Source organism: Alosa alosa, chromosome 22 (genome assembly GCF_017589495.1).
Source record: "Alosa alosa isolate M-15738 ecotype Scorff River chromosome 22, AALO_Geno_1.1, whole genome shotgun sequence".
Lineage (NCBI taxonomy): Eukaryota > Metazoa > Chordata > Actinopteri > Clupeiformes > Clupeidae > Alosa > Alosa alosa.
The window spans coordinates 2,697,568-2,769,656 of NC_063210.1; the positions used below are offsets into that span (position 1 = coordinate 2,697,568).

General features: G+C 42.1%; 4 protein-coding genes across 6 annotated transcripts in view; 3 read left to right on the forward strand and 1 right to left on the reverse strand.

Annotated features, from left to right (window-relative positions):
* The window catches only part of dock1 (dedicator of cytokinesis 1), a 218,377-nt gene extending 217,685 nt beyond the window's left edge, over positions 1-692 (forward strand). The window contains 1 exon segment of the mRNA XM_048233987.1: positions 1-692. This exon segment is cut by the window's left edge and continues 245 nt beyond it. The gene's annotated coding sequence lies outside the window, so the exon portion shown is untranslated.
* A 31,107-nt stretch (positions 693-31,799) lies between these two features.
* Positions 31,800-33,267, forward strand: foxi1 (forkhead box i1). The gene is made up of 2 exons (XM_048233728.1): positions 31,800-32,437; positions 32,648-33,267. Exons 1-2 carry the CDS (start codon positions 31,843-31,845, stop codon positions 33,205-33,207), a joined length of 1,155 nt encoding a protein of 384 aa, XP_048089685.1. The 5' UTR covers positions 31,800-31,842; the 3' UTR covers positions 33,208-33,267.
* Positions 33,268-53,145: 19,878 nt separating this feature from the next.
* Positions 53,146-56,161, reverse strand: LOC125287597 (clarin-3). Its single transcript, XM_048233521.1, has 3 exons — positions 55,793-56,161; positions 55,037-55,213; positions 53,146-54,732 (listed from the first exon to the last, which is right to left on the reverse strand). The coding sequence occupies exons 1-3, from the start codon at positions 56,031-56,033 to the stop codon at positions 54,458-54,460; spliced, it is 693 nt and encodes a 230-aa protein (XP_048089478.1). The 5' UTR covers positions 56,034-56,161; the 3' UTR covers positions 53,146-54,457.
* Positions 56,162-57,032: 871 nt separating this feature from the next.
* Positions 57,033-72,089, forward strand: part of ptprea (protein tyrosine phosphatase receptor type Ea) — a 60,687-nt gene continuing 45,630 nt past the window's right edge. For 2 of the 3 annotated variants that reach the window (XM_048233152.1, XM_048233151.1), the window contains exon 1: positions 57,033-57,187. The gene's annotated coding sequence lies outside the window, so the exon portion shown is untranslated. The remainder of the gene's footprint in view (positions 57,188-72,089) is intronic. The other variant, XM_048233153.1, reaches the window with a different exon arrangement.

Below are 72,089 nucleotides of genomic sequence, written 5' to 3' on the forward strand. Positions count from 1 at the left end.
CCTCGTGAAGGTCTGTATCTGCGATCGCTGCTCTCTGCTAGGAGTCTGTGCACTTCACTAGGGAAGCTGTGCAAATGATTAATCAAGCCCTGGAGTGAGCTGTCAGCAGTGGACAGACTTCCTCCTGTACTTCTCCAGGTAACCTCCACAACAGTGTTTTATGAAATGCTTTCTCTCTTTTTCTGATGAGTACATTCTGACCAAGCAACCAATGGCCAACACGGACCACTTTCAGGAAACTGAGGTTTGATTGCTTTATTCTGCAGCGTTTTTATAAGGGTAGTTTTCTCCATATAGCCACACTGTTCTCAGTGTATCACACTGTACAGAGTTGTTTTGTATATATAAATATATATATATGATTTTATTTTTTATTGTTATTTACTTTCTTTGAAAAGTGAATTCATGATGACTTTTATTAACATGACATTAACTGGCATTTTACTCCAAAAAAGGGCTTGTAGGTTTTCCAATGACAGGGACTGTAAAGGACCGTATGTAAATGACCTTGTGATGGATTCTTATTTTTTTTTTTTTTTTGAGAGAGTGTAAACAACTAACTCTCCACCATACTATCATTGTATAGAATTTTGTCATACATTGCTGTAACCATAGATTCCAGTAACATCAAAAATGTTCCAAAATTCACTACTGACTTTGAAATAAACTCTCTAAATGTATGTATTTTTAAATTGGTGGTGTGATTCCATGTCTCTGTGACTTGTCAGAGTCGAGTAAATCAATGCAGATGTAGCTCTTACATCTCGGGTACTCAGACATACTGTGCCTTATCTGGCTTCCAGGTCTGCGGATGTGGCTCAGGCTTGGAGGGAAAGGAAACATGGGTGTCTGCAGGGCTCCTCACTGCGATCCTCTCCACCATCGTGTAGGAATTAGTCAGGCCCTTCATTAAGTCAAGTCAAGTCAGATTTATTTGTATAGCGCATTTAACATGCACAGAGTGCAACCCAAAGCGCTCCACATATAAGACATTGTCATTGACACAGACTAACAAAGACAATAGATGCGGACGGGCGGCATATTAAAAGCGTACCTGTGACACCAAGACATACAAGACATACAACAAACAAATTAATAAATAAAAAAATAAAAAATAAAAATAAAATTAGTCCAATTTCCAACCGGCTGAAAATGTCCAAGGGCAAAGATGACCCGTGTCTTCACGATGCAACACCAACAAAGTTCTTTATAACTGACCAACCCGGAGAATTCACTGGCAGTCTGGAGAGCACTGGAAGGACTAAGTGGCTGGAGAGCCAGGGATGGGGCTCATTTGAATCAGTTGGCCTCTGATAGCAAGGCTTCAACAAGCCGATCAGCTGAAAATAGAAGAAAAAACAAGCAAGTTTAGATACTTCTGCTGTTATGTTGTTTATCGAACATTCGGTCTACCATTCTGGTGTGTCCATACTACAACAGTGGACTTAACGTTAACACTCTCGCCACAAAATGCAGTCAGCATTTCGACACCACTGTGTGTGTGTGTGTGTGTGTGTGTTTGCAGGTGTATGTGTGTGAGAGAGTGTATTTGTGAGAGAGTTTCTGTATTTGTCATTCTCACAGGGTTGTCTCTTAGCAGGCAGAGGATAGCTGGACCTCATTAAATTCCTTGGCAGAGCAAGAGGAGTCAGGGGACAGTGGACTCCACAAAAGCACAGATATTAATGGGAGAGAAATGAGCAATTACCGCGTGGCCCCCAGTGGGATGGAAGAGTCCGGAAAAAAACGGCGGCACTGAGCACAGCACAAAGACCTGGATGGGATCGCTCATTCCCATAGTGTGAGGGAATTATAGCACAAATTTAGCTCTGAGAAGGCCTTTTTGAAATGCTAAAAGAAAGGAGGAAATGGATATGTTACGGCTCTGTTCTCCGTTACGAGCATGTCTCAGCCCTGCCAGATCTGGAGCATTTCCTCCCTCTCTGATAGGAAGGTGTAGGATACTAACACAATCAATGTAGCCTGCAGCTAGTGAATCTGTGAAATATAAAACTGAGTCAATCAATACAGTACTCAGTCAGCAATGTTCCCTTCAGAAATAGATAGATAGATAGATAGATAGATAGATAGATAGACAGATAGAAAGGGAAAAATTAATCTTTCATTTGCCACAAAATTATCTGCATCTCATGTGAATATGAACCATTTGAAAGCAATAAACATACCCATAGCTTATTATGTTAAATCCCTATAATGGTTGTACTCACACTTGAGTGTTTGTCCATTAAGCATGACATTCTGAGAATATCTGCAAAATGTAATTTAACATTTAGTAACACAAGAGCTAGAGGTGACGGTAACTCTAAGTCTGTTTACTTTGATGTGATGTCTGCGGCTTTCTTGACATGGCTCTTTTGAAGGCATTTGGAAATAAGGACTAAGCTATAAAAAACACTGCTTTCCTCCAGGTTGGTAAAGGTGTGAAGTGCACCATGTGTGCCAGGTTGAATATTTAAGAAGTTTGTGTATTTTCTTTAAGTTGATTCAACTGTGCCATATTAAAACAATGTTATCAGTATGGTGGCAGCGTCACATTTAATTCACCAGTTTAATGAACTCCATTCTGCTCGCTATCTTGGAGTCTCAGTAGAATACACAACAATGAAACGGAGCTATGAAATGACTGCAGTTCATGATCACAACTCCCATGTCCTATCTAGGACACTTTGGTTGAAGCTGGTCGAGTCCAGTTACATTGGGCGTGACACCCCATCTTCAAAGTAAATAAAGCTGTTGAGCAGACCAAAGTTGACGAGGGACCAGGTGATGACATGCTGATAAGGTGGCACTCAGGTATGAGGTATGTGGTGTCTCCCCTTTCATCTTGACACTGGTGATGTTTACAGATGCAACCCCTTCCTCATTTCTCCAACCAAGCCTCACTGTATTTGATTGTCCGTTCTGCTGGTTACAGCACATTGTCTTTGCTAATGTTCTAATATGTAATCATGTGCTAAATGTTCTCTTATGTTTAGGCATGAGACTGGTGGCCATGCAGGTTTGTATTCCTCTCTCTCTGTGCAGGTTTTCACTAGCAAGCTCTCTTCTCCTTGCTCCTCACTTCAGCATGTGCCCAGGGAGTTGTAGCAGCAGGCCCACTAGATCCTGCCCTCACCCCAGGGATTGCCATTTAGATGCTCTTAGACTTAGGCTGTTGCTATGCAATTTCTGAATTGTTTGCCCCCGCCCCCATCATCTCATCTCTCTACCCTCCCTTGCCTTCCCCTCCTGTCTTTACTATGAGACAGTGCCACTTTATCTGTCCACTACAGGCACTAGTTTAAAGCTGAGTATTTCTAAGGGATCATTTTTGTATTATTTAGTAATAATAAATATTAAGTATATAGTAAGTATTGTTTGTATGTTATAAGAAAAAAAAATTGTGACATCCCTTTTGCCTTCTGCAGCCTTATAACCAAATAGAGTAGCGTTCTAGGCTGGGGCCTTCTGTATGGACATGATTAAATTCCTTTAAATGCACTCATTTCAGCAGGTAGCATGATACAATATCCTAACATTTCACTTGATGCTAAGTAATTCATCAGCTCCATTGTGTGTTGACACCAAGTCATTTCCAGCTTATTTACAGTTGAAGGGGATCAGCTAACAGCCCTCTTATTCCCTGTGTTCCACAGGCCTCCACGCTACGTGCCTGCCATGTTGACACAAGCTTGTTTGTCTTCCGATACTAATGGCAGAGAGTCCAGCGAGAGCTAATGGAGTTTGGAAGCTCAGCGGCTCGCCTTTGGCTATGGGTAAATACTGCCAGCCCAGTAAATCTGGCCTTTATTGGGGCCCTTCTCCAGAAGAGGATTTTGCCATGGCAAAGGTTGACTGAAATAAAGTCTGCGGGCCACAGTGGAGATGTGAGTCAGTCGACAGCGTCTGCTTTTTGCCATCTTGATTTGTCTTTTGTTGCCCAATAGACTGATGTTAACATCCCAACGCAGACATGGTGACCGCCCCTGGCCACCGTGATGACTGATTCGTGAGGAGCCCCTTTTCAATGAAGCGCAGGAAAAATGGCCAGACACATTGAGAGAATGACTTCTCGGGCATGGTAGGCCATTTTAGTTTCACATCATCATATATTTCTTGGTTTGTGTGTGTGTGTGTAGACCACTGCCTGGAAGCAGTTCTCCTTGCAATATGTGGCCATTTCTTTGATGACACATTTGCCTCACATCTGCTTTATTTCACAAACAGCACATGACTAATGATGCTCTCTGCTGCACTGTAAAGGTTCAAAATAGATTCACGCATGCACACTCTCCTGCCATATCCCTGTTACGAACATGCGTGTATAGTGGATGACGCACGGATTTCTCTAATGTGCTTGTAGCTTTGCCATGGTTATTAATCACAAGGCATAATTCAATTGAAAAATACATTGTGCCATATGTGATGGAGAGTGTACGTGTTCGGTGTGTAATGGCTGCACATCAAGCACACAAAATGGTTAGCCTGATGGGGGACCCAGAAAAAGCCTCTCTGTTGACACTGAGGTAGAAAACGGCCCTCCTCCTATGGGTCTGCTCTGCTCATAACACTGATAAAGATCCTCAGCAGATTCTCATTGCTGATGCTCACTCATTTCTGAGAATCAAACTGCGATTGTGACTGTAATGTTACACTGATATACTCAGCCAGCCCTGGTCAGGAGCTAAATTGATTCCAGCTCTGGCAATGATTGCACTCATCACTCCCCCAGCAATTTCAAGCTGCCAATTATTTAAGAATACTTTAGGCGAGATCAATTGAAAGCACAGGGAAAAGAGAAAAGAGAAAAGGCACTGTTTTTCCTGGAGCCATCATCATGTTGTGGGCCATGTCTAGACTGCAATCAGATCAGTTTGATTTGGTGTCATATATATTTATAATGCTTTCACACTGTAATAACTGGTCGCCAGGTCTCATTCATGACTCATAGCAGGACGCATAAGAATGCATTCAGTACAAATGAGTAAATTACAAATATTTCTCTTAAAGGGCTTTAGAGGCTAGCCCAAATTGACCACGGCCACAAAATTTCAGGTCGGGAATTTCATTCTAGACTTCTATGCCCGTATGAAAACTGTGTACACCAATTAAATTGTCTGGGCGGGCTTTATGCGATGATGGACAGATGAGCAACGGTGCCTAGTTACTCATGGCTCCTCAGGCGCTTTGAATGATTTTGTTACACCAAAAAGGCTGTCACTAGAGAAGCTAGACGTTTAGATTTAGCTATATTGTCTGTTATAAAATATATTGACAGCACAATAATAATAAAAAAACTGAAAACAATCAATTAAGGCATTTCAAGGCAATGATAAGGAATGTCTCTCCACATGTTTATAAATACAGTGTTGTGAAATTCGATTGATTCTGATTGGCTGTCAGCTTTTTATCGATCTTAAAATCGCTTTGAAAGTAATCCCTAATGATATCACTCTTCATGTCAATTCTTGTTATAGTATGCAGTGTGGACAGTCATTCATATTAAGTAAAGAAATGATTACCATTATTGTTATAGTTCTTGTTCCTGGTGTGAAGTGGCTGGTGGGGAACAGGTGAAAACTGAGCTAAAAGAGAGAGCGGTTCAGTATTGAAACCTAACTTCTAACCTTACTGCTATTCTGTCTTAACTTGGATAGGTTGTGTTCACAGGAGAACTAGAAGCGGCTGCCTCACAGAGGAATCATTCTCCTTACACCCAGCTTCTGCAGGCAGGAGCAGATTCCTCATCATGTCACATGGTGTAGAGGAAGCCGTCCATCCTAGACAGCCTTTATTACAGATTAACACCCCCAGCCAATTCCAACATGTTCAGAGAGTGTGTGTGTGTGTGTGTATGTGTGTGAGTGATCTGGAGAGAAAGTGAGAAATGGGATCATCAGAAGCACCATGTCATTGAGCTTTGGTTCTAGTTGTTTGAAAGGGGGACAGAATCAAAGGCTGAGTACACTGTAAATGGATGTGATTAATCCCCTCAGGACATGACCAGAGAGTTCCTTCATGTAATCACACACTTCTGTGCACTATATCCACGTTCTAGATTCCAGTTCTTGCTATGTTTTTCACTTGAACACATTCCAAATAAAGCATGCATTAGAGCCTGATCACTTAGAATATGCCCATATACAGTATTTTATAATCATAAGATGATCAATGGACTGAGTTATTGATTGATTATTTGATTCTTTATTGATTGATTGGCTTAAGTGCCAGTTACGCATGTTGGGTGAGGTTTTCCGAGGCGTGTTCGTCAGACAGAGTTTTAGTGACAGTGCTGAAGAGGTGTGTGTCAGAAAATCAAGGAAGGCTGTGAAATCATGCGCCTTCGGAGGCTTTTGTTTACCTTTTATGAGACACTCAGGATGTTCAACAAGATGGGGTTTTTTTGTGTTTTTCAGCTCCAAATAAGCCCCGATGCGATTTCTCTGACATTCCGCTGGCAGATGATTCATGGCTTAGTTGGCAGGTTATGGCTTATGGGCGTAACCTATGGAAATCTGTTTGATTTTTTTTTTTTAAATGAAATTGAAAGTACTGTATATAGGTGTACTGTGTATAGATGTCTGTCATTTTAGGGTTTGGTCGTCTTTGCGCTGTTTGATGAATATACAGTACGTACGTGTTTTCTCCTGGGAGCACATGCTTAATCTCTTTGGTACAATTAACTCAAAGCCGCTGATCCCTTGGGGATTTCCATTTTCTTTACTGAAGTGCTTTGTTGAGCTTTAGATAAAGCTTGCAAACGGAGAGAGAAAGCAGCCATCAATTATTCAAGTGTTCTGCAGTGACTTTCTGACTTTTAAGGAACGCGTCTCTGATATCAACAGAGCATCTCTCTGTTCTCTCCTGCTCATGGTGCTGACAGCACAACACTGCAAATAATATGATTGCCAAGACTTCATCTTCATCTCTGCAATTGTGTGGATTGCAGTTGCAGTGTGTGTGGAGTTGTTTGGCAAAATAAATATGAATCTTAAGTCACCTACCTAAGAGTGAAACTGGTTGAATATAACAATCAGCTCATGTCTGCTTTGTTAGTTTCCTGCCACCAGTTTACTCGTTTCCCTGATTGTTAAACATTTTCATTTTAAATCAGTGATTTGATCACCTCAATGAAGGGAACATGTTCAATGCACATCTGTATTCATAATAGAGAATTTGGGGGAATTAAGTACCGCTAGTGGAATGTTGTGGCATCAATGATAGATGAAATCCAACAAACCTTACAGTTCCAGTGCACTTCTGTATATGTGGTAACAAACCTTACAGTTTCAGTGCATTTCTGTATGTGTGGTGACAAAAACACAGGAAGATCGAAGTTTGTTTATTTTGCATGGACACACCTGGTAGAAAAAGGCATAGCAATATTCAGCATATTTTGTGTACTCAACAGTGAAAAGGTCTAAACTCACTTTGTTGCTTGCTGTCAACATCTCAAATCTGTTTTCCCAAGGACATTCTGAAGAGGTGTTGAAATGATTTTATGTTATAATTCAACCACCCACCTTTGCTATTCATACTTTTATTTTGCATCAAATGAATTCTGGAAATTCAAATAGTCTATTTGACAAATAGAATTGTTTTTCAATATATTACAGTTATTTATGTCAGCTTAGCTCGTTCTCCTAATTGAAATGGCTTCTGAAATGATGTCCATATTGCTTGACAGTGAATAGACCCTTGAGAATTTCAGCCGCAGTTTTCCGTTTCATTTGATGGTTGTTTTAGGCATGACTGTCATTATCACACTGTTTGGCCTAAATAACACCTGGGTTACACACCTACACCGGGTGCGCAACTGAAGCGCTCCATTTGCGGAGCGTAACAATTCTTTTAGAAGACATCTAACATACTCGCTGCCGTCACGTCTAGTGTAGCCTGTTCAATTGATTTTAGTGGAAGCTAATCGTTTGTAGCAGACACAATGTGAATGGAACGCTTCAGTTACGTGCTCGGTGTAGCCTCCCTCATTGATATATAGCCTATACGTAGATACCACATTATATATCTATGGCCTCCCTATTACAAGCATCATAGCACTCTTTTAGATTACTTTACTATTGTTCAGTGTTGAGTTCACTTTCACCTGTTCAATGTTTTGTTTACTTGCTAATGACATAGTTTGACAGGGAAACTGGATACTCTGCAGTTTGGCCAATCTGCCCATTGATGGATAAGTCCAGGGTGGTTTATGCACAATTGTTTAGGGTACTAACAGAGAGGGGAAAGCTCAGATTGTTAACACAGAAACAGACCCTCCTCCTCCACTCTTGCAACATGTGGACCCCACCACCACCACCACCACCCTCATTAAACAAGAGCAGATGATGAGCATATCAAGAGTGATCGATCTGCAGCACTTCATGTTAACCTGATCGCCTAACTGATCGAGTGGATTTGTCCAATTGATCCCACATGCAAATAGCTCTGTGACTGTGACTGTGACTGTGGTCTAGTCGTGGCTGCGGAGCTTGGTCACGCCACACAGACCTCCCTGGGGACATGAATTCTGGCCCATTGACTCTGTGTTTTAATTGCTAATCAATGGCTGTGTACCTTCAGTCTACACCAAAGACAAAGTGGCTGCCCCACCACCGCAGCACAAAGGGGGTTGTGGGGGCCGCTAATCTCTCCAGGGCCTTGTAGCACACACACTGCCTGGGCCTGAGTTACACACAGTGCTACACTATAAATGAGCACGCGTGCATGTGAGAGTGATGGACGGCAGCAGAGCCATGTAACGGTAGGGTTGTTGTCTTATCAAGGCCAGCGCAGGCTCTGCATGCATCAGTGTTATGGCGCTTGGTCGCCGCATCTGCTTGATATTAAAGACTGCTAACTGCAGGCTGTTTGAGAGGATTTCTTTGTGATTTGTGCTTCAGCTTTACGCCTCCTTTTTCAGCTCATACCAAAATGCATCCCTTAATTGAAACCATTCACCAGCGGCTCTGTGGCCGGGAGCGGTGAGCTGGGCAGTCTGTTGCTCTTCCTCTCCCTCTCTCTCCCTCCTTCCCTCTCTCTCTCTCTCTCTCTCTTTCCCTCCCTCTCTCCCCTCTCTCCCTCCCTCCCTCTCTCCCTCTCTCTCTCTCTCCCTCCCTCTCTCCCTCTCTTTCCTGGAGAAATGTATTTACTGCGCGCGGCATGAGTCGCTCCATCATGTGTCACGTGGTGAGGCCCTGCAATAATGTTGTGTATATATTCTGTTCCACTTGACACAGTTTCATTTGTTTGGCTGCTTAAAATGTGCTTGGCTCGCTTTAAATGCCCCTCTTGCATAATGAAAGAGAACGGCATCTCCATAAATCACTGGCCATGCGTTTAAATTCAATCAGCTCCGTTCTTAAGGTGCTCCTTTTCTCCTGCTGCACACCCCTGCACTTTCAGCATTAGTGGATATCAGTATGGGCTCTTTTCAGATCTATGTGCTGCTGTGACATGCTAACCCCATAAGTCCTGATTGAAATCCAGCACAAGCTAATCAGTATGTTAAATGTCCTCCGGGTGAATGAAACACTGTGAGACCATGGTGGATGGTGTCACTCCCTTTGAAAGCCATGGCGCAGAGATAGGTTTGGCCATGGGGGCATTGCACGTCCTGCTAAAGCTTTGCCTAGCTCCACTGGTGTGCTTTCAAGGGAGGAGATTAACCATGTGTTTTCCAGTCATTAGTTTTAATTTTTATTTTCACAGAGACTTGTAAATGGATTATTATGGTGAACAGCACACCATAACTGGCACTACATAGGTGACGCTCGGTGTGTGTGTGTGTGTGTGTGTGTGTGTGTGTGTGTGTGTGAAACAGAGAGAGAGATTGAGCAGAGACTTGGCAGATGTCCACGTCTGCTGTGCGTAGAGGCAGTTGACCATTTTCTGTGGGAGAGTTTTAAAAAAGAAAGAGCTCAAGCACACAGCTGGCAGCCGGCCAGCTCACAGGTGCCTCTGAAGGTGACCGCCAGAGAAGAGATGTGAAAAGTGCTTGCTAATCCTGTAGCACTGAGCTTCCTCATCTCATGGATGGGGTCACTGCTGCCTCTGTCATAATTTGTGTGGCCGATGCACACACATATCGGTCTATTCACACACACACACACACACACACACAGTCCTACATCATGGAGATCTAGTGTGGATGCTGTGTGAATCTGTCCCATGGTTTGCAATGCAAGGCAACAAAGCTCCTCATATCAGCATAATGCTCCAGTAACTGCAGTGCAGATGTACAGAGGGGGAAAACAACCTCTCAATTGGTCACAATATGTGTCCTGCCTGCCAAGCCTCAAACCACACCAGATTGGATTTATGTCATCTCTAGAAAAAACTTGCTTGCCCAGTATAATCTATTCATTTAATGTGGAATACTTAAATATTTATTTAACCAGATCAATAAAAGACTGGCGACTATTCACTCATCTAAGCATAATGCACCGTTTTTATCTTTAATTAAATGAGTACACACATCCCTCAGAATTCATCCATGTACAAGTGCCTAATTCCCAGTGACCTACATTACCCTCTTGGAGTCGTAGAGCCCTCGGGTGAAAAGAGCACAAGCAAGAGGGCCGCCAGCTGTAAGCGTTACCTTATCAATGCTAATGTATGGAGATGGCTGTAAGCATTACCTTATCAATGCTAATGTATGGAGAAGGCTGAAATTAATATTTCAGCAAGACGTCCATGTTGTTTATTTTGCTGATGCATGTAATGTTACACATGGCTCTAACGTTTGCTGTTTGGTAGCAAATCCTATATTATTGTCTCTGTCTACGCACTTTGTTCTCGGACTGGGCCCTCGTGATGGGTTGCTCTGGCAAGATCCAACAGTTCCTGAATCCAGAAGGTCATCTTGACACTAAATTCTGTTCAGTGTGCAACTGCCTTCATAAATATATTCCCTGGAAAGGTCACAGACGTTCCAGACCAACTTAAAAAAAAAAAATAAAAAAAAAAAAATATATATATATATATATATATATATATATATATATATATATATATATATATATATACACTAGGGTGCATCATCCGCCTCACTTTTTGAAAATTAACCATTAACCAAATAAAACTTCCATGAGAAATTTTATTGAATTCTTTTGATGTTTAGGTGGCCTACCGAGCCTCTGAAGTTTCCAACTAAAGACGTCCATAAAGCTAGGCTGTAAATATCCTTTTTTCTTAAATGGGTCTAGCCCTATAATGTCAATAGAAGTTGAATATAAATATGGACTTTTCGCATCATTTGGTGTGAGTCGTGTGTCTCTATCTTTATTACTTCCTGAGATATGGCAGTAGTGTACATTTTTCGGGGAAGATGCAATAAAAATTGCCTTTGCCAGGCATTTTCAATAAACAACATGAAAGTAAACTATCAATAAAAGCTTGCTGTCATGGGTTTTGCCAGTACCAAATTTGAAGGCTGGAAAACAATATATGTGGTCAGCTAATGCCTTATCGAATGAACCAAATGAGGTCTGGCGGTCATTTTTCATAGACTCCACAAATAACAAGTCCTCCTTGTTCTTCACCAAGCTTTCAGCGTTCTCTGACCACAGAGCAAAAGTCTTGTCAGTTTTTCTCCATCTTCTGAAGTTTCTCCAGTGTAGATGGGCTGGTCCGTCGTTTTCAGAGCTCAGAGTTTGGCATTTTCATCCAAATCAATGCCATTCATGCCATTTGGGGGCAGCCGTGGCCTACTGGTTAGGGCTTTGGGCTTGTAACCGAAGGGTGCCCACATCCACGGCTGCCCACATCCACGGCTGAAGTGCCCTTAAGCAAGGCACCTAACCCCTCACTGCTCCCCGAGCGCTGCTGTTGTTGCAGGCAGCTCACTGCGCCGGGAGTAGTGTGTGCTTCACCTCACTGTGTGTTCACTGTGTGCTGTGTGTGTTTCACTAATTCACCGATTGGGATAAATGCAGAGACCAAATTTCCCTCACAGGATCAAAAGAGTGTATATATACTTAAAGTTTGATGATTTTTTCACAGGCTTTCCTTTCTGATATCAAAGGAATGTTGGCCTTTTTATAAAAGCTGGACTTCCCACTTTGTCCGGTTTTCTGATGAACCATCCGAAAGATACCACTCGAAGCAACTGACAACTTGGAGACAGTTTGGAAGACGGGATCCAGTGATAATCGAGTCATCCTGAACAAGGCCACTGCCCAAACCAAATATCCAAGACGATTGTCTTATAGACAGAGTACATTTTGAAGACTGTGGATTGGCATTACTAATACACTCTCCACTAGAAGCCATGTTGCAAGAAAGTTCATGCAATCCTGTGTGATACAACTACTACTCTACACTAAACAAAATAGTCCCACGCATGCAGCCTATATCTGATTTGGAATTAAGAGATTTTTCTAACACCATAGCAACAACAGTTAAATTAAATGATTAATGACAAGTGTTACAATACACATTAAGGTGTTTTTCATCAAATAGCATATTCAAAATAGAAAAAAAAAAGTTTTTTCTGAGAAAAATCACCAAAATATGTATGACAACATAAAGAAACCCAATGTTTATCCAATGAGCTGTGTGCTTTATACCATTATTATTCAAATAACTACTGGCTAAAAAATGGATAATAGTGAAATAATGTGAAATATACCCCCATAGTCCCCCATATTGCGAGGTGATTTCCTGAATTTGGCAACAATTTCGACCATTCATAAAGGTTGATGGTGGGCCACCTAAATATTATCCAATTTACTTAAAAATTTACCAGGAATGTTTTTTCGATTATTGGAACATAATAAGCATAGGGACAGATTAATTTGCATATGTCAAGGCGGATGATGCACCCTAACATACACATATACATATCTTACCAGGGTAATGTGACAGACAGCTAGAAAGTACGTTAGATCACACAAAAAGAGCTGACATTGCAGGCTTAATGTTAAGAAAGGCCAGTTAAGTAGAGGTGTTCCCATTGAGTCCAGCCCTGATGGAAGCTCCACTGCTCCAGTGTGTTCTGTATTGATTGCCTTTTCCCTGCTGATGGATTCTGCTCTTATTATTTTTGCTAAGCATCCAAAAGGGTCACTGGAAAGCTGGCTGTTCTGCAATCAGAGGGTCATTTTCACACATCACACTGAAAGCCTATCTCCCCAAGCTTTGGTAGAATTTCTTTTATGTGTTGACCCTCTTGATAGTGTGAATGTTGAGAATTCATTTGAAGTGCTTGTCGAGATGGAGGTCAAAACTGTCATTATGACTGGGAATGACACCCGTGTCTGAAGATGCAACCCAGACATGCACCTGCTCAAATAGAGGTGGGCAGAGTTGTAATAGGATGTTATCCACAGTGACTTACATATATCAATAAACAATACATTAACATAAACAGTACATTAACATTCACATAGTTAAAGGAAGACATAGAATGGAAAACTGTTTTTACTGATTTGTTATGGGAAGGATGCAGAATTCTGACAAATCCAGTCAAAATGCAGGATTCAGATAGATAGATAGATAGATAGATAGATACTTTCTATATCCCCAAGGGGAAATTCAAGACTCCAAGATTCCAACAGCTGAACAACAACAACTTTAATATAGCGCTTTTCAACACACTCACATGACTTCACAGAGAAGGAGGAACCTCACTAACCACCACCAATGTGGAGCAGAATGCAGAATGCAGGATTCCAACAGCCAATCAGAATGCAGGATTCCAACAGCCAATCAGAATGCAGGATTCCAACAGCCAGACTCTTGACTGTGACCTCTTAGGGCCCTGTCGTGCACCCGGTGCAAAGTGTGACGCAAGGCTTATTCTTATCTTCCACTCAATAAAGTGAGGAATTAACTGTGTAGAACTGTTTTGTCATCGACTATGAGACCACAGTGAAGTTAATCTCACTTTGCCTATGAGTTCAAATATTAGGCGAGTGCAGATGCATGTATGCCAGTGGTTCCCAAACTTTTTCTTTCGAGGGCCAGCTCACTATGCCTGGCTCTAAGAGAGGACCAGAGACTCGGAGTATATTAGTAACCATAAATAGCTTTGTGCTGTGAACAACAGCAGTCTACCTTAGTTGAATATTCCATTACATTTAATCATAGGCTACTGCATTTTAATACCATTGTTAGCTGTGTTTATGTTGCAATCATGCCATATCAGTGTAAAATTAATAATACGAATAAAAATATAGCATTCCCAAAAGTATTAGCAGGGAGTCCCAAAAGTGTATTTTATTCAAAATGTGTGAACTCTGAACTCTGTGTCTGCATACACGGCTCAAGTTGTGAACAAGCAATATCCTACAAATAATTTGAAGTTTTCAAACTATGAGAGTTTTATGAAATGCTGGCAAAAACATCTGAAATGACCACTTTCACTCACCTGATGAGAACTTTGTGAATTTGTATGAACATTTGAATGAGTGAATAAAAAATAGAAATAATTATCCCAGAAAGTCCCAGAAATATGACTTGAATAGAAGTTAGTTAGTTATTAACAATTAATTGATACACTTGTAGAATACTTTGAGCACTGATGCAGTCAGCATAGGCCTCTTACATTGTGTGCCGTTTTCGATGGCAAACGCGAAACAGCGCCAAAACAAGTGCACCAGTGGACAAAAAGAGTATTACATGTGTACTGTTAAGACTCACCATAGAGAATGAATGGGGGAAATTACGGAGGTTATAGTTTGACGATGTCGTACTCCCGTGCGGGCCAGATGCTATATACCACAGACATGTTTTGGGGGGCCACCCAAAATGAGGTGGTGGGCCGTAGTTTGGGGAACACTGATGTAGGCTATACTCTGCTGGTCACAAACAGGTTTTAGTAAAGCAAGCAGTGGAATCCATGATCCATATGGTCTCGCGTGCAAGCAGATCAGATTATTTCAAATGCACCGCCGATTGGCTGTTTGAAGTTGCGCTGCTTGCTGTTAAAGGGAATGACAGATGTCATTCTCATTGGTTTAAAGGATGTTAGGTCCAAAACACACCGATGACTGATAAAGAAACATAAGAACAACCTTTTTGCACCCGGCGCCCAGCGTTTGATCACAAAATCACGCCATTAAATTAGTGAATATGGACTGGCCATTAATGTCTATAAACTTTGCGCCTATGACCATCCGTTTCTGATTGCCAAGATAGGGCCCTTAGTGTTGATGGAAAGCCAACATACAGTAGCAAGGTGCGGATCCAGTAAGTGTCCTATATGCCAGAGCGAGGGATCTGAATTTAAATCTGGCTGCTATAGGAAGCCAGATTTAATTTGTATTTAAAATTGTTCTGAGCCTCAACTCTAAAGCACTTTGGGTCAACCCTGTTGTGTAAAATGTGCTATATAAATAAATTGACTTGATTTAACTTGACTTAGCTCCCCTGACAAAAGCACTAAGATGACAGGTGCCTAGAGAAACCGGAGAAAGCTACTTTTTAACAGGAGGAAACCTTATAAGATGTGTGGAAGCAGAGTAGACATCGCACAGAACAGGCAGTCGTAAGCAGAGGCTTTGTGTGAGTGCAACAGTAAGGGAGTCTAGAGTAGGAGGAGAGGAGAGACAAAGTGAGTGGACGGAGCTGTGTTGCCGTATATGAATAGATGTTCTGGTGATGAAGAACACTTTGATCACTAACTTCTGCATTTGCAGGCAAAGGGTCCTACTGAATGGGATAGAAGAGAGACAGGTTGGTAAACAGAATATCAAACAGAAGAAATGACTTCACGTGCATATTGCAGTGTATTCAGTGCACTTCCTAACAATCTAACATAACATGAAGTTTGATTTACGATGAATGACATGCCACAGGCTATCTAGACTAATGGCTGGTGGTGGGAGGATAGGAGGATAGGGATAGGAACAAAGGTTAGGGTAAGGGTCAATTTAGGGCCCCCAGAGAATATAATAATAATAATAACATTTATTTATATAGCACTATTCTTTAGAATGACAAGTATTGTAGCCAGTTCATCAATATCAACAACATAGCACAATATGAAAAAAACATATGAATAGAATAGAAGTTGCTGGCTGCCTGGCATTGTATATGGGAAATGTATTATTACGACTGGTGCTGTATCTTAATGCAGGTTGCACATGAGGGGAATGTTTGTACTCTAGACTTCAAGATGGAAATGGTGTCTGCTTCTTGGATGGTAAAAGAAGGATTATTCCACAGGACCGTGGGCCCAGGTGGGCACCTTTCTGAACACTCAAGGTCACCTTACAGAATCAACAATAAAACATTAAATCCATTAAACAAGCAATCAGAGAAAACAAGCAATAAAATAACATGATAATACTATTAATAAAAAAGAGCAAGAAAGAAAGAAAAAAAAATTAAAGAGAGTAGGCCTGTCTGAAAAGATGAGTTTCTAGGTGAGATTTGAAAGTGGTTATGGACGTGGAGTGTTAAATGTAGTGGGACAGAGTTCCAGAGGTGGGGGGCTGAGTGACTGAAAGCTCTAGACCCCATGGTAACCAGACGAGCAGGTGGAAGGATGAGCTGGATGGAGGAGGAAGATCTGAGAGAACGGATGGGTGTCTTGATATGGAGGATGTGATTATGGTGCATGTTTCAACCAATACAGATGTTGTTCTCCACAAATGCCTTAACGTTGTTTTCTGGTTATTGCATTTTTAATATCTTATACAACAGATGTGATAGCAAAATCTAAATGTCTACCTTTTAGCAACAGTGTTTTTGTTAAGAACTGGGAAGAATGAAACACTTTTTAATTAAATGTCACTTACAAAGACATTGTAGCCTACCATACTGAAAGCTAATATTTTGTCTCTGGCAGCCTATATGTCCTCTGCCAAACACAGTTGCATTTTCAGCTCTGAACAAAACCGTTTAGGAGTTCTGGTCCAAACCGTGACTCCGAACAGCTCTGGTCCGGGTATAGTTGCTCCACAACAGAAAAAGTCCGGACCGAACTAAATTTCGGCTGGCTTCCAGACTAGGTGGTAGCCTGGAAAATCCAGACCCTGATAATCTAGAAAGATTAAGGGTCTGGCAAAGAAAAATGTAATGGCCTAACTCGAGGGGCGGCAACAAGCATGCATTTAAAAATCTCACTGCACGCAATTGGATAACACTAGACCAATGTGTACTGTCCTCCAACGTTGCAGCGCTGTCTTCGTCAGTTTAGCTGGTTCCCCGGAATATTGGGGTAAAAGTAACGTGCATCATTGCTCTTTGCCAGAGTGTCTCGCAGAGACAATTCCATTCTGCTCTCGTGAGAACTCTGGATTTCCAGAGTAGCTAGGTGGGCCTAAGAGTAGAAGACTCTTTGATACTCTTACAATTACAAGAAGACCTGCACTCTGGGAATGAATGGTTCTTGCTTTGACAGTTAATTATTTGAGGTAGTATGGAGCTAGGCCATTCAGAGATTCAGTGTATGTTATAAGGAGTACTTTGAAATTAACTCTTTTGACAGGGAGCCAGTGTAGAGGCAAGTACAGGTGAAAGTGTATCTTTTTCTGTGTTTTTGTAGCATTTTGTATGATTTGGAGTCTCTTTAGGCAAGCCAAGTTTATTTATATTTAAGCAATAAGCCCCGATAGGCCATAGGTTACACTGATTTTACAACAGCTATATTTATCCATAATCATTATTCCGCCAAGAAATATATTTCCTCTATCTGAATGATTGCCAAGCAACGTCGAGACGCAGCTACTTTAACTTTTGTATCAAGTTATGGTAGCGCAGTAAAATTGAACGGAATGTGGTCAAGGTGTATGTGTGTGCTGCATTTTACAACGGCATTGATCGCAATCGAGGACCGGAACTATCAGTTTTAGAAAGTGCAATTCATATACAGTACAAAGGTAAATACTATAGTAAGTAATAGTAAAGAAATGCATACAAGGACAATAGCGAAAATAAAACATAAAACTGAACAAGTAACAAGTGAAATATTGAGTGCATCAGATTAACAGGAAGTTCCAGTTAGCAGAAAGCATCTGAGAACAGTTTGGTTTTAAGTCTAAGTTTAAGATTTGAAACTGGCAACAGTAGGAGCATTTTTTATGTCATTGGAGGTTGAACCACATAGCAGCAACCACAACACTAGTTTTGTCAGCGCGTTTACCAACAAATATTTCTCCTGTGATATAGGGGTCTGGAAGGTGTGTATGACTGAAACATGTCTGATAATGTGGGTCTTTCTCATTTAGTGATTTATAAACAAGCAGTCCTTTAATGTCAGTTCTGTGACTTACTGGAAGCCAGTCCAGGGACTTAAGTATCAGTTCAAGGGTCAGTTATTTCATAAAAACTAGCTGGTGCATTTTGCATCACCTGGAGCTGTTTGATGGTCTTTTTAGGAAGGCTTGTGAAAACCAAAGGTCTTGGTCAATAGTTGCATCAAGATCTTTGATGCTTGTGTTGAATGTTGTTGAGATGCTGCCAAGTGTGATAGGCTGGATAGTGTGATTATCAATGTGTAGGGCCTTCAATTATACACTCAGATTATCTGTAGTTTATTATCTGCACAGTAGTATCGGTATAGTAAAAGTTACAGCACAACGTGGCAAAAAAATTAACAAGTTGTGGATGAACTTTCATTTCAGATGCATAATCTGTCACTTTATGCCGCTTGATATGGCCATCCAGTATGGAATGTGATCAGTGCAGCAGCCATCAGTCCATCAGACGGTGTCTCTTCTGCTGAATGAAAGGTCTTGTGATTTAATGGCGCCAGCACTGGCCATGTGACCATATGGGTCCCATGTGGCAGTGCAAGTTTTGTTTTATCACCTGCCATGAAGGGAGCCGTCCAGCACGGGGCTTTGAGAGTGTCCACCTCTGGGCTGAAGTGTTCCGGGTAGGGAGGGGGAGATGGGGAGAGCAGGAGCGTATAGAGGCAGTTTTGTAAAGGTCAGCGATGCCCACAGCAAACAAATGAAGTCTCTGGATGGCGGTCACACATCAAACACATAGGCAAATACAAAAGGGAGCTTGCATGACTGATTTAGCCCGACAATAGAGTCGAATTACACCGCAAAATTGACTGCTTTTTAGTAGGTTTTATAAGAACTGGTGTCACACACCACAATTATGGTCCCATTCTCTGTGCTAATTAGAAGTGCTCTGTATTTTCAAGGGTGGATTTATAAATTGTTGATGAAATGTTTGTCATCGAGCATCACAAAGGAGCATTTGTGGCACCTGAAAGTGGAAGCCTTGAAATGTTTTAGAGGCATGGGTATTAGTCCACGGAAGCAAACATTTGTCACCATTGAGTCGAGCTGTGGCAGTGTTCCACATGCAGACATTAGCAGGTGTAGCTGTGAATGGATGCTGTGCTCATTTTGTTATGAAGCATCTCCAGCGGAACTGAAAAGGTCATCAGAGACATTGGCTGCAAATTACTGTCTATGAGACCTCCAATGTAAAATAGTACTCAAAACCAATGAATGTCCAGCTTGCTGTACTTCTGTGTAGATAGAATCTCTTCAATCGACACTAGGAACAGTGTCCTTGGTTTAAAAAAATACTTAAACTCTTAAACTACACTACACCCTTTTGTGTATTAAAGAATCTGAAACTCCGTAATCTGCTCAGTCTTTTGGTATATGATGGTGTGCACCTTATTTTTTCCGAAATCCATGCACAAACCAGCACAGTGACTATGTTTCCATGAACATCATATTCTGGTTTTATTTGGAATAATGACAATATTCTAATTGTGCATGAGTCATGTAAACACCTTGTTCTAGCTGGCATAACCCGAATAAGGTCATATTCTAAATACTAAAAACTGGAATAACACCTCTAGAATATGTCTCTTTTAGCCGGAATATTATGGCATGAAGTATTCCCAACACATTGGTCAGAAAATGCCAATTTCGGAATATTAAATTCCATTTGCACATGTTCGTGCAAGGAATTTGGTAGCTTGCATGAACGTTTTAATATCAAGATAGAATTTATCGATGGGTGGAAGGAAGCATCGTAACGCTCAAAGACGCAGGTTTTACGTGCACTGCTGACAGATGAAAAATTGGTGAAAACCCCTCAAAGTGGCCTATTATAAGCCTAAGATGCAAAAACAATTGCAGCTCTAATCTGGCCAAATTTACTTATTTTGTGGTCATGAATGAAATTCAAGGACAGAGACAGTTGAGACATCATGACGCAGACTACTTTTGCTGCACATTGCTGCTTTATTCAGCATATGCTGATTACCATGTAAACGAGAATATTCTGTTTCTGTTACACATGGAAACATCTTATTCTGAATATTGCCATAACCAGAATATGGTCCTTAATCGGAATATAGTGTGCATGGAAACATCACTTACAGTCAATGTTCACTTAAAAGTGCAGGAAAATTCAGAGGGGCTCTTTTAAGGTGTGGAATAGTACCTCAAACCCAGACCAACTGAAGTTATCTTTATGCCGTTTGAAGCTCTGCTAGTTGTAAACCTTCAAACTTGCCAAATGGTAATGTCAGCAGAAGTGAGGGGTAAACATCATAATACCATCGCACTGGAACTCTGGCAGAGGCCAGCTCCTCTTTAATAGCGGTTTTCAGTAGGCCTATACCACTAAACATTTGAAATCCAATGGAGTGCAACTCTGCCTTACCCCCTCCCTCTCTCTGTCTCTCTACTCCATTACACCTACTTGTGAAAATGTATCTTGTAGCTGAAAATTAAAGCAATTAGTTGATATTACTTTCCTTTTAATCCCATTAATGTTTCATGTTATGTAACTATTGTTGACGAGAACATGAGGGCATGTTACCTTTATGTTAGGAGTTTTTGTTGACTTTGTGATTATGGTGTATTGTCCCAGAATTAATCACATTTCCAGTGTTTGGTATTAGCAAAGGTCATTACAAACTGCAGGTGCTTCCCAAGCAATTATCCAACCGAGATGTGTTGCTAGGTTACCCTCTTTCTGTCTGGCTCAGGAAAGTAAAAAAAAGATTTTATACAATTTTCTCAAGCCAGACACACTGGAATCCCCTATCAAGTGAGACAGACAGACAGACAGACAGACAGACAGAGAAACAGCATATTTAAGATTCCAGATCAGCTTAAATGCAGTTTGCCAGCAGCAGTATGGGAGGAGCGTAAGCCGCACAGCCAGTGCAGCCCTTGTATTAAAACATACTGTGTGAGGATCCAAATTGTTACATAAACCTGTTGGTAATAATTAGCAAGCTGTAACTTTCACCCCAATGCACAGAGGGGACTTGACCTCATTAAGCTGTGGATGTGAACATTCCTTCAGCTTGTCCTGTGGTAGAAAGTGGAAAACGTTGCCTTGGTGATCTCACCAACACACAGCAAGCACTGAAACATGCTATGCTAAGGCTAAAGACTTTGATGAATGGCCTGACATACATATGTGGGCATCTGACATTATGAGATGCTAAATTCAGAAGCAAAGCATTGACCTTTCAAGTGGTGAATATATTTTCGCAGCTGAACACAGCAAAAATGATGCATCCCTTAATTTAACATTAACTGCTTTAGCCATAAATTATAGACAGGCTTGGATTATAGTGCATAGAGGGCATTTGTTACTCAGTCTGTCTCAAAGCAACTTGGAATTGAGAGTGCAGGAACAACCTCTCTATCGGAGAAATGAAGCTGTAATTTCATGGGGACGATCGATCTGTCTGTGTGAAAATGTGACTTGATATTTGGAGGAGGAAGCAGTGCTCTCTAATGCAAGCCTCAGTGAAGTTTCCTCATAAACAGAATGCTGGACCACCTTGTCATAGCAACACAGCATTAAATTGCACTGTCTCCTCTTCCACACAAATTATTTTTGCTTCTCCAAATCAGATGTACAGTCTTTATCCAATTCACTACCAAGCAAATTATAAGGGTGCACCCAATGCAAATATTTGGAATTCCTGTTGAAGGTTCCTGTTCCTTGAAATTATCTGCCCTGTTAACTTTTCAATACAAATGCAGCGCATAATGTGGAACTAATATTGTCTTGTGCATAATAAATACCAAGGTAATGTATGTCAGGAATTACTTTGAGATTTATCACCGTGTAGGGCATCCTTGATATATGGCAGCCTACAGTAGCACGGTTTCTCACAGCTCTGTGGGCTAGAGTGTCTGCTTGGACTGGAGCAACACTGCACCCCTCTGGTGGTGATGGAAATTAATGTAGAATAAAGGCCTGCATATATCCAGTTTCATGGGCACCCTTCATACACATTCATATTTTATTCCCTTCTGACTATTCCATACAACACATGCATTCATTTTTAAGTGTTCCTATACAATATACAAACAAACACACGCACACACACACAGTTTTGGGTAGAACTTAGCACACATACAAATGTCATATGGTTTATGACCCTGACAGATACACTCAATACTTATTTGACTATGATAGTGCCCTAGCCGCCCCCGTCTTGGATGGGACCTTTCTATTTTTCCGCATCTGCCCCATCGGATTCACATCATACCATTATTTTCAACCTACATGCCCTAAAGAAAGGGTACAAAAAATGGACTGTTTACTACAGTCAGTGCAGAATGTATTATTCCGTTCACCATCTCACAAGGAGAAAGTCTGTACAAGTCAATTACCGAGCTCGCCTCATTTTGAGTCCATTGACTAGTTCAGGCTCTCTCCTCACAAGATGTCAGCGACTGTAAGAAGAATAAGGTAACTGCACTGACTGCACAAACAGTCCTTTTTATATCCTTTGTTTACACTTACAAAGTATAATATATTTCAGTTTGTCTGCAGGGACCTTCTCCATAGTAGCATATAAGTTTAATGATATTTTGCCTGGTTAGTGGCTTAAAGTGGTGATTTACTTGTGATATTGCCCTCAAGTCTATATGCTATTTCGTTGTGAAAGCATTTTCCGATTTTACTCCAACTGCTCCAATGTCTTTCTGGTCTCTAAGGAAATTCTAGACCACTATCATCCAAAAATAGACTCTGGGGTTGTAAAATACTAGTTTTGCCCTTTAACTTGAATAACAATGGACCTATTTCTCCAAATTAGGTGCATCATGGAATGAAAAACATGATTAAAGGGGTGGTTCAGGATTTTGGACATAGGACCTCAATTCCAAGTTAGCAAGTGTGATATTTATCAGTGGAGACCGTTTTCAACACGTTTCATTCAGTCCTTCTAGTTGCAGAGTTCACAGGTGCTAGGCTAGAGCAAGTCGTGTTAGCCTGCCACTAAAAACAGTCTTACCCACTCCACAGTACACCCGAGATGGAAAAAAACATGTATTACTGAAGCATCCTGACTTCCCCTACACTTAAGCAAGCTCTCCTAACCTTAGAACAGCCTTTGAGCTGTCTTGTCTTTCACTTGTCTATATAAGGTTATAGCCACTAGGCTGTGTGTTCGCAAACTTGGTAACTTAAATGGCAACGTTAACATGTATCTGCTGCCCTAGCTCTCTCTCTCTCTCTCTCTCTCTCTAGCTCAGGATCCTTTAGGCTCCAGTCCCTCTCCTGATAGTTCCAAATTCGTTGCAAACCTAATTATATGTGGACACAACCCTTGGTATATAACCAGTAGGGGCAGTCATGTGCAGTGAGTAAAAGCTCCCTCTCCAGTAGCTTAAAAGATGAGCTAGCAACAGACACTAGTAGTACAGCGGCTATATACTATATAGTATACCCCTAGGTATAGTACTACCCCTAGTGATCAAAAATTGAAATGGACCCCAACACATAGTGCCCCCTGGTGGCCCCAATCTTGACTTTAATTATGGCCACAAAAATATGCCCTTTTTTTCTACATTTGCTGCTATGCTGCTTTTAACACATAATATGATGTGTGTATAGGCATCTTTCAGCATTATGAAATACATAATGAGACAATAATGCATAATTAAAATGGCAGACATGTTGGATTTTAAGGAAGTAGCCATACATTCTGCATCCCATAAAATGATTATGCCTGTCAATGAAGCTAATTTAAATCCGTATTACCTTATGAGTTTAGCTCCCTCCTGACACATTAGGGCTCATGCTAGTCAGTGAACCAGCACTTTTAGGACACTTGCTAGTGTGTTCAGCGCCCAGTCCTTGGGTGTGCTTTGTGGTGAGGTCATGTGCCCTTTAAGGTAGGATTTAAACCAGTCAAGGATCTTTCTTAGACATCCCAGTTCAGATAGTGTAGAAAGGAGAATGTCATGGTTAACAGTATTGAAGGCTGCAGATAAGTCTAATTGAATGAATACTAATTACTTAGCCACTTAGATGAGGACTTAGCTACTCTCAATGCTTCGGTCACAGACAGAAAAGCAGTTTCAGAAGAATGACTCTTGAAAACAGACTGCATAGGGTCTAGCGGGTTGTTCTGATATAGTCCAAGACTTGTTTGAAGACCACTTTCTCCAAAAACTTTGACAAGAAAACAGGAATGGTTTTAGAGATGGTGGCAAATGATACATTTTCCATCTTTATCCTCCTTAACTGATTTTTCACTAGTTTCACATTTGGCTAGGGTCAGTGTCACTACTGGTAGCATACGTCAGTACCTGGAGCCTACAAACATTGCACAGGTTGTCCAACTCCTCCAGAATGGCACACCAATACGTTCCATTGCCAGAAGGATTATTGTGTCTCCCAGCGCAGTCTCCTAAGAGCATGTACTGTAGGACACTCCAGGAGACAGTTGCTCTAGGAGAGCTGGGCAGGATGGTAGAGGGTCCTTAACCCAGCAGCAGGACTAGTATCTGCTCCTTTGTGCAACAACAAATAGTAGGAGCCCTGCCCTGAGCCCTACAAAATGACCTCCTCCAGGCCGCTGGTGTGAATGACCACACTGTCAGACTTCATGAAGGTGGCCTGAGGGCCCGATGGTCTCTGGAAGGACCTATGCTCACTGCCCAGCACCGTGCAGCTCAGTTGGCATTTGCCATAGAATACAAAATTGGCAGGTTCGCCATTGACGCCCTGTGCTTTTCACAAATGAGACCAGGTTCACCCTGAGCACATGTGACTTCTAAAATTGTCTTGGAGAATGTAATGCTGCCTGCAACATCATTCAGCATGACTGGTTTGGTGGTGGGACAGTGATAGTCTGGGGAGGGATATCCTTGGTAGGACGCACACATCTCTACGGGCAAGACAACTTCACCCTCACTGCTCTTAGGCATCAGGATGAAAACTTCAGACCCATTGTCTGACCCTGTATTGGTTCAGTGGGCCCTGGGTTCCTCTAGGTGCACAACAATGGCTGGACACATGTCAGCGAGAATGTGCAGGCAGTTCCTGGAGAATGAAGGCATTGATACCATTGACTGTCCCCCCACACTCACCAGACGATTGAACAACTCTGGGACATTATATTTTGGTCCATCCAACACCGCCAGGTTGCACTACCAACTGTCAAGGAGCTCAGTGATGGCCATGTCCACATCTGGGAGCAGATCCCCCAGGACACCATCCGCCATTTCATTAGGAGCATGCCCTGATGCCATCAAGCATGTCGGGGCCATACGAACTACTGAGTACCATCATGAGTTGCTGCGCTGAAATTCAAGCAAAATGGACTAGCTTGCCCGCGTCATTTTTTTCACTTAGATTTTCGGGGGTCTTTTGAATTCAGTCCTCTGTGGATTGATCATTTTCATTCCCAAATAACAAAGTGGCATCCTTTTGTTCCTAACATATTACCCAGTCCATATCAGTTTGAATCCTACCTCACAGGATGCTCGTTTAACGTACCATGGCTTGGACAGCTGTCCGCACCTCACCATCCCACCACAGGGGTCCCCCAGGGCTCAGTACTGGGCCCCCTTCTATTTGCTATCCACACCACTTCTTTGGGACAGATTATCCATTCACACAGCTTCTCATACCACTGCTATGCAGATGTACACACAGCTTTATCTGTTCTTTCCACCTGATGACCCCTTGGTCTCGGCACGGACCTCGGATTGCCTCTCAGTCATATCTACATGAATGAAGACACACCACCTCCAGCTAAACCTCTCAAAAACCAAACTGCTGGTCCTCCCAGCTAAACCTACTGCTCCCACCTACTCGAATGCCCTCATACAGGCATATGCTACCCCACGGCCGTTGCGCTCTTCAGACAAACATCGTCTAGCTCTGCCACCGGTACGCTCAGGTCAATCCAAACTTTTTTCATCTGTTGTTCCTCGTTGGTAGAACGTGCTACCAGTTCCTACTAGAGCAGGGACATCCCTCTCCATCTTCAAAAAACCCCTGAAGACCCAGCTCTTCAGAGAATATCTCCTCTCGTAGCACTACTTACTAGCTAATTCTAGCACTTACCACCTGACTTGACTGTATAAAAACAGCACTCACTGATGCACTTTTCCCTATTGTACTCTACCTTTTTGAGTTGTTTTAAATTGTTCTATAATTTTTGAGAGAATTGTTTTAAAAGCGTTAAACTGTTTACCAGGTTGTAAGTCGCTTTGGCTAAAAATGCGTCAGCCGAATGTAATGTAATGTAATGTAGATATCCAGCATGATGTTTTTTCCCCATTGAGATCTGATGTGTTTTATTTTTTAAAGTGTATAATTTTTTTTCGCAGTGTATAGTAACAGTTAAGGTTTGCTCAGAGAGAGAAGAAGGTATAATAAGAATTTATTGATGATGTAGGTAGTTACTTCAATTAACCAAGATATAGAAAAATTGGCTTATTTTCTTACACATAGTCGCCATATTGGAATCTTACCAGATTATACTTGATGCCTTGTATATTATTGAGGTTGTCATGTGATAAAATGACTGTTCAAACTTTAAAATTGTTTTTGAATGATATTTCTATCATGAATAACAATAGAGATGGTCTATATTTTCACATTTGGTATCCGCCATATTGGATTTCAAAATGGCCAACATCAAGTTTGTTTGGAAATTATGTCAATAGCTTCCTTGACCCTAAAAATTGAGCGTTAGAACTTAAGACTTTTTTATCGTTTATTGTTTAATTTTGAAGTTGTATCAACAATTCTATTAAAAATGGTGGCCATATTTGAATTCAAGATGGTGGCCACTAGGGGGCGATATGTGTTGGGGTCCATTTAAATTTTTGATCACTAGGGGTAGTAGTATAACTGTGCCCAGTTTCATGCTTTCTGCAAAAACTGGATGATTCCGGTGCTTAGCCGCTGTACAATAGCACCCATGGGCTTCAGCCTTCTTGTTTGCACATCCATGTCCATTGTTGGAAGTTGCGAGTTCAAGTCCAGTGCAACTCTGCATGTCTACAACAGCACCTAACCTTTAAGGGCTGCTTTGTTGTTCCTGTGCCTGGTATTCCCAGAGCAATCCAGACCGCTGAGGCCTGAGCAGCTCTATGACTCATTCTGGCTTGCATTAAAGCACTGTGTCTGACCAGCGTTTGCAATTCACCTTTTAGTTTGGCAAGGTTTTCATGGAGAAGCTGAGTCCGCCCAGCCCATCCTGCCTTGTGCCCCCCCTCCCCCCCCTGCCTGCAAATATACTCGCCTACCAAAATTTAATTTAAAAAATATTCAGTTATTAAAATCCCAGCAGGTTAATTTGTTATCCTTGTTCCTTGTTTTACACATAATAAATCTATCTGCAAGAAATAAGTTATCCAAATGAAATGTCAGTCTTATTGCAGAGTTTGAATATCTCATTAAGAAATACTTATATTAATTTCCTTGTGCTAACATTACTTACTATGGATGTTTGTTTATTCACAAATAAATAGTTTGCTTTCCCATCATTACCATACAGCTCACCACAGCCTGCACAAGATTCTTAGATAATAACAACAAACTATATTTTGAAGTCTATGCTGTCTTGACTGTAGATACAACTGACAGTAAATGGAATGCTCCCCAGATACACTGAAAACTGAGTGAGAACAAAAGTTGTGAGACAACAGGAAGAGACAACAACAGCATATGAGACAACAGGAAAGGTTATTTCAAGTTTAGTTTTAGATAAAGAACATATTTTGGAGTAAATTCTGTTTTGAGCCATGGTCATTATTCAGAATCAAAATGTATTGTGAAATGTATTGTATTGTGGCCTGTGTATCGTGATGTTGCAGAGGTCGTGTGTGTGTGTGTGTGTGTGTGTGTGTGTGTGTGTGTGTGTCACTTGCACATTGTTGTCCAAGTAAAACAGAAAAAAAAGTATAGAAGGACTTCCTGTTTGGTTTTCCTCTCGAGGATTGTTTCATGTATGTTTTCTCAATGTTTCTGGGTATACTGTGATGTAGTAGTTAGCTGTAGTGGGTATACTTTGATGTAGTAGTTAGCTGTAGTGGGTATACTGTGATGTAGTAGTTAGGTGTAGTGGGTATAACTGTGATCAACACCAAATGTTAATATGTATAGTGGGTATGCTGAGATGGTGATGCTTTTTAAGTGGGTATACTGCGTAGTCCTGCCTATCACGTATACTACACCACTGCTGGTCACTGTCCTTTTCTGTGCATTGTTGCTTGCACTAATGGAAAAATACAATACCTAACAGGACAACCAAACAGATAGCATGTTCTCCACTAGGCGGAGACACCAGTAATTAGATAATTAGTGTTTAGAAATAGTTTGGAATCACAAGATACATAGGACAATTGCATTATTTTTTTTTTATCAGGACTGTATAAGTATATTTCAATTAAGTGATTAGTGTATGAATAGTATTTATACATTTGGTCATCACAGAATGGAAGATGTGAGTTGTGGGAAGAGGACCTAACCCAAGAGGAGCCTCACTCTCCTCTAGAGGGAGACAGACAGCTACAGGGTATTATAGGAAATCCTTCCCTCTGGTGCTCCTATAACATTTAAGTAGATTTATGGAAAAGCAATTATGCATTTACATTGAATATATATATATATTGAATATAAGGACAAATGGACTGAATACAAAATTGTTGAGCTCACAATACATTGTAGCTGCAGTAGTGGATTAGGACTAATTTGGACTGATTTGAATGAACACAACTCGCCCATTGCTAAACTATTGAAATGTCTGGACAAGTCATGATTGATTATTGATTGTAGTTCCTGCCAATTCACAAATAACTTATACCACTTTTGTTTAAATGATTGATGACTGACTTTGTGTTGACTCCATCTGACATACTTTAAATGTCTTTTTTTGTCTGCCTCTCCTGCTTCTGGCTGTCCGTATTTCCCACGATGCCCTTCTGCTGCCTGCAGCCATGAGCTTTGAGAATGTCTCCATGAGTCTCCGCTTCTCTTTACCTGCGTCTTAAACTGCCCCTGGCTGTGTGACCCTCCGCTCCTCTGAGACACCCAACAAAGGGCCATCCCTGGCACCTGAAAGAGCGAGAGCGAGACAGAGAAGAGCTCCCCCCTGATCCAATTGCAGTCACAGCGGCCTGCTGTACCAGAGGTGTGTTGGAGTAATTGAAGTCCTTTGTAACAATGCCAATGTTGTGTCATTTTGAATTCTCTGGGACCAGCTGGAGTATACCCTAAAGGGCCAATGGAGTCATTTGCTATTTCACTGACTGCCTGGAAACAAAGTTTTTCCTTAGCTTTGGGTGAAGAACTCTACAAAATGAACAGCCATGAAAGTATTTTGTAGTAGTTTGTTATAGATGATTGCAGAGTTGCATGGTTGTATAGTTATCAGGGGCATATGGAATTATCTTCTTAAAAAAACTCAAACACCTGTCAATTTATTCAACACCTAAACAATACAAACTTTTTGGTGATCAGAATATAAACACGTGTCATGGATATGAAAACCAGGAAAGCAATTTGCCTCCCTGTGTCAAACATGTGATGAGCAGTTTCATGTAGGGCTAAGAAGCCATTTCCCCTCCTAGGCTTCACAGACTGCCACTGGTGCACAGGTTCATTTCTTCAGCAACACCTCTGAGCCACGCAATTACACCAAGGTCATGGAGAGGAGGAATGTTCTGCTGGTTAGCAAGACAAGAAACAAGTTTATGGTCATTACACACACACACACACACATACACACACAAATAGGTCTGCAACTTCACCTTAGATTACATTATCAGGGAATATGTATAGGCTACAAGTTGTAGCCTACAACTACCATAATTCCACATGTCCTACATTTTTACAGATGGCACAAGTCATCTGTTTTTCTATCTATTGCTGTCTATGTTTGTTGATTTGATGTTTGTTCAGCAGTTTGCTTTGCTTGTATAATACAATTATTTTGTGTATGATGAAAACATGAGGATTAATCCTTTCAAAAATGAACCAGTTGAAAGTTTGCCATTTTGGCAAGTCTAGATATCAAATTATATGTAGCCTATTGTATTATAAAAGTGTATATTGTATATTTAAAGAGAAAAATACACTTTATTCAGCTTTGAATGGAGTGAAACTAGAAGCCGGCAACATCATACAAAAGTGTAACACAGAAAAAAAACTTTTATATAAATATAATGAATTACTTTATTATTTCATTTGGGAAACAAAAGGGTTGGAAATCGCCTTCCAAGACCTTTTCAGACGAAATGCGCGTGCAGTTTTGCATCACACCACAGGGCGGCAGAACACTGAATGGTCACTTGACGCACTAGTAGGTTTCGGCTCATGAATTGCAAATGCATGTAGCTGAGCAACCTAACTTCTTTTTTTTAGCTCGCCTTTCATTTTAAAGTTAATGATCTAAATTACGCACGAGACTGTACATTTCCATAGGATTTAAACGCTTCTTCCAATGCAGCCAGAATCCTTTATGCAAGGGACTTACTTCAGTAAGGAAAAACAAAACTTCCATTGATTTACTACATAGGCCATTGGCCTAGTTGTCATGTGTCTTTATTCATGATAGTGGCACGGCTGTCCGTGGTCCTGTTCAGAAACGTCTCCACACGGAACATGCCCTCACAAGTCCTGTCTCCATAAATGTGAAATGTTAACAGTGTTAATGAAACAGCACTTCTAGTAATCTAGAATATATCTCTTGTGGATCATTTCTATCTATATTTGCAGATCCTTGGCGTTTAATTAATGCGTTGGTGTGTTGTATTTAGTTGTTATAGACGTGCTGAAATGATTTCTTTGAAGTTGGATATAGAAAGGAGGATCTTGCTTTATCACAGTTTTTAAACAAAATGGGTCTTTGTGTGTGTGTCTGTAGCCTATGTGTAAAATATCAGAAGGTATACCCCATTTTCAAATTTAAAGTGGGTATTAAAGTGTATTTATACCTATCCAAATTTGAGTAGGTTGCGCGATTGAAGCATGTCTTCATTAAATCACGTTTATAAAATACGATTTTAAAATCTATCAACATTTTCATATTTTCAAAGGTAGTATAAACTGCTCTTTTTCCAAACAGGCCTATCATACCCGTCAAAATTCTTCTTGGTGAATTATAGGCTAAAGGGTGTCTTTCATATTACAAATAGATATTTAGCAGTTTCATACATGGAGAGCATCCCAGAATATAATTTAATTTAGCCTAAATATCACAACAAAACAAGAAAACCCAAGTGATGAACCCAAGCACAGATTGTAAACATGTTGCTTGCATTACATCTTTATTGGTAAACCATGATTAGTCAAATACATGACAAATGCGTCAATAAATAAAACTCTAAGTGTCTCAAATTATTACAGCGTGTGAGATATAAAATGTTAGGGAAAGAAAACTTGATTTTCTGAAATCGTTGAAGGCCCCGAACGCGCTCATCAGCAAGATAATGGGAGCGGAGCGTGTCGGTGGGAGGGGTTGTCACACATTCATTCAGCTGTCTACCTGCCTGCGCCCTTAAATACTCCTCCATAACTTCTGTCCCCAGTCTTCAGGAAGAGTCAGTGTAAGACAAGCAGTCGATAGCTAGAAACCATTTGAGCTTTATATTTTGGACGGGTGTATCACTGTCACCTGGCAGCTGATTTGAACGGATTATGAACGCATTTGGACAACAGCCATCTAATCAGCAATCAGGTCCAATTCAGCACCACAGCGCTCAAGAACTCCTGGATATGGCTGTGTATTGCGACAATTTCGGCATGTACCAGCAGAATCTGCATCATCATTCGCAGAGGCCACCTGCGCACACAACAAACTATGGTATTGGGGAGTATAGTTCTCCATCAACTAACCCCTACCTGTGGTTGAACGGCCCAGGTATTAACTCTTCTCCCTACCTGTCGGGCACCAATGGAACGTCCTACATTCCATCGGGATATGGAACAAATCAGCGCCAGTTCTTGCCACCTCCCACGGGTTTCGGTGGAGCCGACCTCGGATGGCTCTCCATATCCAGCCAGCAAGAACTTTTTAAGATGGTCAGACCACCGTACTCCTACTCGGCCTTGATTGCCATGGCCATTCAAAACGCGCCGGATAAGAAACTGACTCTTAGTCAAATTTACCACTATGTGGCTGAAAACTTCCCTTTTTATAAAAAGAGCAAGGCGGGATGGCAGAACTCGATTCGGCACAACCTGTCTTTGAATGATTGCTTCAAGAAGGTGGCACGGGATGAGGATGATCCAGGTATGCTTGATTTCACTTCTTAAAAAGATGATGCATAACTGTCTGAGAAAATGTGTTTTCTTATACCACCATCAGCATCTTTTAAAGCACATCCTACTCTAGAATCTGTTGAAAGAATGTGTAAAAACGTCACCAGACTTTACTCTGTTTCCCCCTCATTCTGTACCTTACCTTTACTGTCTACTCACGTTTACATTTTCATGTCAACAGGTAAAGGGAACTACTGGACTTTGGACCCAAACTGTGAGAAGATGTTCGATAATGGAAACTTCAGGAGAAAGAGGAAGAGACGCGCTGATGCCAACAACAGCGGCAGCAACTCGGTCATGTCCGTTAAATCGGAGGACACCGCGGCTTTGAAGCTCTCCGACACGGCCAGCATCTTGAGCGCGTCGCCTCCGAGTCTCCAGAATTCACCAAGCTCCAGCGACTCCAAGTCCTCGCCGTCACCCTCCATCGAACACAGCCCCTGTTTCAACAGCTTCGTCTCTAACATGAACTCAATCATGACCGGCAGCAACACCGGGATCAGAAGAAGGGACTTCAACACAGGTCTTTTAGGAGATTTGTCACAGGGCAAAGAGAGCATGTCTGGACTTGGTTCTTACTCTCCAACTCAAATAACTCCTCTGAACTCTGATAGCAGTCCGCTCTCTGGTAACAGAATGAACTATTACACAGGACCAGCTTCTGGTAGTCTGAGCAATCACCTCTCAAATCATTTCAGTGTCAACAATTTGATATACAACCGTGAGGGGACAGAAGTTTAGATGGGTTTACAGCATGTAGGCTAGTGTACTCTGTGAGTGCTAATAAAATCCTCACTTCATTATATAGGTCACTACTAGATTTTGAGCCATGCATATCTCCCCATGTTGCACTGTGTGGGAAGGATGTTTCTAAAGGACAATGTGGCATTGGCTTAGAGAGTGTTCTTTGAAGTTTTCATTTAGTTTTTGTTCATTTTTTTTTGGCTTAGAATGGAAATGGCAACTATGCATGCATTTTCATTTTTAATAACATGCCCATGTACAGCCCCATCCCCCCTTGCTTTTCTGGAATGATTTTACATGCCAGTGCATTTATTCTGGAGAAATGTTGTAGGCCTAATTTTGTAATGATTATTTAACACTGTTGTCCTTTTTGCAATAAATGTCATGTCAAATCTGAGCCTAGTTTCAAGTGTTTCAATTGGAAACAGAACAGCTGTTGAATCTACGAAATCTAACCACAAGTTGCTATGTTTTGTGGAATTTCAGCATAGGCAGATCTCTTTCGTTGGAATTAAAATCTTCTAACTTTTCTCCCAGTCAAAATGTGTTTAAATACTGTGTATAAACTGCAGAAAAAAGAAACGGACCACTTCTGCTTTGTTCTAAAAATGAGCTTATCATCTTCTATGATCGATATGCTTGTGAAAACAACTATGGACTCATTGTCGTTCATACCCCTTCTCCGATTTTTTACAACAAAACATCACCCACCGAAAGTATATTGGACTGACAATTATTTATATGAAGAATTTCAAGGTTAATCGAGCGTTTTAATTAATCCGCACCCCCGCCGAGGGCTCTCTTAATTGCACTTTTCAGATGGACAAAAATCCACTGCTTGTCCAGCCGGACTCCCTCATTAGGCTACCTCAGCACACTTTCCTCCACACTTTCGCTTTGTTTATTTACTAAATATAGGCAACTTCTGAATATTCACCGTCTTTCACTGATATGGTGATTCAATTATTCTGGAGTCGATGTTTGTTTTCGAGCGATTTCGTTTTCTGTCCATTAGCTCGAGTGTCTAGTCTCAACTAGATGAAAACAGTTGGTGAGACTGAGACATTTTCCGCTTGTCACTTTGGATATAGCCGATTTCAACAGGTCATCACAGCTTTATTTCCACGAAGTTCAAGAGTTCAGCTTTTGGTCTGGGCTGTTGTATTTATATTCGGCTTATTTGACAGTAGCCTAGGCTATAATGTAAATTTATATGAATTTAGCCTACCATCTACCATAATTAGTTCCACTTTAAAATATGTAAATGTAAGTGGAGAAATGCTTTCTTAATCGTGAGAATAGCCTAATGATTTCATTTCATTTTACCTATGAACTGTGAAGCGCACCGGAATTCCTCACTGTGCGATTCATCTGAGTGCAAAACCCCATGTAAAGTGCCTTTGTTGTAGGCTACATGTGCTGTTGTCCTACCAATGGAAGCTAAAACAAGAGCATGTTGTTCCGGCTCTGAAACAGTAAAATTAATAAAAGGGTCCTCTCATGGAAATGTTGGGGACAATTCAGCTGCCTACTCATGTCGCATTTAATAACAATATGCGGTGCGTATGAAATCAAAGCAAGTAAATAAAAGAAAACACCTCGTAATTGGTTCATAATTGAGTGAGCTCTTGCGTTCTGTTGTCTGGTACAAAACAAAATTGACAAGACTTTCGTGCCCTTGGTCGCGACACAATTGGGGCTGGCAACACAAGAGACCCCCTGCTGCGCCCGATTGAAAACATTGTGACCTCAGAACTGGGAACAAATTATATCACTCAGACCACATTTTCCTCTTGTCATCTACGAAGTACAGGCATCAATCTAACAATGGGTATTTTTGTCAAACAGAAACAAGTTCTCACAGCAACAAGTATCCCATTGATAGGGCATGCAGCAATGTCCATCTACATTTTTTTGTGGTTTTAACAACCACTAGGTCCACTAAATTTAGAAAATGTGCCTTTTGTTAGAGTCACATGCAATGTACAGTTGGTTGGGTAATTGATTGTGATTGAAGTTTCGATTGGGGCTATAACCCCATGCGCATTTAAATGTTGATGTGACGTATTCGTCAAGTGAAACTTCTTGACGACACGAGTAGCCTATGTCTAAAATGTACATTTTTATGTAGGCTGCATCATGTGATTTCTGAACTTTGATTGTATGGGCCTACACTTGAAAAAGACAATGTACATCACAATAACGTCTGTGCACTGTCCATCGAAACTCGGTCCACCTCCATTAACATCTTAGTCTTGACGGTCCAATATCTTCAGTACAGACCATTTGGAAGCAGAATTCTTGTATTTTACTCTATTCTTGGATGATACAATACCTAATAATAAAGCCAGTCAGGAATAGGCAAAGATTATTAAAGTGGAAACTTTCTGTTATATTATGGCATGATATCCTAGAGATAGCCTACTGCAATTCTAACATCAAATGCTTTCATTAATAAGTCTCTCATTCCAGCATAATTGAATTTGGATTGTCCATTTAGGTAAAAGTTTGTCAAAATAAAGTTTTCTAATCCATCAGTTTTGATTATCAGTAATATAAAGATATACATATAAAAATAATGCATTGTCATAAAATGTCATTATCATGAAATCATCATCATCATTTTCATCTCAGTCAACACAACTGTTACCCATTTTGAAAGATGCACACACAAGCCCTGTGAACCCAGTACATCAAGGTTGTGCCTACTATGTGGGTGCCACACAATCGTCAACATCATATGTCTTCCCACAGACCCTCTTAGAGCTCCATTAGCTTCCCCATAAATCCATTCACTTGAGTCCTGCTCTGGCCACCACTTCAGTGATGCTCCAGTGCCCCTGTCCTGCCTGGGGCACCCCTCTGCTGGCCTGCTGCACATCGTCAGTGGGGCAGGATAACCGGAGCTCTCTCCATCTTTGTCTGCATATCTTCATGCATCTCTCTCTCTCTCTCTCTCTCTCTCTCTCTCTCTGTCTCTGTCTCTGTCTCACAAACTCCAAACTCACTTGCCTTCCTTGACCAAGCTCAGGGGATGTATAATCAGGATGCCCCATGGTCGTCTGAGGAGCTAAGACCATAATGAAGGGTTTCAGACACACAGGGATCACTAAAAAGTTACTAGAGCTGTTAAAGGTGCAGCGTCACACAAACCCCTGAGATAGAATTTGGGACAATGTTCATTTAATCCTGTTGACCATGACAAGTAGAGGAAATATCACTCTGACCCTCATGTCCATGTTAGGACAGTGATCATGTCCACAGAGTGGAGAGGTAGAAGATTAGGGGGCCTGCCTGCAAACTGGCCACACTTAACATGGAGGATGACTTCCTCCAGTGTTTCAAGCTTTCGCTTAATTCAGCATCTGTTTAAAGGTGTTTCCCACAAAGACTCGGGTCCTCTAATGTATTGGACAAGTATTGGATTTTTATTAGGTGTTATAAAATAAAAATACCTACTAAATTAATCACCATCATTATGTATACACTTTATTCGTAACCCATTTTATGTTTGTCTGATTGTGTGTGTGTGAAGAAAAAAAAGACAGAAAGTAGGTCTCTTTCTTTTCTTGTGTGTGTGTGTGTGTGTGTGTGTGTGTGTGTGTGTGTGTGTGTGTTGGGAAGGCTGTTGTTCTTGCAGGCTCATCTCTGTGGATTGTGTTTCAGTGCGAGCTGCCGAGAGCGGAGCCTGTGCTGTTGGGCCTGAGGCTGAGCCATCAGCCGCTGAGTGACACGGGCTGGAGTGATGAATCGCTGGTGTATAAAGTTGCACTCAGCAAGGTGTGAAACATTTCTTCCATTAGCCATTAGAAGATCCTTTTAACTGATAGTATTAAAGAAGAGTCTGCCAGGGCTGCACCACTTAAAGATAGGACAGATGCTTCAGTGTTAAAAACACTGGTTTGTAAAAAAAACCTAAAATACATGAATAATACAAACAATGTGAGTGTACAAAACTTGAAATACAGTGTTAATCATGTGAATGAACAAGCAGCAAAATCACAAATATTGAAACACATTACTAGAGGATAAGTAAGTCTAGCAGTTTGACTATAAAGCTAAGTGCAAATTAATTTTCTTGTGTACATATGTCACAAATTACATGGTAAGAACTTCTTTGTGAAATGCATATCTTATATCTTCAAATTGACAACATACAATGTTGTTGGAGTCTGTTCATGGGTAGATGCCTGCTGCTGAGACAGATAGAACTGAGACAGCAGAAATCTACCCATGCCCTTCTGACTGTCATGCCCAGGCTGGAGCGGGCACAGTGGAAAATGAGTCTGCTGCCTTGTCTCAGCCAGGAATCTGATAGCAGGGGCACAGACAGGTGGCTGATCTTGCCATGCATCCACCCTGGAATTCCACATCTGCTTGTACCAGTCAGTGGGAATTGCAGTAGAATATATTATATTACAGTGTGATCTCTCGAGGAAGTTAAATATTTAAGGGTACAATATGATGACAGCTCCGTGGTAGTCTCTTAACTGACAGAGCAATAGAAAAAAAGCCTTTTCTTCACTGCACTGAAAAAAAAAGATGAAGCGTACATCTGATAGCTGAGGATAATACCAATCTGTTGGCATGACCTGGTATGGTTTCATCAGCTTCCACTGCGACCATAAAAGCTGTAATCTATGGGCTGATAGCGGCATGGGATCCCGTCCTGAGAGAAATAAATAACATGTGGATAATTTTATACAGAGCTGGGCTTTGTGCTCCCATAAGAACTTGAGCCCATGGGACACTACTGCACATCTGTATGCTTTTTATGTAGAAATGTGTTCTATACATATAGATATGTTATTTAAAATAATGTTGTCATGGCTGCTGTAAGATTATTTTTAAGAGCACTGAGATATGTCTTGACACTGAGCAGAGCTGAGCACCCTCTCACCAGGGAAGCATGGCGCTTGCCTGCCCAGTAGCCTGCAGGAGGAATCAAAGGCTTGCTGGGATTAACTGACAGGAGCGATGGCCCACTAAATCCCCCAGTTTGTGCTTGTTTTCATTTTTGTCATACCAGAAAGCCAATCTTCACAATAGTATAACGTATCCTGAACAATGTTTCCCACTTCGCTGGATCCGGACGACCTTCAGAGGGACAACACCTCCGTTCCCACATCACGGAAACTGGAGGTAGATCATCCTTTATCCATGGCCCATGTCAAAACCTACTGTGTTGTAGTTATACACAGTACTAAGGACCCCTGCTGAGTGAGGACAATGTCTATGACAGAAGCTAGACTTGGCACTGATTTTTCTCACAACTCCATTTTGATGGCACTAATTTGATAGTTCCACTTCATGGCTGTGAACATAATGAATTAAGTTGGCTTTGGACGACCTTTCCACCTCCACAATACAACTTGCAGCACAGTCAGTCTATGAACTTTACATCTTCACATTTAAATGTTTGTCTCTTCATATTATTGCATACCTGTAGCATAATTAGTATCTTATGCCTTATGATAAATTAAACCTACTGGGCTGTTGTTTTAACTTACACATTGATGACAGATGAGCATTTAGAAACATTTCCGAGCAGGTTGGGTCAGTAAAACAGTGTTGTTTGCAGTGAGAAGTCGAGGTGAGTGAAGGAGATATGTTGCCCGTGCTGATAAGATCAAGGGGGAATCCCCGGAGTGTTTTACGGGGTCAAAGACTGTGCTCAAGGCTCAAACTACTGTGTGGGACAGAAAAGCAGTTAACAGTTATCTGTCATGTAATAGTTTGTTTAAAATTAGCATCCACCCACCTGTTTCCATAAATCTAATCTACCGTCACGTCAGATTGATAAAGAAATTCATTAAATCTAACTAAGTTTGAAAAAAAATTACTTTCACACAGCACACAGATCTCTTAAAAAGCTGCATTCCAATACAAAGCCCCAGCCTCCCACCCACTCCAACTCGTCTGTGGTCATCAAACGCTTGGCTCGGAGGGAGAGCCGGGTGAAGGTTCTGGTCGGGCTTCTCCTGAGCCTGAGCTTGCGTAAGACGCGGATGATCTACGGCTGAAGGGACCAAATGATACCTTTTCAAAAGGGCCATGCATGCCTCCACCAAAAGCTCCCATTGTGCTCCTCGCTAATCCGGCCCTGCACTTCAAGGCCAAGACCCACTTCTAAGGCAGCTGCTATCAATTTAGGAGAAGAGGGGGATGCAAAGGGGCCACTCTTAAACGACAGGCTCTTTTTTCTGCTCTCTTAGATGTAAGGCTGTGATAAGGTGATCATCTCCTTAATGTAGATAATTATTCTCCAATCAGTGGTGTTCTATAGTTTCTGATTGTGTTCATCTTCACTTCAAAGACGAGCTGTTCTTTAGGGTTCATTTGCCCAGGCTACTTATAAGATTCTTCACAAGTTTTCTTGTTAAAACTGGGATAACATATTATATGAGAATATTTTTGTTGAATTTAATTTAATTATTAATTTGTTAAGCCTAAACAACGCAGACAAGTCGTTTTGGATCACTATACAGTCCCTGTCCATTATTCTCTACCCATGCTTTATTTGAAGCTGGCAGTGACTGTCAGCCCAAACCCCAAACATTTCCCTATGTGTTTACCATAAACACCGAACACGCACAAAGACACAGACAGAGTCAAGCGCGTCCACAGACTCAGCCAGTCAACCGCTATTGCCACCGCCGCTGTGCTGAACCTCCGAGCCCCCTCATTAATCCCCACAGTGCTTTGGGAGGGGGGAAGGAGGAATATCGCTTCATGTCACTCCAATGCATTTAACACAATTCCCTCACTGTTGTCACATGACTGCATTCCAGCCGTGTTACATCATGTAAGCAACATGAGTGTGCCCTGCCAGCCGCACGATGACAGCTCCACTGCGACACCAGCACTACACTCCACTCAAGTGTGCTGGCATGCCCCCACTTGAAATGGGCAATTTTAGAGCTATGATGTAGGACAAGTCCCTGCAGTGAGCTACCGCAGCCTAAAATGAACTGTTTTTTTTTTTTCAATGAAGAGAAGTGCTTTAAAGGCCAAGAATGATTCCACCTAATGCTATTGACTGCATAGGGAAGGTTAAGAGCCTTACACTTAAAAAAATATATTAACAGGCCCACGTTTGTAGCATGGTGAGGTTCTAATGACAGCATATAGATACAGGCCGTATATTCTCAGCTGTGCCTGCAGGGACATGGCAGGAGTGATATCAAGGATAAGGTTACCAGAACCTGAGAGCCAATAAAAGTTTTTCAACACTTTGCAAAAAACAAAACCCCTTACAGAAAACCCTGATAGATTTATGGCGCATAATAAATGATTTGCTTACTTTTTGACATATAGGCAAGATTATTTTTATTCCAGACGAGACCATGATTCTGATAATATGTAAGATAGCATGATATATGTTTTAGTGGGTTTTTTAAAAAAAATAAAAACACTGTGGTCTCCAAGAAAATGCACCTCTGGCTTTGTTGGGTGGTCATTTTGTCCTGGTGACCGTCGGGCTGGTGGAGACCCCTGGGCCTGTGCTGTGGTGCTAACGTGGGGAGGACCTTTATGGCCTGTTGTTATTCTGACCCCTGTTGCTGTCAGCATGGACAGGCTTTTCAAACGCGTATCACTGGGGTCAGGAACACATTGGTGACTTGTGATCCTCTTTAGTCCCCCAATAGAGTCCTGTCACGCACTCAACACTCTCAGACCAAGGGCTTCATCATTGGGAAAATAGAACCAGCCGCTGCATAATGTTTAAATGGCTCAGTGGGCACACTGGAAATGTCATTTATTAAGAAAAAAGGAAGAAAAGGTCTGTGTTGTAGAATTCTAATGAAATTTCCAATTCCCAGAAGAAAATATAAAATCTTTTTTTCCATCCTCACAGCAACCACTGAACATCAGTGATTTTGTGTATGTGAGGCACAGGTAGCTGGGTAATTAGGTGGGTAAGATATCTTGATTTGATTTCTTCTCTTCTGTTTTTGGAAAGTGTTAGCGCCCCTCCCTCTGTAAACTGTGTAATTATCCCTTTCATTAGCCTCTCCTTTCTGACCTGCTAATAGAATTCAAAGGGAGGTGTCACTATCTTATCATTATGGTAATGACCGTACCGGCCTGCAGTTAGGACACAATAGGGAGGGGGCAACAGTAGACCCACGGCCAGTCTGCCTGTCTGCAGCCATAGGCTCCCGCTGGGGCAGTGGCCTGTCTGCAGGCTAATGGGCCAGAGCACGTCTAGTGGCCCAGCGGCCCAGTCTCCGGCTTCTGAGGCCGGCATGCCGGCCTAAGGCCGAGAATCAGACCACCCTCCCTGCAACACATTTGAATATGATTAGGACCTAATGAGTTCACATACACTCTCCCAGGCCTCCGGTGCCTTTGAAGGTTGGAGTGGAGGGCTCTAGCTGTGTGGGGACAGGTGTCAGGTGCGAGGGCTGCAGCAACCGGTTCCCACTTGACAGGAAGGCCGTGTGATGGACTAAGAGATCATCTGCCATTCTGTGCTGAACTGGTGGGAGTGTTGATCCATCTCAAATGGTCTATTACTGGATGGTGTTTGTGTTTCCCTTTGATTGGAGTGTCTGTTAAAACACTTGACAACAGAAGTGAATGTCTGTTGATGGCTCACCTCTTGCAGGAAGATGATGGGGCCAAATCCCTCCAGTGCGTACATGTCAACACAGGGGAATGTCCATACAGCACCGCTGCCTACATGTGTAAGTGTACCAGACATTTGCTACTGTTTTTACACACAGTATTCTCAATACAATTATATATATATATATATAAAAGTATATGCATATAGTGTTATATCATATGCATGTGATATAGCATACATCTATTGGCATAAAGGTTTTTTGTCACAGAAATTGGAACTGTACATTAGCTTGCCTGTATAAAGCGAGTGCAGGATATTGGGGATGGCAGGTGGAAAGAAGGTATACATGGATTGCCAAGCTAACATCAATCAGCTCCTCTATCCAATAAATATAATGAGGATGACTCCTAGCACTGGGCTACTTTAATGGTTCGTAATGGTACCACAGCTGACAGGGTAATAGGCCGCTTTTTCTGGCTCTCTCATTACCCATGTTGGATAGCTGTGTTTAACCCCCCACCTCCTCAACACACAGCCCGCACATCCACCAACACTCGCCCTAGTCATTTCCATCACATATTGCCCCTTTGCAGGCTGCTCTCTCTCTTTTAATAATGTGAGCAATCGTCAAACGATTATAGTTAATGAAATGAGCACCTGTGAAGGGCCGCTGGGCTCTGCTCATAGACAGAGCCATTATTTCATGGCTAGGAGGCCACTCTGAGTCATGCCTGGCTATATTAACTTAACTGCATGAATAAGAGGATAGCAATGCCGCCATGCCATTGATGATACAGTGCCTTCAATTAAGAGGGTAAACTAGTCAGGTGACTATCTGCTGGCACGGCCTGGAAGCATTAATATGATTCACTTAAAGGCCATCCAAGAACCACACAAATATTTTATAAGCACACCATGTCTTGTCTTTTGGATTTGGCTTTGTGGTGTGGCACTGTGATTTCGAATAGTCTAAACTGAGCAGAGCAAGAGAGCTTTTCCTCAGTAGAGCATTATGTATTGCTGTATATTGGGGTTTACCTTCAGTGAAAGACAACGCAACCCCTTAACAGAGTATCATCTCCCTGGAACGTAACTCAGGGTTTCAGTAAAGACATGCTGTCATCAAACAGCAGTGGGAGAGGAGTGGAGTGGAGCAGGGCAGAGCGTTGTGTTGTGTCAAGTCGTGTCGTGGGTGAAATAATGCAGTGATTGTGCTGAGGTGAGGTGAGGCTTCTCTTGGCCACGCACACTTCCGCTAAGGGTTGCTCTGTTGATTCTGACTGGCAGCCAAACGCATGCCAGACCGTGGCAGCCGGAGTATTGTGTGAGCTAAGCGTACCTGCCTCTCCAGACAATGCTTCATTTATCCCGACGCCTCTGCAGAAGTCCATATCGTATAGCTACAAATTTACTGACAAAGCCAGAGGAGATGAGCTGAATCAAATGCAGTGGCCTTTTCACAGTCAAGGAAACCTGAACCAGAGACTTAGATCCCAGGTTTGAGGTGTCGGTATTTTCTTAGATGGTAGTTTATGACTTGTCACTGGAAGTCAGGGCGGTGTTTGTCTGAGCCTTTAAAAATATTCACATGCCATGAAAACAAAGACTTTACTCTAATAAATTTGGTTATTCATGTCTAACTAATCAAGCTGTATCTGACATATCAAACATATTTTTAAAAAGATCATAAAAAGGAATTTAAAGAGGGGCAATAGGAAAAAAGCCATCTCAGCGTCATTTGGACTTTTGTTTTTTCCTGTGCCGCTCTGCGACTCTTTGAAAGATGAAGGTGAAACACCTGCGGGTCAGGTGTGAGCTGCTGGACTGTGTTTACTGTCAACAGGGCCGGGAGATCTGCATGTGGGACAGATCAGGTGAGTGTCCAGTAGTGGCCTTCCTGGGGCTCTGCGGCGGTGTGTCTGTCTGCCTGGCGTCGCGGGACACTGTCTCTCCCTGTCCTCATTTCTTAACGTCTCTGCCCAGGAGGAGAGGGACGTATCCAACACATGACCCCACTCAGGAAAAAGGACCATAAAAAACTATCTGTGCCTCATAATTTTCCAATGCCAAAATATACGTATTATATTTATTAGCTGTTTGAATCTCTGATATCTATTAATTTCTATCAGTCATGAACAATGTATGTGCACAAATGTTTTACGCCAATTCAAAAGATCATGGGAGGTCACATGCAAATGCTCTATAATTGGAAAAATGAGTCTTTGCTGTATTCTTATTGCCTATTTGACATGGATCAGGCTGGCCGGCTAATGTGTGTCTCGCTGGGCAGCTAGCTGCCTGTGGGCTGTGAGGAGGATGATGGCTGAGCCTGCACTGGAGTGCCAGCGCCTGAGAGCTCTGATTTGATTATTTTGACATCTTGTGGCAGAGAAAGTTCAGGCGCTCAGCAGGCAGCGCTTAAGCACGCAGAAGGAGCATTCCTTTGTTAAGTGTTTGTGTCACACTTAAAGGATTAAAAATCAGTTTCCAGAAGAAGAAGAAATAATGTTTGGAGTCACCCACTGAAAACATTTTCCTCCAATAACCACATGGCATGTGAGGACTACAATTTGTTTTAAAAATCAGCAACACTGAAAAAACTCTGTCAACACCAAGCCTGATGGAATCTTATGAAAAGGAAACAATAAAACAAAACAAAAAATTGTACTATGTAATAAGATTTTTTACCCTGCAATTAAATTTGTCCGCCAACATTTCAGAAAACATTCAACACGACTTGTGAAGTTTTGTCTAAGAGGCCAGTGACGTTACTGAATTTAATGAACCATGGATAGTCTGAAAGGGAATCTCCACTGACCATGCACATATATCAAAGAGTATCAGCACATCAATGTGAGATCGAGTGTCATTAAAAATAAACATACAGTAAAAATCATGTCACACGTATGACTGAGCCTTGTCATTTATATTAGGCTGTGTGATCACTCTGAGACATATGATGGGATAAATCAACTGAAAGATTTCAGTGCAGCAGGTTCCCATACAGCTCCAATTTGATGTCTGTCTGTATTAGCCAGGCCGCTCTACACCCACTGACTCTAACTAGGATACAGTAGATACTATGCCTGAGCTCTTTGGGAAAAGGGGAGATATAAGGACCCCTAGTGGAGAAAGCCTGCTATTGATGTGAGTCAAACAGGACTTAAGGGCTTAAGATAAATTCACCTAAGCACCAGATATAGAAATAAAATGCTTGTTGTGATAGCAATATTTTCTCATCATAGACATTTTTTTGTGATTTATTATTATAGGAATGTTTTGATAATATTTCACAGCTACAGTTATACTCTATTTAGCGAATAACAGTTTGATAATAACTTTTGCTATTACAATAACAAAACACAAATGACAATGCACGATTACAATAACAAAACATAAAGGACAATGCACAATACAACATAATATACAACATCAAATATCAAATTATTTAAAAAAATAACTGTGAATTTAGACCAGGAAAAGGAATAACACACACACACACACACACACACACACACACACACACACACACACACACACACACACACACACACAGTAAAGCAATGCAGGCCATGCCCCTGATAGTTCTGTCAATCAGGCCCACATAGTGATCCCTAGATAATGTGCTGAGGAAGATGGAGGTGTAAAGGCTTGTGTGGGGACGCCACCTGAGACGCTTGCTCCCACAGAAGGCCATCGGAATGAGTGACTGCCACGGACAAGGCTGTGGGTTTCAGTGGGGGCAACTAAAGGTCCCCAGGGCAAAACATTCTTTTTTGACTTTAAGTGGTATCCTTGCCCTTTTCTATTGAAAAACCCCTCTCCATTCATATCACCCATTCACCCATCACACCGTTGGAACAGTGCTCTTCAGCAAATGACCATCACCAAAAATCAAACAATTACTTTTAAAATAAGGATATATACATATAGATGCTCTTACAGTTGTTAAATATGATCTTGGGATGCATGAGTATGCATGAGTTTTACAGTCTTCGGACCTATGGGTACAAGTCCTCTCAACAGCACATCTAACTCCAAACACACTGCCCATCACTGTCCAATGCAAAACAAGCAAACCTATGTGACCCCCACACACACACACACACACACTTCCCTCTTGCCCTGGCAGTCAGTCTGTGCAGGTGATTAATCACCATGAATATGATTGACGCCTTCACCGTGTTTACGCTCGGCCCCCATTGAAATGTGACGGGTGTAAAAGCCCGTTCGGCCAGGCGCTTTTGCTCCCCTATCTTTCCACAGGGCTAGTGTTACTGACGCCATACATCACTCTGACATGCTCAGCCTGGCCGGGCTGCTGCACCGGATCATGGCATTGCCGGCATTCCTGCTCCGAGAAGGTTTGCTGCTTGCCCATAACCCTCATCAAAAGCCACAGGCCCTTGGCCTCTGCATCTGCTTTGGTGATGGACACCTTCGATATCCCTCCATCCCCCCAGATGGCGGCTCGCTCAGGACCAGATCTGCCCCTGGATCTTTACCATGTGGGCAGAGACATGGACATGACCATCGCAAACAACAGCCATCAATCCACCGCAGTCACTGTAAGATTCTTTCACACTCCTTTTATGCAATGAAGCCGCTAATTTTATATGAACTAACTGAATATGTATATTGTGAAACTATGAAAATCTAAACTTCTTTACTAGCAGCAGGCATACATGGTATCATCAAAGTCATTTGAGTGGAAATTTTCTTTGGTATTCTCTGGTTTTAACACTTGGCTTATTTGTGGTATGCATGATTGTTATTTCCTTAACAACAAATGATTTTAATCATTTGTTGCATTTTAATTGTATCAGAAAAAGCCAAACGACCATAATCTCCAAATCAACATACAAAACTATATAAAAAAATGGTTGTATGGCCTTTTATGAAGTTAAGTCAATTTTATGAATTTCTTTTAAGAATTATCTAATGGTTACAGCAAACCAATGACTAAATGAACAATTCCTAATAAACTGGATGGCTATAGTGAAGTTAAGGATACATGCCAATAAAAGTTGATAAAAGAGTGGGCATGCCGTATGTCTGTCATAAGATGGATGGCAGGCATGGCTCAACATGCAGACACTGATATACCCATGACCCTTCTGGCGGAACTAACCCTCACCCTCCTCACACACACACACACCCGTCCCGTCTTTTCTCTGCTCTTCCTGGACTAAAAGAGGAGAAGAGGAATGCGGAGGAAGTGCGTTTCCTCCAGGCGAATAGCTGAGTGAGGGAGTGAGAGATGGACAGATGACAATGGGGGCTGGGGGATGAGTGTGGCCCCAGGGGGACGACATCCGCTGCGTGCCCGCCTACGTGATGACTTGAGCCCGGCCGCTAAGTGCACGGAGGCCAGGCCCTCACGACAGATCTGGCAAGGCGATCCTCTTACTTGTCTCCTGCTCTCTCCCTCTGCCTCACACACACCTCCTAATGACTCTTCCTTCCCTTGGTGACACTTACCCAATCACCATGTGACAGACTAACAGGAAAGAAGGGCAAACCTTGGGAGGTCCAGTTGCTTTGGCCTTCCATCTTTTTTTGGGCTCCATTTTATGATGGATTTTTTAGTCGTGCTATAAAAAGGTGATTTGGGCTAATATGGATCAGGGTGGCTCAAGGTCAAATTTGTTTGTGCACTAAGACAAATTGCTATGTACCCAATACATACACACACAGAGAGAGACAGAGAGAGAGAGAGATCAGTTGTGCAGTAAAAGGCACAAGTCCTTACTCCAGTCTTTTAAAAGTCAGATCAATGTCTATGAGTCATTTCTCTTCCTGTGACTCGCAGACTTTAAAAGCCGTCATTAGCGGTGGCTGGAGGAGGACAAGACAAGACAGACAGAGAAAACAGTCTGACATCAGCTTTACCTGCCTGTAGACTGATGAATGAATTCTGCATGATGAAAAGAGCATGTGGAAAGCTGGTTCCAATTGCACTCACATTCCAAAAGGCGCTATTTGAAGTGGCCCTGATGTGTGGCAGGTAATTTGTAGTGCCTTGTGACCATGATTGTTGCCCTCTTACAGTTTTCTGTTGGTGCTCTGGGTGTCTTTGGGACAAGGATTGAGTCAACAAAGGAAGTTATAGGGGAGGGACAGGCTATGACGGGAGTAAATTGCAGTCCGACACAGACAAGACACTGACTGACAGCTCTAAGGCAGCCGGCTCCAAATCCTCTAATCCCGTCATTGCTGGCTTGTGCAGCCGGAACATTCTGCATTTATTCTAATCTATCTTTTCCCATCAGACTGCTGTGAGACACCCTGTCTTCTGTCAGTGCCCACTCAGAGGAGACGCTGACAGCTTCTTTGTGACTGGAGTGGATTTGGCCGGCCCGTCAGATCACTTGTCACAGCGCCACGCAGTGTTGGTCATCAGGAACTTACAGTGTTCAGTGGGAGAAGTTTGAGAGTAGGATAGATTTGTTCCATAATTATGTGGGTCAGTGGTGAGTTTGAAGCCTGTGTGCACAGGTGTTGAAACTCCGGTGCCACCACCAAGCAAATAGATGCCAAGCAAATAGACACAGGAACAGCTTTAACCGTTTCTGCTTCACTGTCTCAGTTCCAGCGGTGGCCCTGTGATCTTAGTGGCGTCTCGCTTCACTGAAGGGCCTGCTACCCCAGCTCACGCCCCTATCCCCAGCTCCCTTTCATCTCACCACAGCTGTTATCTCTCTTACCTTGGAACATGGAGGCATACGGTGTGTAAACAACACTGGAACATTTGATCTCCTTTTCCCTTTTTTAATGGACAAAAATCTGTCACAGGACTAGGCTAAAGGAAATCTCTGGTCTGGTATATTTCAGCAATTTCACATTCTTCTCTCGTACTTAACAAAACTCCTACAACAGGTGGGCTAAACCTTGGAGAACTATCATCATTCGTCGACCTATAATGAACCTTGTTAAATAGCGCCCTCTACTGTTGAAAGAGAAACCTAAGATTTCATTTTGTAGCCCTCTCGCATTCGTATGGAACATAGCCCTTTGTGATTGGGAGCTCCTTTCTTTGTTCGATATATTCGGTCATAGCATTAAACATTTGTAGCACTTGTCAAGGCCCATATATGATACCCACCTGTCATAGTCAGCTAGAGGTTTCTGATTCTAAAAGATAGACTTAAAATGATATATTTGTGACAGGCATGTAACAAAGACATGTTTTTTTCTGTGACAGAATAACATTTATAGGATAGGTAATATGAAGACCCGATGAGGTGTGGCTCTAATGTACCCGTCAAGACATCAGTTTTGGAAATGTGCTGCTTTGAAATAAATGATCAATCATGCAGCCCAGGGCCACTCTGTTAGAAAACACAATTCCATAAGTGGCACAATACTCACAACAAATGACCTCTAATACCTTCTAATACCTTCATTTATCTCTCATGTTGTTTGCAATTAATTAGCAAAACTAACTGAAACTTTGACTGTTTGTTTGTTTGTTTGTTTGTTTGTTTGTTTGTTTATTTTGTCATCAATGAGTTGGGAAAAACATCCTTTCCTCTGATTGGGTCCTAGTTATGTCTGTAACTCAGTGAGAGACACTGTATCATGGGGTTAACTGCCAGGCATTGGATGAGGAGTTTGTGGATGTCAATCAGACAGAGCTGTGGAAGCCACATTAATCAATCACAAATAAGGGCTTAGCCCACTGAAGGGAAAGTGCTCCAACCTGACCACATCCATCAGCTGAACTATTCACTCACTGACTGTCCAGCAGCACCACTGCTCACCCCAGGGCACAAACTGTCAAAGAGAGAGATCGAGGGACAAAAAGAGGAGGAAGAAGAAGAAATGAGGAAGTAGTGACGAGGAGATTGGCGAGTGTTTTGTGTGACATGTTTGTGTCATGTGTAGGACATGCGGCACGGCTGTCTGCTATAATCCCTGAACAACATCCCTGGTGGGGTGATCAGTAGTCATGCAGGTGTCCTCTCCCAGCTCTTCCCTGGGACAGACAGAATGGGTGTGTTGGGGCTGGGGGAGGTTGGGTGAGGGGTGGAGTGGCAAGTTAAAGTGGAGAAAAGACTTCAGGGGTTTGGGAGGAGATCTTATCTGCTAAAATGGAGCAGCAGGGGGCAATTACTCCTGAGTCCCTCCCCTCCCCTCTTCTCCTCTCACCGCCCTCCCACACCTCTCCTCTTGCCTGCTAGTCAACCCCTCCCCCCTCTCTCCCCCCTAAAAACTCAACCCTTACTGACAAATTAAGATTAATGGCAGAGATAAGTGGGGTTCTTGCCTGTCTTTTGGAACAGGCTTCAGATAGACTGGCAGTGACAGAAAAAAAAATCTGCTATTTCAATGGAGGGAAATGTCTATTGAGGGCATCAGAAATCTCAATTGAATGCTGAACATAATCTTAGTGAAATATGTACATCTCTAACCCTAGAATGCATGTCTGATAAGGCAAGCTGGTCCCATTGCAGAGAGAAAGAGATTCTACAAAGAGCCTAATTATAGCATTTGAGGCTAAATTGCTCACCTCACACTGTCTGTCTTTATGGTCAATGTATCAACTGTTAGTAGATACATTAACAGTTGACAGTTAAAATAAATGGTGGGGGGAGAAATCCTTACTTGCATTCCAAGATATATGACGTATTCCTAGAATTGGTGATTTCTACTTCCTGCTGCGACCTGTGTGTTTGTGTGTGTGTGTGTGTGTGGAGGAGTTTCTTTGGCTTCAACACAACATTCATGTTAACACAGTTGGCTGCTACAGACCATGTGAGAGCTCCATCTCTGCCCCGTCTCAAAACATGTGTGGGCTGGACCGTCTGACACTATCAGTGACAGGGAGCAGCAGATAAGAGCCGAAGTCTGCACCATGGCCTTGGGGCAGGATTTAAAGCCCAGGGCCCTGAACCACAGGGGTGGACACACCATGGAATGCCTGAATCCTCAGACTGCAGACAGTGGTTCTCGGCATCAAGAACTGTGAATTATGGAGAATATTCATTATCACTAACACAAACTGAATAAGCACCCTCCATTACAAGCACGACAGCTGCAATAAAACATTAATCACCCAAAAGATTCAAATCTAGGAAAAGCATACAGTGGGCTAAGTCTAAGAGAAATGTTACCTATGCAGATATGTACTGTATGTAGTGCTTCAGACCAACATAGACATACAGTAGTTACATAGACATTTATTGCCACAGTGGAAGTATTACTGTAAGTTCAACTGGAGTTTCACCATGAAGGCACGATTACTCAAGTAAAAAAGGTATGCAGAAACTTGATGGTGTGTGTGAGTGTGAGTGTGAGTGTGAGTGTGAGTGTGTGTGTGTGTGTTTGCGCTTCAGGTGTGGCTGTGAGTGGTCATGCCCTACAGCCACAGGTGTATGTTTCACAGACTGCTGTAATGCAGGCTTTGGAGAGGATAGAGTTACTCAGGTACAAAAGTCTCTCCTCTAATCCTATCACAGGGAAAGAGTGGTCAGGGCTCAGGGCTCCGGCTCAATCCCAGTTTATCTGCGGTGGGAGAGGGGGCAGAAGAGGAAGAGATTAAGGCCCATTGCTGATTTAATGCAGGTGCTGTTTGCATACCAAACGCCAAAGAAAGACACTGTCAGAAGTATTGTTAGGAAACGTCATGCATGAACGAGACTGCATAATCTCAAAGAGCTCTATTCTGCACTCTCTTCTAACATCACAGAGTGTTCAAATGTTAATGATTTAAAAACATATATGATACATATTACACCTCAGAATTACCCTTTGTTCTAGTGGTTCATATGATGGTGTTGTAGAGAAAATGTGATTATAATGACAATAAAGTGAGGAATGACCTCTTGTCATTAAAGGAACCGTATGTAAGATTGTGGCCAAAACTGGTACTGCAATCACTTTCAAATTACTGTAGAGCGGTGTATCCCCTCCCCCTCCCCCCTGACTGGCAGAGCTGGCAACCCGGATGACGAAACACTACTGACTTCGTCATTAGTAGATAGGTGGAGGGTGGCGCATCAGGCAAAAACACAACATGACCACCTCAACATCAGTTGAGGGCTGCAACTTTTTAAATGACAATATCCTGGCCTTACTACTGTTGTCAGTGAGATAAGTATTTGAAATGAACATGATTTCTGTCTAGACATGCATATATCTCTCACTCATTCTCTGTGCATGGAGTGTGTGTGTGTGTGTGTGTTTGCACATGTGTGTTTGTTTGTGGTAGGAAAAAAAAAAAAAAAAACTAATCATGTCAGCGGGGGCTTGAGTTGTGACCGGCATTATGTTGTTAGTCCTGAGAGTCTCTCAGCAGGACTCTGTATTGATCAGAAGCCCACTGGCTTCCCTGTGGGAGAGGACACACACCTCAGAGCACCAGGAGAGCTTTTATGAGAGTTTAGTTGCAAACAACATGACAGACACCAACTTTCAATCTCCGTTCACACTATCACCAAACAACCAACAAACAATTTGCTGACCTGTGGTCAAAGCAAGGCACAGACTGTACACATTTGTTATTACATTTCGGAAATACAAAGACTTATTTTTCCTCAAACATTTTTAAGTCTTCATCTTCCTTGGGAGTGCAACTAAAATGAATTGACTGTTTTTCAGCTGTCCCTAAACTCCAAAAAAGAAGAATAAAGCAAGACAGCTGTCCCCACAGCACTTTCTTTTATGTCGGAGATGTGGATGAAAAGATCACAGCAAGAGATCTGTAACCCTCCTTTACCTTGTCTGAGGCATTTGACTCCCAGTGGAGTGGGGGAATCCTTTGATGGCAGCCATGGGACATTGCCATTGTGAAGTGTTTGAAAAGGGCATGTACAAACAGCATGAGATGTGAGACTGCAGTGGTGCAGGATTGAAAAATAAGACACCTCTCCCACCTCCCAGCTGAGTGCAGGGCAGTCCCACAAATGCGCCAGGGGCTCTGTGAGTCCACAACATCGAGTCCTTGTCTTGCCTTCTCTTTCATGTAATATTTTCAGCCATTTTCACACAGGAAGAAATCACTCTTTAATTGTCAGATATACATTTTGCATTTAAGTTTGTGTGTCACTGGTTAGATTTCACATTCATAAAAAATCTATGTAAAAAGAAACATTAATATGTTTTGAAATAGTTTTATAACTGGCTGATCATGTGCATGCATTTTCTGAAAAACACTAAACTTTCACAGAATACACACAAACCTTCATCTCTTTTTGTTGTGCTGAGCATGTATTGTTGTGCTGAGCATGAGACAGAAGAATGTGATTGAATCGTTGCTAGATGGCAGCAGAGAGCTGTGACCGTGTATGACGTTGCCATCTCTGCTAAACCCCAGTGGCAGAAATCACACAGAAAACTTTAAAATCCAGGAATGCTAATAATGAAATAGTAATTATCTTTAATTGCTTGAAAAATGAAACATAAAGCCATCTTATTTTTGTGTCCACTAAGATCAACACCACTCTCTTGATCATAAACAATCCACAAATATACCAGTCAACCTCATTTCCAAAGGAAACTGATAAAGACAATAAATAATACAGATCTGGAATCACTAAAAAAAAGAAACAGTCGAGAATATGTTGCATAACTGGCTATTATCCTGTCAAACTGTAAAAATGGCAATATAGTTCCAATAGTTTTAGCATAGCTTTCAATTTATAAACACAAGTATTACGTGGCTTATGCCATTGTGTTAATAGTAACAATCACTGTTACAGTGTATGTATAGAATATTAAAGTCTATGTGGTCAAGTTGAGCTGTGCTTGCAGTCATTCAGAATAGACACAGCATCCTTTATAGTACTTACATACATTAAATTGATGTTTTGTAGGATGAGATCAGAATTCATTAGTGATTACTGTTAGTGAATGTGTGTGTGTGTGTTGTCTGTATGCTACTGTGACCTTGAATTGCAGGGGTCAATAAAGTATCTATCTATCTATCTATCTATCTATCTATCTATCTATCTATCTATCTATCTATCTATCTATCTATCTATCTATCTATCTTCATATCTTCATATTTGTTACCCGATCTGGCAAAATGAGTCTCAGTGACCGACAATTCAAAATTGAGATTTCGGTATCTCTGGATAGAGTACTCAATAAGCTTTAAATGGTATCATATCTTGAATTGTTGTAAAGATTCAGCATTTTGAATTATGACTTCCCACCATCTTTTTCCAATTGACAAACTGAGAAAATCACATTTGAAGTTACAGGTTAGGCTACGCGTACCTGCCTGTCATGGTTACAGGAAGGTACACGTGTTACAGGAAGGTACACGTAAGAATTGCCCACTAGAATACAGTAATATGTTGTAACTTTACATTCTTATTTTGACTATGAAACATAGGGAAATTCGTTTTGAATGCTTCTTCTTTCATAAAAAAATGAAAATGTTTTTTGAAGCAATTGGCTTGTATCTCAAAATTAGAATGTGCGACTTTTGACTACCAAGGTCACATTTTATAAACCATAAAAACAAATGACCAGTATCAAATTCTTGCCTGTGGAGAACAAAGTTTTTACAAGACATTTACAAAAGACACAAGCCTCATCCAGCCTCATTCAGGGCATTTGGACATATAGGTATATGTTTAGGGTGAGGGTAGGGATTAGGCAGCTGTAAAAAGTTCTAGATATGTTTAAAAGAACATGTGTGGATGATGCCTGATATTCCAGGGCATTTCAATACATCATGATCTCCTTGGGGGCATCCTCTGTGGGCTTCTGTTGCTCTCTCTGCCGAGTGTAGGCTGCATGGACATACAGGAACACCAGCAGGATGGCCAGCAGGTTCAGTGCAATGTATGGGAGGACCAGGAAGAAGCCCACCTGCATGTCTACTTTGAAGTCGGAAAACGTTGCAGCATGCCCAGCATACTTTTTAATCATGGTCGTACCAAAAGCATCCAGGTGGACACTTGACACATAGATGATAAAACCCAGGAGAGATGTTGTCACTGGAATAAAAATGGGCATGTACCATCTGATTAGGAGTAATGATTGGCTTTGATGATAAACCTTAATCTGAAGTCAGTGCAATTTAACAGAGCCACACATTTGTGCCAACTGATGGCAGTGGTTATTCAGACATTTGAGATCATTTTCCAGGAAATTAATCATCAGGCTGTTTGAGGAAGTAAAAATGTGACTCAATTACAGGTACCAAAGAGACCAAATGTTCCACTAATCTCTACTGTATATACCAGAGACAAGTGAGAGTGTGCAAATGAACACTGTGTGTAGATTGCTCAGACTTCTTACCACTGAAACCACTGCATGCATACAGCCCTATAGGTCCCATGTACGTCGTATAGGGGTTGCTGATACTGTTGTACAGGGCGATGAGTATGCTTCCAGCAGAGCCAATCAGTGAGAGAGCAAGGAGGGCAATGACTACATACTGGAGAATGAGTGGTGTTCCCGTCAGCTCCCCAAAAACTGTTGAGACAGGAAGTCAAGTCAAAAAAACATGTTGACTGTTCCTATTACTGCCCATCTGCATGATATAACCTAAACTAGTACACAGTTCACATTAAATCCATTGGTTTCCTCAAACATGTCTTCCTGCCCTCTGTGATCAGCAAATACGGTAAATTTCCAGCCTAAATATAACTTTGGAAAGCTCTATTACCTACCAGTTATATGTTGTACACAATTTAAGGTTGATACAGTTGTTAAATGTGGCATACATTAGCATACATGCTAATATGGATGTTGCTATGATATTTGGCAGGCATTTTGAGAGAATATACATACATATTCAAGAAAAGACAACATTATTAAGTATTAACAAAACATAAAGCAGAATGCACAAAAACGTAATGCAACAAAATGTATATGACTGTGTTGAACATACCACATAATTGTTTTAATTTAAAAAAAGAATAGTTTCTGAAAAGGGATTACCCCTTCAGATACAGTTTATAGGCTATAGACGTTGTACAGGAAGACAGGAATACTTGCAATGTACATATGTATTGGAACTGACACAGTTAAAAACTGTCAGCACTGGCTTACCTGTAATGGATTTTGAAAAGTCAAAAAATGGGCACTGATCTAGTACAATAGAACCATCAAAAAGCCCAATGGTCACCATTCCTGAACCGGTGGTGTTAACAGATGTAGTGCTGTTACTAGAGATACATTTAACAGTAGTGGTGGACCAGTTTTCAGACATTCCATATCCCAGCAGAGCCACAGCACCAGCACAGCACAGCTCACTACCAGCGAAGTGGAGAGTCTTCTTTAACGTTGGCATGTTCTTGACTTTTCTCTTGAATAATCAAATATATCAACGCTGATCCTCTAGACTACACTGGCTTCTACACTGATACAAAAGTATTTTCATAGACTTGGACCTTAAACTCTAATGGGTGATACCACACTGGGTATAGGAGAGTGGATTGTGGGTGATAAAGCTGTCTGACCTTTGAACAGGAGGTGGTGGTGGTAACCATAGCATTTATGCTCTTTCCCAAACATCATAAACCAGGATGATATCAGGAAGAACTCTCCTTTATTAACTTGTTCTTTAATGCAATGTATTTATAGCAATATGCTATATGCCGGTACAGCCAAGTAATTCTAGATACTCTTCAATTTCAATTTCATAAGGCATATTTTCAGGATATTTTCAGGTCTCAACTCCCGTTCAGTGGGACACTGATGAGTGAATTAGTCCTACTGAGGATGAGCGTCATGATTCCAAGGTCCCACCCCACCCAGTAGGAATGATGCCATAAACTGCCACTGAGATCACCCAAAGCTTGTTGGTGTATAGTAAACTGACGCACCAAATGATCTCCTACAGAAAATTGCATAAATATCACCACATTCACAACCGGAATAGGCTCAACACGAACACACCCATCACAAACCGTTGCACTCATTGTACGACCCACCCATTCACAAACAAACACGCATAGTAAACGCGCGCGCGTGCGCACGCACTGAAAATGATCTAGGATAAAAAGCATCAATAATATGTAACATTGTCTAATTGCTTTTAAATCACCAATTTGTCTAGAGAAACACGATGGCAAACCACTAGGAAACCATTATTATTATTATTTATTAAGCTAATAGTATTATTATTACTGTTACTAGTATTATACGTATTATTAAAGGGCCTGTCATGAGGGTATCATTCTCGTTTATTCTGTGGGCTATGCAGCAGTAGCCACTGTGCACATGTCGTTTGGCAGCGCAGCACCAGGCGGCTCCCTTGGCTCAAAGAGGGAAAGAAAGCCCCGGAGATCTCGCTCATTCGCTGACAGCGAAGCAATGCACGGAGAAATGAAATACACTGCTCTCCGGCAAGGAACAGAAATCAGTCCTGGGAGAGCATTTTTCTGTGCCTCTGACAGCGATAAGGCACGGCTACTGGAATAAGTCATCTTCAGACAAGTGCTGGTAAGTACAATAGTCTACTCTTTACTAATTCAGATAAACTGACTGAAGAACATTATGGCAATCGGTAAATTACGTACGTTGCCATAGCTTTCGTTGGCCTATAAGGGGCTGGCGATCGAGCTGTCAGTTTGTAGCGCCTCATGACATTGATGCTATAACATACCTGCTCAGGTAGACTATTGAAGAAATTAACATTGATAGGGTATAGTAATGCTAGGCTATCCAGTAAATAAGGGCAACAATGTTACGCGATAGGATAGCAAATGTCCCTGTAGCGTTTTTACATTGTCAGTAGATTCAGCAAACAGATTTGGTTCAAGTCGTTTGTGACAGCGAAAGGAGTCCCAGCGTTACTAGGCTAAATGTGGGTTAGTAGAGCAACCCTTGCCGGCATTGTTTTTTGTATCGTTGTATAGTTATTTCGGAAGATGTCAAATGGTAGCATACTTTTTTGTTATCTTCTCTTCACAGAGATAAGCTGTAAGAGCGCAAAGAATTTTCGCCAAGCTTGGTAGCGTAGGTGGGCTGGTTCATTGCAAGGTTGAGGAGTAGGCACTAGTTCAGGCATGCTGAAGACAAACCCTAGGCAAGAGCCCATTTCTACAAACACATCGTCTCCAGTGCTTGGTTTCTCTCTTTCTCATATTATTCTGGGGTAATTGAATAGATAGGAAAAGCATATGTAGCCGCTTAAACGCAATAGCCTAATGCTGTTGAGCCACATTCTGTTCACCAAAATCAGGCGGAATTCCACAGAACGCCCAGCCACCCATGCGCATTCAGACGTGATGGACTATTTTGAAAATAGCGTCTAGCCTATTCGTTGAAGTGCGTTTGCTCCATTCAATTTAAATTATCATGATATTTTTCGACTTAGGCACAGTAAGGCTGTATGCTATACAGTTAGCCTTCATCGTGCATTTTTCTCCCTTGTTTTTATGGTTGCCAGGAAACGTAAGGTGCCTCCGAGGATGCGTTTGCGCTGAGCATATCTGAACAAGGATAAAAGTAGTCTTGGAACTGTTATTCTCACAGTATTTCCCTAAAACAACAGAACATCTCGCCATGACTTATTTTTCTTCGGATTAAATTTCTGGAACCCTCTTGCCATAGAACTCTAGAAACAAGGACACAGAAGCAGGCGTAGGCAGGCTACAAAAGACTTCAGACTCTCAAAGTTTGAAATGACCCTGTTAATTATGATGTATTAATTATACTAAATATAATATACTATAAACTAAATATGCAATATTTAACTGTTATGCTGCGCAGTATGAGGTTTGAGTTGTGATCTACTAGTATGAGGTATGCATCTTGTCCTCATGTCTTGCCTTGTGTGTATGTGTGTGTGTGTGTGTGTGTGTGTATTTTTTACATACTGTATGTAAGTTCATGCATTTGTGTGTGCTTGCATGACTGTGCTGTGCTCCAGGTGATTCTACATTTAGTATTCTCTTTGAAGGCTATGTGTTTGGATGGGGAGAAGAATGATCTAATTGGCCTAACAGTTGAAGGCCCAGTGGTTTGTGGAGCTAAAACATAATTTTACCCAGAATTTATTAAATTACGTCAGAATAAATCAGAATATAATGCACTACACCACAACATGTTTTGACATAACACTTTAGGCTCTTAACATCTCTCCCACAGCTATCCTGCATAGTTTCTTGCTGAGATATTACAGACTGTTATGACTGTCTCTCTGCCGGCTCAATAACATGGACCCCAGCAGTTTAGGAACGATCACCTTAGCTTAGGAGGATGTGAGATGTTTCCTCAAGGTTAAAGGTGCAGGTGACTGGAGAAAGGTGGTTGATATTTAAACTCAACAGCCAATCAAATTGCATATCTGCCTTAGGCTTCCAAAGATAGGTGTTAATGACAAACACCACACACTGAGTGGCACACACTAAATAGATAGACAGAGGACTCTGTCTGTGATAAGCAAATTCACTGAATATGACAAAAAAAGTGTATCGGATTGGAATTGGGCACTACACTTTTAAGGGTTTTGAAATAACAAAGTCCCGTTATATCTCAATGAGGGAGGCAGCTTCACAGAGTTTTAACTTACTAACTTCATCAGTACACATTCTTTAAAATGTACTGTATCTTGGCTTTATGAAGCCTGCTGTTTCACACACTGCTATGGGTATAAACAGCATAAAGAAAGGAAGCTCTACATGAATCTGTGTAAGTAGGTTTCAGGGATAACTTGTGGAGACAATGCTAAATCTTAACTAAACTAGGTGAGAGGAGTCTAGGGCATTATTGGGCAAATTAATGTTCAGCTCATTTGTGTGGTTCATTGGCTTCCCAGCCATATCTGACCCAGTAGTGATGAATTTACTTACCACTGCTGCATGCCTGAGATCTCCCTGAGATCCAGCAGGAAGTGAGGTCATTAAGCCCTGGGAGGCAGTGTGACACTGCTGCAGCTCTTCCTGTTTCCAGGCCCATGTCAGGAAACCCCCCTCTGCTCATACTATACCAGGTCCTCAGTGGCAAAGGGTGGACCTTTGATTGGATGAGGCCTGGGCCCTTGCACAAACAGTGTTTGCCATAGGGGATAGCCAGCCCTTCAGCTGTGCAAACATAACATGCAGCCATACCTGGTGATTTCAGCTTGGCTTGTCTATAGGTCACCAGTCACCCTGGTTATATCTCAGATGTCCCACTTTCTCCCATCTGAGTGCATCTTGTTTCAACATCACTAAAAGGAAAAACTGGGAACATTGTAAGGGATTGTGCCTGTTGTGGTTGCTGAAACCTACATCTGAATGTGCCTTCAGGCTACACAAACCATACAACTTGAGAAGTGCCTCACCTTCTGGTGTGGTGAATGAAAGAATGTCAAAAATGTTTGTTTGCTTGATGTTGTATTAATGGCTTAGTCATACAAGGATCCAGCCTCACTTCTGCTCTTACTCAACTCAGCACAGCTGTGTTTCTCAGAGATGCCCCCCTCACACACACACACACACACACACACACACACACACACACACACACACACACACACAAACTTGCCCCACAGAAGAAGTTTGTCAACCATCTGGCAGACTTGGCAGGGCCAACTTCATATTTGTCTGTGACTTTTGTGGTACCAGTGTGGCAAGCATATGTTACATCCACATGCGCTGAGGAATGGACCAGACTTCTTTCTAAATAGTGTGTTTCATGGGAACCTTCTCACTGGGGCTGCAATTCCACTTTTAGGTTGGGTATTGGGTATAACCCTCCCCCCAAATTATTTCATGTTATTCTACTTGCAAACGGCATGTTAGTCGTGTTAAAAATGTGTTTTGTATGATCCATTTCAAAGTGGCATTCTGTTAGTTCAAGAATATATGGTGGTGAGAGGTGAGAAGCCCACGAATCAGAGGCCTTCTAGTTGTGGTGGGTTTAGATGGAGGGAACATGTAAGAGGGGAAAAAAAGAAGGATATCTGGCTTGAGTTGAGGGAGGGACACAGGGAATGAAGTCATGCATTGCAGAGTGTGAGATGAATTTCTACAGATCTGCCCAGCCCTTATAAAAAAGACTTCTGGTTAAGCTTCTCTCCTCTCCTCTTTTGCAGACACACTCCCAGCATTATAACCCATAAACAGCCTTAATTGTCTGCTGCAGCAGCGACATTCTATTTTAAAGACTACATAAATTTGTAGAACGTCTGGTCATTTAAAATTTATTTGAAGACTTATAGGGTGTTGCTGTGTACTGTGTTGTTTTATTTAAAACTTAGCTACAGTACAGAATGGTGTGACAAAATTAGTGACTGGGTTTGTATCAACATAACAGGTTGATACAAATTTTAGCCAAGGTTTAACAGGATCAAATTTGTATTTACTTCTTTATATAATATGTTTCCCTAATGTGCAAAGAGTGTATTTCAGACCTGACCCATAATTCCTGCTTGGTGCTTGGTGTGTGCCAGTAGTTATCTACTTAACAGCGTAGGGGAGAAGCCTTCTTTGGTCACGTGCTATGGTGGTGAAGGCATAGTGCTTGTGCTATGGTGGTGAAGGCATAGTGCTTTGAGTTGTGTTGAGAGGGATAGATGATTGTTCTGATTAGCCAGTGGTGTGACCTGATTAGGTAGACTGGAGAATAAATACTGAAAACACCCTTTTCTGTTTGCCCTAAGCTCACTTATTTCTGTCTGTCTCACGGTCTCTTTTACCTGACTCATCCTGCTTGCTTTTCTGGAAGGATTAGCCTTGACTGAATATTTAATGAGGTCCATGTTTTGTATTTATGATTTATTAAAGTAGGACTTGTGAGTTCAATAGCCTCTCATTGGTCTGCCATGGAATGTTATCAGTGCTGAAATCTTGTTGCCACTTCATAGCTCATAGGCCTTGCCACATTTCTATCGCTCTTAAGGCCATTTGTAGAGAGTAGACACAATACTTTCCCTCAACAGCTTTTTTACTAGATTTAGGAATGGTCGAGTTGCTGAATTGTTTGAGTAACTGTTGGATCATAGCTTGTGTTTTTGTGTTTTACCAGTTTTATAGTCACACCTTTTGATAAATATGAGTATGTACTGTATATAAATGTATGGTTTTATTCGTAGAATATTGTCTCGATGCATAAAATAATCCATTTGAAATATAAGGCAATGCTTTTAGTCTGATGGATTGTCTTGTGCGAAATGTCTCAGTTGTATTGCTACAGATGCACCACACACACAATGGAGTAGCTGATGAATAATAGATTGACTTTGCTGATGCACCCAATTTTTGATGCTCTTTTTGAATCTGTCTAATGATTTTAGCGTATTCTGTTCTGATTCATATATTCGTATTCTTCCTGGCCTCCATTCAGATTTTCCTCTGATGTTGTCATAGCAATGTTACTGTACACCTCTGCTGTTCATAAAGTCTCTGCATTTGGTAAATCCAAATACAGACTGTACAGATATTGAAACCCCCCAGATACAGATAAACATATAACCAGATGCGTCTTAACATAGGCATCAATAAATAGCTTGATGGTCTTTTTGGCCCCCAGCATCGACCTGCTTTCCCTAACCCTAACCCTAAACCTTGTCTAACCCTAGCGCCTTCCAGGCAACACTGCCTTGAGGTTGACAGTGGGGGACAAAAATACCTTACATTCAATAAATACATGTCTAATGCTGTTAAGATATCAATTTGCAATACTCTTATCATTGAATATTTTTGCCATTTTGGTATTGCTTCTCTGTTTAACAAAAGTAAAAATGTATATGAAATAGACGGCAAATGACCTTCAATGAAAGTTAATACCACATTTGTAACTGTGATGGCAGAGGAATCAATGGCCTTGTCTTTCAAATCTGACTTCAGTGGTTCACTACGTTTTGATCTCTGTCATTTGGCTCACAAAAAGAGATCCAATGGAGGAGAAACTCATTCAGTCATCAAAGTAATTTTTGGGATAAGTACTTGGAGATAAGAGGTGACAGGAAACATCATTTTACTCTATTATTCATCCCATGCCCCATGAATCTGAGAGGATGGAACAGTCAGTCCAGAGCTTACAGCTCCATTTCCAAATCAGTGCTGAAGCGCCATTCATTTGAAGTGCAGAAGGATCAAAGGCCCATTATCCCTGTCAAGGCCTGACTGATTGGATATGTTGTAGTCCTGGAGCAGTCCGCAGGACCTCACAGGGGCAGGGCTGGCATGCAGATACAGGGCCCAGTCGCTTTCAGGCCCACAGTCTGGGGTTTGGCGTTCCCAGTCAAGATGAATGCTGCCGCAGAGAAGAGAGATGGAGGATGGAAAATAGAGGGAAGGGAGAGACGACAAGGGGGGGAGGGCGAGGCGGAGAGAGGGGGGGAGGGAAGAGGGTCTATCCTGAATCTTGATCATGCTGGTCAGAAGTGCTCAATCTGTAGACACTCAGAGGGAACATTGGCCCTCTAGCACTCATCTAGTCAACCCCTTGAAAAAGAAAACAGTACATGAGGAAACACAGGGCTTTATCAATTTGAGTCATTAATTGTGCAGTACACATTTGTTATTGATGTTAATTTTTAGGATTTTCAGTTATTCTTATACGTTTCATGAAAACTAGAGTAAAAATAAGCTTTAAATTTAAGGTGTCATTAGTATAAACAACTGTGGTTCTCTTATGCTGGTGGTCCACTGTGGTTTACAAATGAGCCACTTTGTGGGCTCACTTTGTTTTTCTCTATAGTCTAATATGTGTAGTCTATAGTCTATGTCTAGCTATTTACACTCAGTACCCTCACTAGCTTAGCTATTAAGCCCAGGCAGATTTCCTTCAAAAGGAAGTTATGTTTTGGTTTAAAAATATGGAATCTAGGAATAGCAGGTCTGAGGGCGTAATGGTAGTTACAATTGGCTTTTTTGAGCCAGGGGTGTATTCCTGCTATGATCTCATGCTTCCTGTTACAGCGGCAGCTTTTCAGCTGGATATTCAAAGAGAGAGCAAATGTACGTTTTCAGAGCATCTGTGTGGGTGTACAGAGTGGGTGGGTTCAAGCATGGGTATTTCCTCCATGAACTGACCCAAGTGGCCAGAGTGTAAACACAAACCTTCATGCGTCCGCAGACGATGCATTTTAGAGATGTGATGTAGGTAGTGCTGCCTGACTGTTTGTCACTTGGCTGTCTCCTCTGTTCTGGCATATCGACTGATCTCCTATCTTGCTGCGAACATGTTCTGTCACTTTATACTGGCTTATCGCTGTTCATTAAAAGTGGTTTAAAGGAAAATATCACTCCTTATCAGCTGAATCATTCTCTGTAAAGTTCACATTGCCTTCAGGTTGCCATGATTATACACACAGAAGATGAATGAGGCTGCGGGCCACTGTGCTAGGCTGACATTAATAAAATGTCCACGAGACCTTTAGTTTGAAAGCTTTGCTAGACAGTACTAACACTCAAGTGATATTTCAAAAACCACCAGTAATATTTGCTTTGGCAGCGATTATAACACACACTGTGTGAACAGCTTCACTCATCTCATTACCTTTAAACACACCAAATTGGAAGAAAGCGTTTATCCTAGATATCATATGACCCATAATTCCTGCTTGGTGCTTGGTGTGTGCCAGTGTGGGTATGGTTAAGTGTGTAAATATGCATGCAAGCGTGTGCAAGGGGGAATAGGCGTGTGTGTGTGTGTGTGTGTGTGTGTGTGTGTGTGTGTGTGTGTGAATCTGTGCCCATGCTGGGTTGGTGCACTGCCTCAGGGCATTCTTCAGCTTTCTCTCCCGCCCCCTACCCCTAAGGCTTGGTCCACACCCCACGCTCCAATTTTCTGTGTGTGCCAGTTTGGTTTGTGTGTGTGTGAGAGAGTGTGTGCATTTGGGGGGCAGAGGGGCAGGGGGTGGGTAGTTGGGTTAGGAGCACAAACAGTGCTGGGCTCAGTCCCCTTGTGTCGCTGTCCTCTCTTTCTCCATCCTCCTTGGGGCGCAGAGAGTAGCATGCCAGAGCAAAATCAGAATCAGAATAATGAACTGTTCAAGGAATGAATCCCACAGTGTATTTATGTGTGTGTGTGTGTGTGTGTGTGTGTGTGTGTGTGTGTGTGTGTGTGTGTGTGTGTGTGTGTGTGAGAGAAAGAGAGAGAGAGAGAGAGAGAGAGAGAGAGAGAGAGAGAGAGAGAGAGAGAGAGAGAGAGAGAGAGAGAGAGAGAGAGAGAGAGAGAGAGAGCGAGAGAGTGCGTGTCTATAACTGTGGGCATGAGTGTGTTCAGCCTCTCACAGCAAAAGAGAGGCTTGTATTTTGTCCGTGTGAACTGCTTCTTGTTCAGTGCGTCTTCACCCCTTTAGTCTCTCCCAACATCTGGCTCGCCATAAGAACACTAACATGCACTGGAGGGATAGTTTTACCAGTGGGAACAAACTTCTTCAGCCTATTCCACTGCTTGCTGAATTACAATAGCCAATTTGTTATCCCGCTACGGATTAGCATCCAGAGCTGTAAACTCCAGCAGAAAGGGGCCAGTTGTGCCCCCCCTCTTTCTCTTTTGTTGCGCTGATAACAGAGGCGCTCTGTGCAGGACGAGCACTACAATCTCCACATCTGAAACCAAACATTTGTAAACATACTCCGAGTTGAGCTCAGGAATGATAATTACATGTACTGTACATGTCAGAGTGAGTTAGTGTGTATGTACAGTGCACAGTGTGTGTGTGTGTGTGTGTGTGTGTGTGTGTGTGTGTGTGTGTGTGTGTGTGTGTGTGTGTGTGTGTGTGTGTGTGTGCGTCTGTAAGTTCTTTTTAGCCTTTGTGGATGTGCTGCATGGATTCCTCGCCTACAGTGGTGTTTGATCTGGAGTGTTCGGTTTGTGTGAAGTCAGTATGTCAGTGCAGAGTGAAAGTGTGAGCAATCTTTAAACAGCTTACAAAAACACAAGTTAATATAGTCTCTGTGTGTGTATACAGTATGTGTATGAGAGAGAAAAAAAAAGAAAGAAAGAGAGAGAGAAAGAGAGAGAGAGAATGTGTTTGCATCTGAGTGTAATTTATTTATAACTGATATATAACTCTTTAATCAAGTGTGCAGCTTGGGGCAAGGTCAACAATAAAACAGACCACTGAATTCTGTGCATGGTTAAAATCAACACTATCATGGCAGAAAATATGTTAATGTCAATGTTGAATGGTATGTCAGTCCATGCCACCTCTTTTGAAGCTCTGCTGAGTATCAGTGTAGCATTCTGCCTGGATGACATAGGATAGACAGGAAGTGAGCTGGAATCATAAAATCTGACTTCCTGTGGTTTGCCACATCCCTCTAACAGCCATCCTGTCTCAATGCACAAAAGCTTTATCTGCACCTTATCCTCATATTGTTCATATACGCTGATCTATTTAGGATTGGCAAAGAGGAAGAGGTCGGAATAATGAGGAAGGACGTGTGAGATGGATGAGATACTGAACTTGAGTCTGTCTTGGTATTCTGGATACTTAAACACTCAAGCTCTCTCTCTCTCTCACACACACACACACACACACACACACACACACACACACACACAATAAAAACAATGACCCAACAATCAGAATGCCCAGCCAAACACTTATCCCCCAGTCAGTCTCTGTGTCACTGGCGGCAAGAAAAGGGCCCTGTTGCCATTTCAGCCACATCTCCATTCCTGGGCTATTCCATTCAACAGCTGGGCCACAGCAGGGGGTTAGTTAGCCGCTTAGTTAGCCGGTGGATGCCTCCAGCCACACGGAAGAAAACACTCATTAGAGCCGACTAGCAGGAAAGCTTCTCTGTTCTGCCCCGTTGTTTGTGGGGTTAACCGCCATGCTCCGGCCCCCGTGTCCTGGACGAGCCGAACGAGAGGAACATGCAGGAGCACCGCTCCCCCACTGCTTCTCACAGCTGCCGTTTGTGAAAATGTGGCAAACGTTAGCCTGGCATTTCCCTCCTGTTGTTCCTGGTGATCCTCAAAAGCACGGGGAGGGGTGAGGGTTGGAGCTGAGTTGTTCCTCTGTGTCGTTCTTCCTGCCTGAAGTACTTGTCCATTCATTTCAGACTCGGGGGTGGTGGAGTGAATGCTGGCCACACAAAAAGCTTGCTTAGACACGGAAGTGCTCAATTGTGCACACTAGGGGTGTGGGGGAGGTGAGGAAGAGGAGGCTGGAGGAGGAGGAGGAGGAGGAGGGTGTTCTTCATTTCCATAGAAGACTGGTTTCCCTTTCGCTTTCCATTTTTTGTCTGGGCACAACACCCCCAGTGGAGATGAAATGTGGGGAGCCACAGGATTCCCTGCCAAAACACATTCCCACATGATGAGGAGGAATTTTTAAGATGACTTTCATTTCTACAAGGCTCAATTAGCCCATGAACCCTTTGACTTTGTGAATGTGTGCAACATGTGTGTGAGAGAGAGTGAGTGTGTGTGTGTAAGTGTGTGTGTTTTTGTGTGGCATTCCAGGGCAGAAACTGGAACTGGTACTGCTTTTTGGTACAAGCATGTGTTTGATGCTGAAATTAAACCTGTCTCACATACACCACCAATCACTGCAAAACAGTTATTGAGTTGTTAGGAACCTTTGTCTTGGAAATTGTTGGACTACCTTTTGTTCCACTCAGATCCGGAATTGACTTGATGAGTTAATGGCTTTGGTCTAAGCCAGGTTTCCACCAGCCAGGAAGAGCCTATTCCAGGCTGGATCAGACAAGGCTGAGGTCTAGCCATTTTCCCTGCAGACTTAGAAGTTCTGTCTGTTTAGTCTTCCTCTGAATCTTTGTCTGAGAGCACTACAGAAAGACGTCAGAGGAGCCATAAGTCAACCCTGAGAAAGAGGAGAACCAGCCAAGCTTTGCTGTCTTGGCTAAGTTAAATGAGTTAAACGGAGGAATCAGTGTTCCTGGAGCCACCATTTGTATTGTCTTATGTGCAGGCGATTCATTCCGATCTCTTTTCTTAGTGCAGTTGTCAATGCAAGGGCTTGGAAAACACACTACCATCTCAGCATTTTGGCAAATTGCTGTTGGGATGTGATCTTTCATCCTCTTAATGTAAGGAGATTGATCCATTGTTGAGCCAAAGCTAAATAGATTTCCTTTAGCCAACTTGCCTGTGTGCAGTGTTGGAGAACACAGTGTCCCTTCCATGATCCGTTGAGGCCTCAAGCGATGTACAGTCCTGTGACTCAGAGATCTTCATGTTAGAAGGAGCAAACGAAGGCATTCATGCAGAGGGATTTGTTTGAGTGGAATTGGATCAGCTCACTTTAACCAAGAGCCCATTTTCTGATAATAAAAACGACCTGTAGTTGAACATAAATGATGCCTTTAGTTGATTTCTAGTCGTGCTCGTGCAGTAGAAAGCTTTAAGTACTGTAATTTGTAATGCATTTATGTACTGTGCACATTAATCATATGCTGTAATTTATAGCAGTCTTGGTCCATCTCTTTAGATAGCAAATATGTGTGTGTGTGTGTGTGTGTGTGTGTGTGTAGGGGGGGCATTGCAAGTCATTAGGGAGGCATCCATTTCATGTCTGCATGAACAGCCATGTGCTGTCCCAATTGATCTGTCATGAAATAGTGCTGAATTGTGCCTTGCTTGCTTTTTAGCCTATCAGCAAACATGGGTGCAAAGTGGATCCCCGCCACTGCTGGTGTCGCGTGCGGAGCATGTGTACCTCAAAGCACAATGACCTTGATGTGAATTAAATCATTCACAGCCAACTTCTGCTCCTGTTTTGCATGATTCTCCATTAGCTCCCTGATGACCTCCTGTAGGCTAGATCATGTGTTTCTCACATTGAGTTCTGCATGAGATCATGCTACCTTTTAAAGGAGTAGCTCTTTGTTTTGTTATATTCAAAGCACTAAGCACGATTTGAAGGGTCGATACCAGTGTCAGATCAATATGCTACACTGGGCACATTTGCAATGTGAGAGTATCCTTTACTCTGTCAATAGCACAAGAGATAGAGAGTGGATGTAGATCATATTATCCATGGATTTAAGACTAAACTTAGTCCTTTGGGTCAAAGATGAATAAGATGTCGATGGCTGTTTATTTTGCTTTGTATACTGTGTTGTTTATTGTGTCCAGCCTCTGTCCACGGATATCTCTTTCCTGCACACAAGTGTATGTGGCACAGAGAAACCCAATAGGATTTATTTTTTGACTCAAGCCAGCGGCTCAGGCAGCAGGACGCTATCTCAGTAGATCAGCGCGAGCGACACAACTTCTGACCTTTTGAAGCTCGCAGGATTCGGAATGATTTTCTGTCATCTCGCAGCGGTTCTCTAGATCGAGAAGCCCAGGGGAAAAGATGCCCCTCTCATCCTGCCGCCACTCCCCCTGCCCCCCCCCCTCCTGATTGCCCAGCCCCTCTCCATTCCTCACTGTGTCTGTTTACGTCCACCATCCATTCTGGGCCAAACTGAAAAATGAGGCTGTGCCTTATATATATAAAAAAAATGGCACTGCTGATTGGCTCCTTGCTATCACTCCATCCAGGCAAATAAAAGGACAAAGTAGAGGTCAGTAGATAACACCAGTGGCCACCCAAAGGGTACACTGCACTCGATAAGGCGCTGAACTGCACATTGGCTTCTCTATCAGCTCAAAATGGTTATGATGGAAGTTGCCGGTGGCTCTGGTTTGCGCATGGTAAGGGCTTATGCTGTGTCTGTTTCACACAGGCTTTGGGGCTAATTGTGTTTAAGGAGCCCGGCCCTTGCACTGGCAACCAGATTAATTACATCTAAGTTTAATTTGGCATCAAATGGATTTGCCCTTAATCGGGCCTAAATTAAATTAGGTGTATTAAAGCATGAAAACCACTGATGTTTGTTTTGGTTCCTTTGAACTGGGTTTCCGAGGTTACAGGGGTGAAGAGATCCTGTCTTGAGCAGACAGTGGGTGGTATCATGAAACAGCCTCATTAAGACAGAGATCCACATCTTCATTTCCCCCTGGTTTGTTTTTGATGTGCCTTATTCATTCTCTCTCATGTGGGTGGAAAAGAAATAAATAAGGGCAATAAATCCAGTTGGGAGGGAGAGAGAGCCACCCCTCCTGCTCATGGCTTTAGTCATTAAAAATGAATGGACTATGTTATTATCCATACAGATTTCTGGCCTATCTAGACACCACAGTCATGGTGCCCTAGTTCATCTGTCTCCTCCTTGACCACCTCAACTCAATATATAGCTGATGTATCCGGATAAAATGTGCGTATGTGTATCTGCATGTGGGCGTTTGTGTGTGTGTGTGTGTGTGTGTGTGTGTGTGTGTGAGAGAGAGAGAGAGAGAGAGAGAGAGAGAGAATGTCCATCTTAGGCATCTTGCTTGATTGACACATTTCCTGATGTCATTTGTTTTTGCTTGGTGAATACAGGTCATGTGGACAGCACTCTCCTCTCTGCCCCTCACTCTGTCTCCTTCTCTCCTCTCCTCCTTTCCTCTCCTCCTCTCCTCTCATGATCTCTCTGTTTCACTCTTCTGTTTTAATTCACATTCTTCGATTTATAGAAAAAACTCAACTCATAAAACATAGCTGGATGTTTAAATGAGTTTATTTCACAGATATTGCTGAAATCAGAATTCTTATCCTGTAGATTTATGCAGTGTTCTGAAAAATGCTTTGCCTTTTTTTGCTGAGAAGGTAATTATGAAAATTAATGGAGAATTAATTGCATGTCCTCCTTCTGAGCATGAAACAAAGAAATGATAATGGCATGTTCCATGTAATGAGCTGTTTCCTTACCCGATAGCAGCTGATGCTGGCCCACCCCTGGCCCCGTTCTGTGCCAGACTCAGCCCTGAGCTCTCCTCCGCCTCTGAAATGGTAGCTTGGAGGGAGACTGGATAGGAGAGAGAGAAAAAAAAGGTGCTGCATTTGAAAGATGACAGTCCTCTGAACAATGAATAATAACAATGCAATTATGCAGTGTCAATTTTAAGCTGTGTTCACGGCATTTTAATGAGGCGTCTTATACGAAGCCGAAAAAACTCGGTGTTTGGTCACGGAAAAAGGGCTGTCTCTTGATGCAGTTCATGGCCACGTTGTCTAAACCCTCTTGCACAATGAAGCACAATGGAGCTGGGCCTTTCATAATGTTCAGGTATGAGTCCTTTTGAGGGACTGTGATTACAAGTCAGGGGACTGTGGCTGCCAATGAGATTACAGGCCCTGACTAAATGGTGCCTGAACAGGCTGTAGTGTATGCGGGTGTGAGATCAGATGTGTGCTATGCAAGCACATTATCTACCAGATCTATTGTGCTTCCATAATGACTTACCTGCATATTTACACTGAGAAAGTCTTTGGTCGGCTCCGTCTCGTACAGCACTTAATAGAGAAGCGTTTATATTTCCTGGCTTCCTTTCAGCACAAAGAGGACTACTTCACGACTCTCATATTGTATGCTTAACATTTTGTTAAATCTGTATAAATCTAATTAACCCACGCTCTGTCCATGGCCTCCCTTTATGAGGAACCTAGTAGCACTAATAGGCTAATTGGTGTTGGTGATGTCGTAATCTTCCAAATCCTGTCTGATTCTGTGGGATTGGATGGGATCTGTGGCCTCTCAAAGGCCTGACAGTCTCTTACCAAATCAGGCCTGACCCTATTAGAACTGAGGGCTCCATTGTTAGCACTGGCACTGTCAGTTTCCAGAAACAAAAATCGCCATTGTTCCCGTGCTTTCCTGTGGCTGCTGCAGCAGTAATCCATGGCCATGGAGCCGCTTCAGGATTTCCATAATCCAGATTCTGAATTAGTGACAGACTAATCCCGACATTTCTGACCCACCCGAGGGAAACAGGGCGCACTTCGTTTTTCTTCGGCCCCCTGCTTCTCTGTTTACAAGAGTAGGCCCACTGACTTAAGAAATATGTTTGTGGCGCATCTGTGGCAGATGTATTAGTCTGCTGTGGCACAGACCATGTTTGTAAGCACCAGCTGTCTGTGTGTTTGTGTGTCTATGTGAGTGTATGTGTGTGTGTGTGTGTGTGTGTGTGTGTGTGTGTGTGTGTGTGTGTGTGTGTGTGTGTCACTGTATGCAATTTTCACCGTCACTACCTGAGTCATCACATCCCACGAATTAGGCAGAGCCTAAACACAATGCACATGCTTGCAAAGATGATTTGTTCCTTAACAACATGATGTCTCTAGCGCTTGTCATGGCCAATTCCCTGCTTTCCATGGGGACAGCGTCCGACTCAGCCACGCTCTCAGATGATGTCCGTGATCATCACGTCGTGCCTGTGGCCGTATCTGACAGCCGGAGTGGGCGCGGCATTGTGTTTGTGCGCCAGAGCGGATGCTGTGAATGTTAAATGTGTCTCCTCCGCGTAGACCTTTGTTAAAGACATGAGTGCGTGAGCTCCATTGCACAGCTCCTGTGCCTGGTGTGGAGTGATCCCCCCTGTTCTCCTTATCTCCACCTCC

What these genes read in the sequence shown, in the direction of transcription:
- foxi1 (XM_048233728.1), top strand. Translation starts at nt 31,843, where the DNA reads ATGAACGCATTTGGACAACAGCCATCTAATCAGCAATCAGGTCCAATT. An exon ending in ACGGGATGAGGATGATCCAG is followed by an intron (nt 32,438 to 32,647) that starts GTATGCTTGATT and finishes TCATGTCAACAG; the next exon opens with GTAAAGGGAACTACTGGACT.
- LOC125287597 (XM_048233521.1), bottom strand. Translation starts at nt 56,033, where the DNA reads ATGCCAACGTTAAAGAAGACTCTCCACTTCGCTGGTAGTGAGCTGTGC. An exon ending in CTTTTCAAAATCCATTACAG is followed by an intron (nt 55,214 to 55,792) that starts GTAAGCCAGTGC and finishes CTGTCTCAACAG; the next exon opens with TTTTTGGGGAGCTGACGGGA. An exon ending in TGCATGCAGTGGTTTCAGTG is followed by an intron (nt 54,733 to 55,036) that starts GTAAGAAGTCTG and finishes TTTTTATTCCAG; the next exon opens with TGACAACATCTCTCCTGGGT.